Raw genomic sequence first — 72089 nt, 5'->3', positions numbered from 1 at the left:
ATGGGACCTTCGGATTCACTTTTGGAGTTTCACCAGATTCGCCTCCACGTTCCTGAGCAGCGCAGACACCTCACTGTAGATAGTCGACACCTTTTCCATCTCTTCTCGGTGTCCGACGTCGTGGCTCTGGGTGTGGCTCCTCTCTTCTCGCCGTACCATTTCTCCCAGGGGCAGTGCTCTTTCCAATTATCAGGACCTTCAGAGGTGTGAGCGGATCTTCGCCATCGGCCGTCTTGGATAGAGCAACTTCTGGACAGGTGTCCAAGTCTTCCACACATCCAACACCCTCTTTTGTGCCTGTCTGGTGGGCAATTTGTCAGGATCACCATCCTCTGTGAGAAACACACCCCCTCCACACTCGCTCTCCACCCCATGACATGGGGCTAAATTCTGGAACTGCTGCTGAAATTCTCTTCATGCTCAGCACATCTCCTCCAACTTCTCCCATCCCCCACTGCGAGCCACCTCGGGGCATGGTGCTGGACTCAAAGACAGCAGCAAGCGCTTCCCTCAGACTCTCGACCTCCTCCCATATTTTCTGCATTCCCTGACGTAGTTCGCGTGACCACTTCGGCTCTTCTTCGCTTGGGGTGGATACCTTGCAGCTCCGGACCATCTGTGTGCACGGCTCTGCTCTGTGTGCACTCTTTATGCGGCCTGTCTCAGCGGTGGTAATCTCTGGTGGGGGCAGGGGGAGCAGAGCGTGTCTCTCACCGCTCTGCGCGCTGCACTCCATTGGCGCCAAAGTGTTCTGCAGCGCACACTTTCTGCTTTTATCCTCCTGGGATAGCAGGAAGGTCCGTCTCTCTAGCGCCTCCCCCAGGCAATAGGGGAAGGTTTGGCTCACTCAGGCTTCCCCCCAGGAACAGGGGATGCAGCCTTTCAGTTCCGGACCTGCATGTAGGTTCCAGCATAGTAGATGGGATTTATAGAAATCTCATGCCCACTGGGCTTATTTTTTACTTAGCATAAACTGTCCTGTGTTGTGGGTTTCAAATCCACAGCATGTCAATTTCTCTTGTGGGTACGCTGAGTTTTCTGTGCTGATTTTCCCATAGACTTTAATCAGATGCGGAAAATCTGCAGGTAAAAAATGCACATGCCTTTTTACTGCATTTCCGGAGCAGAAATGCATCTAAAGTGCATGTAATCTGCACCTAAGTATATCAACCAAGTTTTGTTAAAGGAAACCTGTCACCTCTTTTGGCCGCTATAAGATGCAGCCGCTGCCTTTCAGGGTTTATCTACAGCATTCTATAATGCTGTACATAAGTCCCTGGTCCAACCTGCAAGATAAGAAAAATACATTTTATTATACTCACCCGGGTGGGCGGTCGGATGCAGTCTGGTCCGATGGGTATCGCAGGTCCGGGTCTGACGCCTCCCATCTTCCTGCGATGCCGTCCTCCTGCTTGCATCATTGCTCCCCGGCATCGCACTCCTGCGCAGGCACACTTCTCTCCCCTGTTGAGGGCAGAGCAAAGTACTGCAGTGCGCAGGCGCTGGGCCTCTCTGACCTTTCCCAGCGCCTGCGCACTGCAGTTGTATCTTACAGTTATTAGGTTCTTTAGAAGGACGTAGATCTGGGGATTTATTCTGATGGAATATAGGCTGAACTGGATGGACAAATGTCTTTTTTGGCCTTGTTAACTATGTTACTATGTAAATACCAAGAATAAAAGAAAAGCATGACACACACCAAAAAGAGACAAAAAACTCAGTGTCAAAAAAAGTGTGTGTATAATAAGCACATAAAGACACAATGAAAAAACACAAGTAATCTAATTTAAATAATAGGTGCAGAAATTCTGCAGCATCAAAAACTCACCAAAAGCTCATTGTGGGAATGTACCCTGAATGTTGTGAGTAGCAGAACCGTAGGGGATGGAGAGAAGATTGACAGAGAGTATAGATTGAAAAAAAACAAAATAATAGAAGTAGGAATTGCTAAAGATATCACAAGAAATAGCATGTGATAGAGTGGTGGAAAAATAGAAAAATGACATCAAAGGAAATTTTTTCCATGCAGCATCCAGCAGCGCCAAGCGTTTCCTTGATTTTCTTCAATACCCTGCTTGATCGATAAATCCGGACAGCTCCAGCGCTCCTGAGCTTCTCCCATGATGACTCTGTTAGCAGTATTTCAGAGAGCACAGTTTGGACCACCAGTGCTACCGTGCCACCACCCTGAACTGTCAGTTTTCAGAAGCACACTGTTCCCTGGCAAGCTGGAAGAAAAGAGGCAGGGGAGCGATGCGTATCTGAAGACGAATGATGAGAACAACCCCTTAAAATAAACTTCTAACTACAACAACTTGCAACTTTAGTGTAAGATTAATGGACGTTTCCCCTTTTTCAGGGTCATATATACATAGTAGCTCCAATAATCATGTATCTGAGTAAATGCCTCTTTTATCAGTCCTGCACAATTCTTATCCTTAATCTTTCTGTTGTACCTTTTCTGCATTCACCTTTGCACCTTATTTTCCTCTGTGTAACAATTGATTGTGAAAGTCCATCTGTAATAATGTACTGGTGTAAGCTTCAGCATAGAGATCTTCACAAATCATGTGTAAAAATTGAACACACTTCTGTTACCACAGCAATTCGGTATCATTTTAGTGGAAATTACCTAACCCACCCTGTTAGTATCCCTAAATCAATATTTGTGACGCGCAGGCTGTCATATCACACTTTTACTGCTTTGTCCACACTACATATCTTTAAACAAGGAAACACAAAACGGACTATAGTTCGAAATCTTACATAAAACTCCACAATGCCACACTGTTTCAACAGCTACGATTTTTTTACATTGCTTTCTCACTCATTTAGCTGACATTTTGGGTAAGCTACTTTTATTAAAGAGGACCTGTGTGCTCTCTTGACATGTCAGATTCAGTTAATGCATGTACTCTACATAAAATTACAATTCTGAAGCATGTTATTGTGGCGCCCTTGAGGCTCGGTCGCCACAGAGGTACTGCATCTTCTCCTAAGGTGTAGTGCCCCACCATCCAGGTAAGGTGGGAACTCCTTTCCACACTCCAACACTCGCACCCCACACAACAGGGTAGTTCTGCACAACCACATTGTGGCTCAGTGCTTAGAGAGTAGCAGAGCACCTCTGGTGGTTCCCTGCTTGGAACACTGGATGTGTTGGGAGGTGGGTGGAGTTGAGATATATAAAAGAGTGGGAAAGTGTAGGATTAGAGGTTCAGTCTGGCAGAAGGTCAGGCAGGTAAGAAGTCACTCAGACAGGAGTGAGGATCCCTGGAAAAAGGGATGGAGGAAGGAGTGCTGCAGCTGCCTCAGTGATCTGAGCCAGCCGGCACGGGAAAGAGAAAGAAGGAGAAAGACGAAGAACTGCAACCTAAGCTTCCATAACAGAGAGAAAGATCAGTACGGAACGAAGGAGTAATGTAAACAGAGAGGACATGGGTTGGAAGAGGAACCCTGCCTATAGGTTCTCAGCGCAAGGCTGGGGCCCGGTCCCCGAGGTTGTATGGACACTTATGGTTCTGCAGCAGACACCGGTGGAGTAGTAGGCTGTAAATGCACTACTCCCATCTAAGACTTGGGGCACAACAGCAACTGATTAGAGAGCCGGGACTCAGGAGAAGGGGTTCCCCGAAGCAGGCTACAGCTGTCTGCCATACGAGTAGAGTTCTTGGGAACACCTGACAAGAGGAACTCCAGAGTACCACGGTACAGGAGCTCTTCACACTTTAAGGCGCCATAGAGGAGTCGTTCAGGAAAGGTACATGCTGGCGGAGTGTTGGAGAGGAGCTTTCCACCTGACCTGGAGGTTGGCTGAGTCTCTCACCCGGAGGACACGGCCCGGGGGCAGGCACCCTTGTGTACCGCAGACTGTGAGTAAAGTTTTGGAACTGCAAGCCTCGGTGTCCTCCATTCATTCTCGCGCCAACCCGCTCAGCACCACTACATCTGGGTACCATCCTTTACACTGCCTGCGCCTCCTGACAACCATTACAACTACACTGCCCTGGGACATCAGCCCTGCCTGTGGAGGGCTATACCATCACTGCTGCACCATACCATCTGTCCCAGAGGATCTGCATGCAGCGTCGGCTTAACACCTCCCTTGCCGAGCACCACAGGTGTCGTCACGAACTATTCCATTCCATTAACTACATTCATCCCCATTACTTGGGTGCCCAGGGCCACGGTCCGGGTCACCGCCACTGTGACACGTCCCACTGACACTGGTCCGGTACCGAGTACCCCACGGCCCTGGGAGGGCGACGCAATTTGGCGTCACGAACAGGATGACAAGACCTGATGCCATCAGGTTCTGTGTGCCTGAGATTTGTTGGCCTTTGAACTTTTGAAAATGTGTAGAAGACCCAATTTAATAGACTGTGACATGAATATTGAAGATGGCCGCTGGCGTGGAGGAGAAGGGTGTGAAGAGATAGGAGGTCCTAGGAAAAGACCGCGAAGAGTCTTGGGCCTCCCCTGTCTGAATTACTATGTGACAGCAACATGGCCCACCCCCCAAGGGGTTCATATACTGGCTTGGTATGGAGGCGCTGGAAGAAGACGCTGCCCCCAGAAGGAGGGGCAGAAGAAGCCAGTGGCGGGAAAGGGGCCGAGGCGGGGAGAAGAACGCCAGAACGCCATTTTGGAGAGTGAGGGAAGGAGGCCTGTAGAGCGCGCGGAGGTTAAGTCGGATCTCCCCGGCGCCTTGGCTGAAGGCTCCGACCCCGTCTCTGAGATGAGCCGCCAGCAACTGGAGGGCGAAATTGCCCAGCTGATGCGCCGCCTGCAACTGAGGCAGGAAGCATTATGGACATTGAATCTGCAGCTTGCCCAGGAGGGGCCTACACCTGCGGTACCCGCGACACCGGTACCAGCCGCTGCTGCAGCAGACCTTTTCCCGGCAGACCCTGTGGAGCCTGCGACCATTGCCATGTCACCGGCAGTGTGCCCTGTTCCCTCTCTGCCGCTACTATCGGAGGAATTATACACAGCCCAGGTAGCTGAAGCGGAGGAAGACAAGCCCCTGCCCAGACCTGACGCGGCTGCGCAGGTCCCGCCAGCGACCATTGGCTCCACCGCCGTCCCCGGTGTCTCACCGGGCAGCGCCCATTGCCACCATGTCTGCACCAGAGCGGAGGCCAAGGAGGCACCAGGTATATACCCCGGCCCTCCTAATGGGTTGACCTCCGAATTCACGTTGTCTGAGGCGGGTTTGCGGCAACTCAAAATGGGGCAGTTGGAAGAGTCCGCTGGGGGTGCTAGTCAGTCAAAGATGGGGCGGTGGAAGAGATCCCTACTCAGAAGGGTACAGCTGGAACAGGCGCGCACGATTCGACATCTTCGGGGAATAGATGAGTCTCAGTCGCTTTGGGAAAGTGACCTCGGGATCCCTTCGCTGACGAACCCTCGTATAGTTGCTTATGAGCGCCGACAAGTTGCGGAATCTCTCAGTGCTAGGCCTCGCACCAGAGCAGCAGAATCACCTATTGAGGAAGAGCAGTTGATGGGCATTGAGATGCATCATGGGTTCCTTTTACCACAGCTTCAGTGCCCTATAGCAAGTAACCAGCAACAGAATCAAGCTGAAGATACCACCTCTGGTAGCGGTACCCAATCGGCTTCCAGAACCCCAGGAGGGGACCAGCATTAGTGAATTTACAGTAACTCTCGTGACCCAGGAGGGTTTGTTTAGCACCGTTGTGCCTTGTTGTTTGCTCATCATGGTTTGATTTTTTGGTTTTCCCAAAGTTGTCCTGTTGGATTGGCATCGTTTCTACACTTGGAACTGAGGAGATCATGGACGCTGTATGATCCAAAACTGTCATTGTAAATAGTTGCACCTCTTTAGGTGCCCTCCCTTGGTTTTACATATTGACACTTTGCAAAGATGATGTCAAGGTTTTACATAAGGACACTTTGCGAAGATGATGTCTACCTCAAAGGACACTGCAAGAGATCCCTGCTGGGAGCGGTGTCCAGCACTTGCAAGAATAATTGTTTAACGTTTTAATGCAAAGTATTTTTGATAATGTATCTTATGAGAGTATTAGTAACTAGGGTCCATACATGCAACACAGTTCTACTCCAGGCCAGCAGGGGGAGCTCTGAACCGGAATTCAGGGGTGGAGTGCTCTCTGAGGGCCAAGAGGAAGGAGTGGGCAGTTAGTAAATGGCTTTTATATAGAGTGAGAAATGTTTTGATAAGAGAGATTTAAATAAAGAGTTGAAAATGTGAATGGTGAACCAGGTATCACAGGTGTCACTTGAAAGAGAATAGAAAATGTACACTAGAAAGAGAAAGAAAACGTGTACTAGAGAAGGAAAGCTGAATAATACTGGAGTGATCGTGAGTCACAGATAATAGCACTTAGAATTGCGTAAAGTATGAAAAATTGCACATTTTGACTTGAAATTTAGATAGTTAATTAAGAATTGTTTGCAACGTTCAAGAAACAATGCCTCCTATATTAGGAAGTTTAGTATAAGAAATGTTTATGCAGCATTATAAAATTTTGTATGGTCCTGTACTGTCAACTTTGTTGTCTTGCAGCCCGCGGACGTGCTGTGTTTAACGGGGGTGTATGTAGTGCCCCTGAGGCTCAGTCGCCACAGAGGTACTGCACCTTCTCCTAAGGTGTAGTGCCCCACCTTCCAGGTAAGGTGGGAACTCCTTTCCACACTCCAACACTCGCACCCCACACAACAGGGTAGTTCTGCACAACCACATTGCGGCTCAGTGCTTAGAGAGTAGCAGAGCACCTCTGGTGGTTCCCTGCTTGGAACACTGGATGTGTTGGGAGGTGGGTGGAGTTGAGATATATAAAAGAGTGGGAAAGTGTAGGATTAGAGGTTCAGTCTGGCAGAAGGTCAGGCAGGTAAGAAGTCACTCAGACAGGAGTGAGGATCCCTGGAAGAAGGGATGGAGGAAGGAGTGCTGCAGCTGCCTCAGTGATCTGAGCCAGCTGGCACGGGAAAGGGAAAGAAGGAGAAAGACGTAGAACTGCAACCTAAGCTTCCATAAGAGAGAGAAAGATCAGTACGGAACGAAGGAGTAAGGAGAACAGAGAGGACGTGGGTTGGAAGAGGAACCCTGCCTATAGGTTTTCAGCGCAAGGCCGGGGTCCGGTCCCCGAGGTTGTATGGACACTTATGGTTTTGCAGCAGACACCGGTGGAGTAGTAGGCTGTAAATGCACTACTCCCATCTAAGACTTGGGGCACAACAGCAACTGATTAGTGAGCCGGGACTCAGGAGAAGGGAGTCCCCGAAGCAGGCTACAGCTGTCTGCATAAGAGTAGAGTTCTTGGGAACATCTGACAAGAGGAACTCCAGAGTACCACGGTACAGGAGCTCTTCACACTTTAAGGCGCCATAGAGGAGTCGTTCAGGAAAGGTACATGTTGGCGGAGTGTTGGAGAGGAGCTTTCCATCTGGCCTGGAGGTTGGCTGAGTCTCTGACCAGGAGGACACGGCCCGGAGGCAGGCACCCTTGTGTACCGCAGACTGTGAGTAAAGTTTTGGAACTGCAAGCCTCGGTATCCTCCATTCATTCTCGCGCCAACCCGCTCAGCACCACTACATCTGGGTGCCATCCTTTACACTGCCTGCGCCTCCTGACAACCATTACAGCTACACTGCCCTGGGACATCAGCCCTGCCTGTGGAGGGCTATACCATCACTGCTGCACCATACCATCTGTCCCAGAGGATCTGCATGCAGCATCGGCTTAACACCTCCCTTGCCGAGCACCACAGGTGGCGTCACAAACTATTCCATTCCATTAACTACATTCATTCCCATTACTTGGGCGCCCAGGGCCACGGTCCGGGTCACCGCCGCTGTGACACATCCCACTGACACCGGCCCGGTACCGAGTACCCTACGGCCCTGGGAGGATGACCCATTATCGTAGCTTAATTGTGCTGTCCTGTTATTTCTCCTAAATATTTATGGATAAATTGATAGATCCAACTAGTAACGTCCAGTTGTGAATTTATTGATAAATTAACACAATGAGGTGTGTTCCTTAGGATAGTCCGGGGCCCAACACCTAGCACCCCCACCAATCAACTGTTGTTAGCTCTAGTGGTGGCTGGATATAAATACATTAGAGATAAAGATCTGTTCTGCAGAACCCAGCAGTGGGTATTACACATTGAATGGAGCTGGTGATTCCTGCTCTGATCAATGTGTTTACATCCAGCTGCCACCGGACCGTATATGTATTGATCAGTGGAGGGGTCAAATGTCGCTATTTTAAAAATTTTATCTACTGAGTCTTCAAAGTAAAGGCCCCGTTACACATAGCGATATCGCTAGCAATATCGCTATAACGTCACTGGTTTTGTGACGTAGCAGCGATATTGCTAGAGATATCGCTACATGTGATACTTACATCCGACCGGCTCCCCCGCTAGCTATTGCTGATCGCGCGAGAACGTCCTGGGCCATTTCTCGTCGTCTGCTTCCTGCTGGGCTTCCTGCAGTGGCGACGAGCGACGCGTGGACGCGGGCGGGAGGACATCTTCATCGCCTCGTCTGACAGGTAAGTAGCGACCGCCGACCGCTGCTATGTTGCTGGTGAGATCTGCCTGTTTGGCAGCTCAATAGCGACCACTTAGCGATGCACCAGCGATTCTGACCGGGTCATATCGTTGTCGGGATCGCTGTTGCATCGCTAAGTGTAACGGTACCCTTAGGGAACGATGGTTTCTCCTGGATCTGAGAGTTATGTCAAAGGGTTGTAAGGCTTTAAACATATTTCCTACTATACCATTCCTATTTGGGGGTTTTTAATAGCCTTAAAGGGATTCTCCAAGTTTGGCACAATCCCTACAGTTGTGGCCAAAAGTATTGACACCCCTGCAATTCTGTCAGATAATGCTCAGTTTCTTCCTGAAAATGATTGCAAACACAAATTCTTTGGTATTATCTTCATTTAATTTGTCTTAAATGAAAAAACACAAAAGAGAATGAAGCAAAAAGCAAAACATTGATCATTTCACACAAAACTCCAAAAATGGGCCAGACAAAAGTATTGGCACCCTCAGCCTAATACTTGGTTGCACAACCTTTAGCCAAAATAACTGTGACCAACCGCTTCCCGTAACCAACAATGAGTTTCTTACAATGCTCTGCTGGAATTTTAGACCATTCTTCTTTGGCAAACTGCTCCAGGTCCCTGATATTTGAAGGGTGCCTTCTCCAAACTGCCATTTTTAGATCTCTCCACAGGTGTTCTATGGGATTCAGGTCTGGACTCATTGCTGGCCACCTTTGAAGTCTCCAGTGCTTTCTCTCAAACCATTTTCTAGTGCTTTTTGAAGTGTGTTTTGGGTCATTGTCCTGCTGGAAGACCCATGACCTCTGAGGGAGACCCAGCTTTCTCACACTGGGCCCTACTTTATGCTGCAAAATTTGTTGGTAGTCTTCTGACTTCATAATGCCATGCACACGGTCAAGCAGTCCAGTGCCAGAGGCAGCAAAGCAACCCCAAAACATCAGGGAACCTCCGCCATGTTTGACAGTAGGGACAGTGTTCTTTTCTTTGAATGCCTCTTTTTTACTCCTGTAAACTCTATGTTGATGCCTTTGCCCAAAAAGCTCTACTTTTGTCTCATCTGACCAGAGAACATTCTTCCAAAATGTTTTAGGCTTTTTCAGGTAAGTTTTGGCAAACTCCAGCCTGGCTTTTTTATGTCTCGGGGTAAGAAGAGGGGTTTTCCTGGGTCTCCTACCATACAGTCCCTTTTCATTCAGACGCCGACGGATAGTACGGGTTGACACTGTTGTACCCTCGGACTGCAGGGCAGCTTGAACTTGTTTGGATGTTAGTCGAGGTTCTTTATCCAACATCCGCACAATCTTGCGTTGAAATCTTTTGTCAATTTTTCTTTTCCGTCCACATCTAGGGAGGTTAGCCACAGTGCCATGGGCTTTAAACTTCTTGATGACACTGCGCATGGTAGACACAGGAACATTCAGGTCTTTGGAGATGGACTTGTAGCCTTGAGATTGCTCATGCTTCCTCACAATTTGGTGTCTCAAGTCCTCAGACAGTTCTTTGGTCTTCTTTCTTTTCTCCATGCTCAATGTGGTACACACAAGGACACAGGACAGAGGTTGAGTCAACTTTAATCCATGTCAACTGGCTGCAAGTGTGATTTAGTTATTGCCAACACCTGTTAGGTGCCACAGGTAAGTTACAGGTGCTGTTAATTACACAAATTAGAGAAGCATCATATGATTTTTCGAACAGTGGCAATACTTTTGTCCACCCTCTTTTTTATGTTTGGTGTGGAATTATATCCAATTTGGCTTTAAGACAATTCTTTTTGTGTTTTTTCATTTAAGACAAATTAAATGAAGATAATAATACCAAAGAATTTGTGTTTGCAATCATTTTCAGGAAGAAACTGAGTATTATCTGACAGAATTGAAGGGATGTCAATACTTTTGGCCACAACTGTATGTGACAAAGTCTATGTGACTGCAGACTTGTGAATCCTCACAGTGCTGACTGGCAGGATTGTCCGGTAATGGGCGGTCATGTAACCATAAGTAAGCAATTTGGATTCCCATGGCCACATTCTAACTAGACGTGCATGGTCGTTCACAATGCAAATGAACTGAACATGGTCAGGAACGCCTAGTAATGTGGCCAGGAGTATGCATAGTCGTGCGCTATGTGCAATGTGAGGATTCACAAGTTTGCAGTCATAGTTAAAGTGATTGCAGACCTTCATGACAACCTGGACAACCCCTCGAATATAATATTTTGATGTCAAATGTTTTGTATGCTTTTTTTGCCTTTCTGCCAGATTTTTTTCTCTGCTTGGTGTATTAATAACCAAAGAAGATGGACATGAACCTATAGGTAATGGTCTACATGTCTAGTTGGATCCGTCTCAAGCTCAGCTAACATATTAAGGGATATAATTTAAAATCACTGCTTGAAAACATTACAAAAAAGGGGGTTTAAAATACATTACATCACACATGTATGTGATTTTTTAAACTGTAATAGCTCCACAATATTTGCACATTTGTCATTAGCAAACATCACCTGATGTGTTCTCCACAGGGTATGGTGTGAGTCACAAAATCAATATTTCCACCTTAGGACGATGTATGTAGCTTGTGACATCTATGACAGTCTTGTGCTACTATTTCTCTTGCGCTTGAAGAGATTTATTTATTTTTTTATGGGGGACAATATATGAGGATGATTAAGTAAGAATCAATATGCTCTTAAAGGGTAAAGGGAAAGCCTGATATATTGAGGCAACCGGTTGTAGACTAGGAGGAGCTGAGAAGATTTATACACACCCTAAAGTGTTGGCACCCTTGAAATTGTTCCATAAAATGAAGTACCGGTATTTCTCCCAGAAAATTATTGCAATTACACATGTTTTGTTTTACACATATTTATTTCCTTTGTGTGTATTGGAACAACACAAAAAAAAACAAAAAAAAGAAGGCAAACTGGACACACTTGTCACAGGTGAGTTTAAACGACCATCACATGCTTGAAAAAAAAAGTTGCTTACCCACAATTTTGGAAAGGTGCCAATAATTTTGACCTGCCCATTTTTGGGTTTTGTGAGAAATTATTTCCAATTTGCCTTTTTTTCCCCTGTTTTTTGTGTTGCTCCAATACACATAAAGAAAATAAACATGTGTATATCCAAACATGTGTAATTGCAATAATTTTCTGGGAGAAATACTTCATTTTTTGCAACAATTTCAAGGGTGCCAACACATTCAGCCATGACTGTATATATATCATTTTTTATTTATTTTATTAATTCTAAATATTGCCAAATGACATTGCAAATCTAGTGACCTTTGTCCTGACCCCAGCTGCCATGAGAACCCCATCTCCTCACAGCAATAGGAGGGATGTCAGTGGGCTAAGTCCCCTCCTTCTGCCAAACCTTAGGTATAATTGTCACTATTGACTACAGAAGTTAATTGATTAAATAATATTTAAGGGTTTAATGACATTTATGTAGTATCTTTGTGTAAGGGTGGGCCAGAGTGGTAGTCATGGCTGAGAACTTCTGCTGCATCACACCCTGGCCTCCCCTCACATAAACATAGTGTCCCTTAGTCAGCATACCTGTGTCTCCAGGTCCCTCATCGTCAGGTTCCCTTCTGTGCCATTGAAGGCACTCTGCAGACGATTTCATAAAAATTGTGACACAGTCCTTTTCAACTTGAAGCTGGACATCTTTACTGTTTCCATTTCTCAGCACATCCAAGTATTTCACAGCATTAACCACAGGTTGCACATCACATGTTTCTTCATCTTTCCCTGCACTACTTGCCACATCATCCAGTACATTACGGGGTAATAGCGCCTTTGGCGGTACCGCAACAGCCTCCTTGTCCAGACTCACAGTATTTGGGGATCCCTTCATCCGTTTCGCCCTGGATCGAAGGGCATCAGCCCACGCAGTGACCTGCCACATAATCTGCGCCCTATACTGTTCCTGGACCACGTTCTTTCTTCTCTTCCAAACTGGTGCAACATTGATACTTAATATTGTACTTCTGCCCTAAGGACCCCCGGATGGCCAGGCTACACTGCTTTGTTAACGTTATGGGTCTGCTGTGGCATCCTGGGCCTGTAACCCATGTGGACGGTTCGAGCTCCCGGTTCCTTCTGACTCTACCTCTACATCTCTCCTTTCCTACCACACAGCAGCCCCTCCTACTATTCACATGCTGGTTTCCTATTCCTACTCTACTATATACAATCCCATGAACTCTGTGCCCCCATCTACGGTAGTGGCCAATATTATGACTGCATTTACCCTATACATAGCAGCACAAAGGAACATCTTATCAAATATACATTTAGCAGGAAGCGGTAATACACATAATAGTGTAGCAGTGTGACGAGTGTCAGCTTACGCTGAGTCGTTTTTTCCTTTTTAGAGTGGACCCTCTGGGCCGTGGCACCCACACACCTAGGGCGAGCTGACCAAGTGAGAACTCACCCCCTGTACAAGGACTGTCAGGGGCAAGACCAAGGGGGTGAGCCACCATGGCAGCTGGACCAGACGGCCGGCTGAGGGAGACACTATTGAGTGTCAGGCAACAGGACGAACAGGATATGAAACATAAGCGAGGTCACAAGGTTTCTTCAGCAAACAAGGTTACACACTTTAATCACATACAAGCCAAAAACAGAGAATCAGATGCAGGGCACAAACGGTGAAACACGGCAAGGTGCGTGCAAGGGCACGCCAAATATTCCAGACATAACACGTGCAGAAAACTTACCGGAGTCCAGGGCAGGGTACGTGTTAGGGGTCACTCCAGGGTTCCTAGGAGGGATGCATGCTAGGACACGTTAGAGTCCAAGACAAGGTGCGCGCCGAGAGACACGCCAGAGTCCAAGGCAGGGTGCGTGCAAGGAGACACGCCAGGGTCCAAGACAGGGTGCGATGGCATCGGACTCCGGACTACTGGCAACAACCGACAGGATCCAGGCATCAGGCTGCGGAAATCAGCTCCGGACATCAGGCCGCAGTCATCTGGTTCCAGACCTCTGGCAGCGGTCAGCAGGTTTCAGGAATCCGGCAGGCAAGCCAGGGTTCAAGGCAGGGTGCGTGCTTGGAGCCACGCCAGGGTTCAAGGCAGGTTGCATGCTTGGAGACACGCCAGGGTTCATTCAAGGACGGAGGCCTGCGCGTGCAAAGGGCACGCCAGGGACAGGTTCAAGGATGGAGGCCTGCGCGTGTAGAGGGCACGCCAGGGACAGGTTCAAGGATGGAGGCCTGCGCGTGTAGAGGGACACACCAGGGAAAGGTATAGAGCAGAGTCCTGCGCGTGCAAAGGAACACGCCAGGGTCAGGTTCAAGGATGGATGCCTGCGCATGCTGAGGGGCATGCCAGGGACAGGTTCAGAGCAGAGTCCTGCGCGTGCAAAGGAACACGCCAGGGTCAAGTTCAAGGACGGAGGCCTGCGCATGCTGAGGGGCATGCCAGGGACAGAGTTTAAAAGCAGAGTCCTGCGCGTGCAGAGAGGCACGCCAGGGTCAGGGTTCAAGACAAGGTACAGACTAGGACCTGTGCGTGCTAGAGGGCACGACAGGGTACATGGCAAAACCTGCGCGTACTTTTATAGAAGCACGGGGAGGTATGCCAAGGGCAGGCGAGGACCTGCGTGTGCTATAGAGAGCACGTAGAGCACAGTGCAGAAACAGCGTGAAGTGCAAGGAAGCACTGAGAAAACGGCTGGGGCACTGGCTAGCTGATCGGTCAGCAGCACTAACAGGCGGGCAAAACTCCAGCGAACCCGGCTGAGGCATAGCAAGCAACACAGCTGTCACTGACCGATGAGCACAGCTGAAGCACAAGCAGGCGGGCACGGCTAGGGCGGGCACGGCTGAGGCACAAGCAGGCGGGCACGGCTAGGGTGGACACGGCTGAGGCACAAGCAGGAGGCTAGGAAGGCCAGGCAAATGTAAAGGGCACACGAAGTAACAAAGCAAAGCAAGACAAGAAACAAGGCAGAGCTAGGCAGGTGCGGAACATGGAGCGGAAACTTAGGCAGAGACACAGAGTCAGATCAGAGCGAGAACAGAGCTAGCAGCGGAGCATAGGCCGAAGCCCAGAGCCGGGAAAAGGCAGAGCCTTGGGACTAGTCAGGGAGTGTGCTAGAGAGCACCAGAGGACAGAGTCTAGCAGTAGAGCGTAGGCCGAAGCCCAGAGCCAGGCCAAGGCAGAGCCTTGGGACTAGACATATAAATGTGCAAGAGAGCACAAAAGGTAAGAGGAGGAATGGTGCATGTGCCAGGAGGCACTACAGAGCACCATAGGAAGAGAGCGAGGCAGAGCAAGCAAAGACCGAGAACATAGAAAGAAACACAAGGCAGAGCATAGCGAAGGCAAGACATGGCAGAAACAGACAAGGCAGAGAACAACGGAAGGACCACAAGTCCAAGCAGGACAAGGACGAAACATGGCACAACGGACAAACATAAGACAAGGCACGGGACAAGAGATGGAGTACAAGCACGGAGCGTGTGTAGAGACGCACGACAGAGCAGAGGGCAGGGGCACAGAATAGAGGGAGTGACCCAGCAGACCAAGCAGCCATGCAGGGAAGCAACACAATACTCAGGCCCTGACCATAGGGAGGGGCGGTCTGATATAGCACCATAGCACCAGTACTTCCGGGTCAGGACCAGGGAGGGACTTTGGGTTCAGATCCTCCAGGATCATAGAGAGCATCGCTAGAACAGCCTGGGTAGAACCATAGAGGAGGTCACATGATCAGGGGTTTCCAGGAATACAGCGGATTGCAGAGTCAGACAGAGACGGATGGTTACCCAGCAACAGCGTGCAGCCATGAGGTAAGGCGCGCGTGCTCACTGCTCCAGGCATCTTGCAGCATGACAGACATGGCGGACATGACAGACATGACAGACATGGCGGACATGAGAAGCAGTACCATTATATAGAAATAACTATTCATACACTTATAATACACTATAATAAACGGCACCGGGATGAACGAGAAAGGAAGGGTATAACCATAATATATTATGACCCCCACATTTGTACTGTATGGACTGGTGCACCAAATCTATTAGCACTCATACCGATGATATTCTATGGGGCTCTGCAGATGTCTGATTTTTATCCTCGGACCGAGTGGTCTAGGAAAAAAAAATTAAACATCCAATTTTGATCCTAGTGTTGGATCAAAATCACCAAAGCACGTCTATGGGTCCATGAAAAAAAATCGATGACATCCGAGTGCGGTCCGATTTTCAGAGTGACAGAATGGAGACAGTTTTTGTTTTTTTATTAACATCTGAAAAAAATTGATGCCATTCTGATCAGAGTAACGGGACCTTTTTTTTTGGATGTGTGTCGGTCTTGTGATCCTACCAACTTACCCTATTAATGAGATATTTCTGGAACCTGAATCATAGCTTGAATCGCGTACGCCAGTACAAAATCTGTAACAGAAATGAGCAAATTTCCCAAAATTTGCTTGAATCAGTGGTCAATTCAGACTAAGTAAAATTTGTCCTAATCAAAATAGGAGTGAAAAAATGTTAATTATGCTCTGAGGTCTCTTTCCGTAGTCCTCCTTCACTCTTTCCTGTCACCCTTCGCTCTGAGGATCTTCCAGCATTAGGCCTCTTGGGGCGTATAGGGTGCAATTCACGACACGTACAAAAAGCATAGAGGATAAATGAAGGACTCGGCGGGGAGATGAGAAAGCAAAACAGACGAGGAGCAGGTGTTAGAATAGGTGAGATTAGGTTTTTTTATTACTGTTTAACCCTTTCATGGTCCTATAAAGAACCCAGCAAAATGGTATCAAGCGGGCCACCCTTTTACTGGATTTGTGCGAACCATTATGAAGTAATTTGTTCATCTCTAGCCATTGGTATATCAGAGAGGCCTACCTCTTCTACCTCCCGTATTGCTACAGCCATGTTTGCTTGCATCATTCAATTATTTTATTATGTCTCGTGTTTTCTCTTTGGAAATAATTTCACTATTGGGTTATATAAAAACATTTCTGGATTTTTAACATTTCTCCTTGTTTATCGGCCCAGAATAGGATTTTACATAATCATAAATGAGAGGAGTCAGGTGAATTTCAGGAAACTACAGGCCTCGCAGTTACCATGACAGCACAGCCTGCACGGTGGGTGAGGTGGCAGCTCCTGAGTGACGCAGGAAGCTGAGCATCGAGGGCCGAGGTGTTTACCTGAGCTTCTGAGAGAAAGGAACAAAACTATAAGGAAAAAGTAAGAGATAATCAAAAATAGATATAAAAATAGACCGAGAATTTAATAACATATTATACCATCCAACTCTTAAAACGCTTTGCAGGTTTCACACGTCCGACATTCATGGTGCGAGTATGAACAGCAATGTTGGACTCATAGACTCCATCATTTGGAGGCCCTGATCACGTTCAGACATCATTGTCCTACCTCGGGCTGTGAATGGCAGACGTGTCTATGTTTGGGGTTTGCTCACCAGTGACATACAGTACTTGCTGCCATATTTGCTCAATATATTACGATAGTGTTAATGATTTATGACATTTCTTCCAAATACTGTGAGGAAAAATAAAATCTGTGAGGAAATTGACCTGCAGAGTGAATTTCAATTGCTTGTGTGGATTTTTAAGCAATGCATAGGGTGAAACACGCCACAAATAGGCAGCAAAAATATGAACTGCGTCGTGTATTCGCAGCAGAAATTGGGTATTTGTTTCTGGTGTAGTACCGGCTCAAAATTCAGCAGCTAACCAGCTATGTGTAAATGTCTCCTTAGGCTATGTTAGCACAGAGGTTTTTATTAGGACTCGGTTTTGGTGCAAATTTGTTCTAAAATCCTCCTCAAAAACTGCTAGAAATATGCTCCGAAAACCTTTCCCATTCATTTCTATGGGTAATTCATTTTGCTATTCGTATCAGGCATTTTTCAGTGTTTTTATTTTTGCTGAAGAGGTTTTGAAAAAAGCCAAAAAAGTGCAGGTGACATCTTTTGAAGCGGGTCATGATGGGATATGCCCCATAAATACACTGTCAATTTGAAAGCCTGCAACAAAATTTCACCATAAAAAAGTGTCCTAAAGTCGTTTTCATTTGAAAAACTTGTTGCTTTTCGAATGCTTCAAAAACCTTTGTGTGAACATAGTTTTATAGTGACATTCACAGTATAGTAACAACCACAACCTTCCATATGCAACCGCAGCCCCATATTGTGACAGCCATAACCTTCATAAACTACCAGCACCCATATTGACAACCTCTACCCCCATGTACAGCCGCAGGCTCCACAACCCTGGTTCACCTGCTTTCTTCCAGTCACTGAGCAGGTTCTCTTAAAGGGGTCGTCCACTATATGACAACCCCACTGCTAAATCACTTCTGGGCTCCATAGATAATTAAAATAATCTATACACCCCCGGCAGTGGTGTCATTCCATCGATGTCAGTGCTGCTATTTTAGCACTGACCCGCTGATCGGCTGCAGCATTTACTTTCAGAGTAGACGTCTGCCTTGACATAGTATTGATGTGCTGTCGCCGCTCATCATCTGCTAATTGTCTGCAGCGTTCACATGACACAACAATGTCACATTACCTGCTGGTAAAAGCAGTACAGATGGAAATGTATTGACCAGATACAAGTTTTGATGGGAGACCTTCTTTAATGATGTTACAGTGGCATATAAAAGTTTAGGCACCCCTGGTCAAAATTACTGTTATTGTGATCAGTTAAGCAAGCTGAAGATGAAATGATCTCTAAAAGGCCTAAAGTTCAAGATGACACATTTCCTCTGCATTTTAGGTAAATTTTAGGTAAATAAATAAATATATATATATATATATATATATAATGAAAAGATGAAAAAGCAACACAAACAAAATAAGAAAAAAGTGGGTGCGCGCTTCCAGGCATATACCAAACCTTCAAACTATCCATCAAAAAGCTTGAGAAAGGTCCGCACCCTTACTGGACCGAAACGTCGCACTGTATGGGCACATAGCCTGATGGGCTGAATAAACATCATCATACTGAATTTTCCACAGTATATATACACACACACACACATTATATATATATAGATATATACATTCATCTTTTACCTTTTAAAAATGACAACAAAAGAAAATGGGCAGATGCAAAAGATTGGGCACCCTGCATGGTTATTATCTAATAGAACCCCCTTTTGCAAATGTCAGAGATTGTAAATGCTTTTAGTAGCCAGCCAGTCTTTCAATTCTTTTCTGTTTGAGGGATTTTCATCCATTCTTCCTTGGAAAATTCTTCCATTTCTATGAGATTCCTGGGTCATCTTGCATCATTGCTATTTTGAGATCTAGCCATAGATTTTCAATGATGTTCAGATCATGAGACTGTGAGGGACATTATAAACCCTTCAGCTTGCGCCTTTTGAGGTAGTCTATTATGTATTTTGTTGTGCGTTTAGGATCATTATCCAGTTATACAAGCTATACAAGCCTCTTTTCAACTTTAGCCTTTTCAGTTTACATAGGAAAGCAAATATGGTAGTAGGAAATCTAATAATTTCCTGGTCTGTGAAATCCTCAGAAAGCAACTTCTTAAAGTGTCCTAAAAATGTATGTTTTCAGACACTTTTGCCAGTTGTACACAGCATAGATCTATATTCTGGAAACAAAGCTGTCGGGAATTCTAGATTCTGTCGGCCCCGGTAGCCCTCATTGTCGCTGGCGGCAAGTTCGGTTCCCAGACCGGAACGACCGGAGACCGATACGTCATCAGAGGTCATTGTCGCAAGGCATCCCTGGGAACGGAACTTGCCGCCAGGGACAATGACGACCGGGAGGGCTCTGGGGGCCGACAGAAGGTGAGTATATCCCTATTTTTTATTTTAATTCTATTTTTTACAGGGATATGGTACCCTCCAGACCCTGGGTACCATCTGCACATGAAGCGCTCACTTCCCGCATGGTGGGCATAGCCACATGCATAAAGTGAGCGTTTCAATGCAATTCTATGGCGGCAGAATCGCCGCGATTCCGCAGAAATAATGGACATGCTGCGGATTTTACCACTATGCGATTCCACAGCGGAAAAATCCACAGCATTGGCACAGCAACTGCAGAATCCCATAGGATTGCATGGGGATGCGTTTTTTAAGCGTTTCCGTGGCCGCAGAAATGCGTTGGAATCGCTAAAAAATCGCATTGTGGGCACACAGCCTAGCTGTTCTAATATATATATAATGCATAATATATACAGTATAATATATAATATTGTTGCTGACTGCAATATATACCGCATATATAATAATATATTATTATAATAATTCTCAAGGACATTGCTTTTAAACTAGATGGCAGAAGCAAACCCAGACAAGCAGACATATGAAGATGTTTCCAAGATGTTAACCGACCTTAACATGGATCTGGAAAGAATGCTAGAGCAAATGGAAACGTCATCAGGTAGGATGAGAGTGAGCAATCCAAATGAAGGAAAAGTATATTAGGCTGCAAGAAACACAAATTTATGAGAACATTATTACTTCCAGAGAAAAATAGAAAGAAATATGTCAGCGCTTCTGTAGTCTCGTGTGCAATACCTTAGTACATAGCTCAGCTGTTTCTACTGCAGATCTCTCCTTTTAATTCACTACCATGAAATTATTATTTTGTGATATATAATAGATTTTTTGGTGCTCACAATTGGACATGGTCGTTGTCTATCACTTTAAGCTTACACTTGATGTTCCTCATGTTTTTTCGAAGCAATAATGCTGTTAGAAGCATGTAACACAACCATGTAATTATCAAGGTCTGTAGCGATGAGTACAGGCTACAGAACAGCAGACCTATAGGACCACCCCTAGTCTTAATATGGGGCTCTATCTCAGTGTATGACACTAATGGATCACTCACACTGGCATAGATTATCTCATGCGATAGAATCGGACTGAATATGCTAATGACACTCTGGAGGAGAGGAAGAAAATAAGATCTCCCTCTTCTCCGCACCTGTTTGAGCCAAGTGTCATATGAGTGTGATCCGACTATCTCGCACTAGAGAATCATAGCACAGGTGTGGGGAAGATGAACAACTTATTTTTACATCTCCTACATTGTCTCTGTGTAGACATCCGAGTGAAGTCCGATGTTTCACATGCACTCACAGACTGGTATGGGGGTGCGTCATCCGAATATCGGAGCCACTCACAGCATGCTGCGATTGTTTTCTCATGCCAAATTGGCATGAGAAAATAATCGCAGATTTGCATTCCCCCATATTGCAATATTTAGCCCTGTGCTATCCGATAAAACATGCAAAAATGGAAAGAGAAGTGTGCAAAATGGACGCGATCAACCCAAAATCAATACAAAATATTTACTATAATGAATTATCAGTTTTTATTGTTAGCAAATAGAAGAAACACACAAGTGACAAAAAATAATTAAAAACAATTAAAAAAGGCCAAGAACAATTTGGCCATAAGTTACACTCCCAAAAAAACGGTTCTTAAGTAGGAACCTGATGTTTACTCCCTCCAGTACATTGGGCAAAGACTTATAATATTATATTGCATACACAACTGCATGTAAACATGAAATAAAGACCTGTATCAACCTTATAATAAATGTAATAAAGGGTATAAAAAACACCAATCGCACGCAAAATATGCCAAAACGACCCTAGTATCAGATAATCCAAAGGTCAAAAATGATGACCATGAATATAAGGGACCCTAATTATAGAATTGCTAGAGGTGTGAACCCAATACATGGTTTGCAGTTCCCAGTATAATATATCTAGAAAATATTTGAGCCACATATAAAATACGATTTATGTAACAAATGGCTTGGTAAATGAATCCACAAATAACCAAAAAGTGTTACCATGAAAAAGATGTGAACACAATTTCTAAGTGGTCTACCTGCAAAAAAAAAAAAATATATATATATATATACACTCACTGGCCACTTTATTAGGTACACCATGCTAGTAAGGGGTTGGACCCCCTTTTGCCTTCAGAACTGCCTCAATTCTTCGTGGCAGAGATTCAACAAGGTGCTGGAAGCATTCCTCAGAGATTTTGGACCATATTGACATGATGGCATCACACAGTTGGCGCAGATTTGTCGGCTGCACATCCCTGATGCGAATCTCCCGTTCCACCACATCCCAAAGATGCTCTATTGGATTGAGATCTGGTGACTGAGGAGGCCATTTGAGTACAGTGAACTCATTGTCATGTTCAAGAAACCAATCTGAGATGATTCGAGCTTTATGACATGGCGCATTATCCTGCTGAAAGTAGCCATCAGATGTTGGGTACATTGTGGTCATAAAGGGATGGACATGGTCAGCAACAATACTCAGGTAGGCTGTGGCGCTGCAACGATGCTCAATTGGTACCAAGGGGCCCAAAGAGTGCCAAGAAAAAATTCCCCACACCATGACACCACCACCACCAGCCTGAACCGTTGATACAAGGCTGGATGGATCCATGCTTTCATGTTGTTTACGCCAAATTCTGACCCTACCATCCGAATGTCGCAGCAGAAATCGAGACTCATCAGACCAGGCAACGTTTTTCCAATCTTCTACTGTCCAATTTCGATGAGCTTGTGCAAATTGTAGCCTCAGTTTCCTGTTCTTAGCTGAGAGGAGTGGTACCCGGTGTGGTCTTCTGCTGCTGTAGCCCATCTGCCTCAAAGTTCGACGCACTGTGCGTTCAGAGATGCTCTTCTGCCTACCTTGGTTGTAACGGGTGGCAATTTGAGTCACTGTTGCCTTTCTATCAGCTCGAACCAGTCTGCCCATTCTCCTCTGACCTCTGGCATCAACAAGGCATTTCCGGCCACAGAACTGCCGCTCACTGGATTTTTTTTCTTTTTCGGACCATTCTCTGTAAACCCTAGAGATGGTTGTGCGTGAAAATCCCAGTAGATCAGCAGTTTCTGAAATACTCAGACCAGCCCTTCTGGCACCAACAATCATGCCACGTTCAAAGGCACTCAAATCACCTTTCTTCCCCATACTGATGCTCGGTTTGAACTGCAGGAGATTGTCTTGACCATGTCTACATGCCTAAATGCACTGAGTTGCCGCCATGTGATTGGCTGATTAGAAATTAAGTCTTAACACACAGTTGGACAGGTGTACCTAATAAAGTGGCCAGTGAGTGTATATATACATATATATATATCTGGAACATGTGGTGCAAAAGACACGGTAAATGTATTGTAGAAGAAAAGCAAATAATAATCATGAATGACCATGGTACATGACTGCTCAAAAATATGAGCACAGTATATAAATGACAATTCCCAAAGATAAACTATCCAGAAAATGCTTGAGGAGAAGATGCAATAGAAGGACAAAAATATAAATAAATAAATGCTTAGAGCATGAGGGGAAATCCCAATGTATATTGTTGCAAATTCCCAGAGTATGCCATGTTGATGGTACATGAACATGTATTATCACTAAGGAAACAAGAAAAATCCCCTGATATGCATAATCATGTAAAACATGAAAAAATACATCACACAATGAAGCATTGTTACCTCAATGAGGAGCTATGAAATCTCTAAAATAACAGAAATACCAATGCACTGAGTGCCTGAAAGCTGCAGACCCATGGGGATGAAATAAAGGTCTAGAAATGCAGTCAAATGCCCGCAAGATGTAAGGAGCTGGAGGGGGGGGGGGGGTATTAAAACATCAGATAGCACTCGGTCGTGTTTTACGCTCATCTTAGCGAGCCATTATATCATCTATACTGTTCTTGATATAAAAAGCAAAGCAGAATTTTATCATGTAAGATAACAGGGATTTCCTACTACGTAAGTTATAAAATATTCCCGTTCTCTGTTGCCCAATGACCCAGGAGCCAGTGGCTCAGTAGCTAGCACTGCTGTCTTGCAGCATTAAACCAAACTAAAGAAACATATATATGGAGATTGTATGGTTGTATCTTCCCTGTGTAGATGTTGCTTCTTCCCTCACTTCAAAAGGCTTATTAATAGGTTTATTTAGCTTTCTATGAAATTGGTCCATGTGTGTATGTTCGAGAAATGCGATTTTGAGATTGTGGGATTGACACACATACTGATGTGAAAAATGTTAAACATCCTCATTGATTCAATATCAACTATGAACGCAACGCGCTGAAATAACATACTTACCCACTTTGGCATGTTATCAATGACGTTGTTAAAGAAGTCCTGCCATGAACTTTTTTCCCTAAACCAGTGTGTACGTGTATGTACTGTAGTGTTGATGTGTTAATGTACACACCTATTGGCATCTTCTCCAATATTCAACGCCATTCTAGTTCTCTTCTGAATTCCGTGAATGACATAATGGAAAATCTGACTCTGTGGATCAATGTGTGCAAGTATTAGGCCGGAGTCAGACTGGCGAGGAATACGGGTGCGTGAGAGGCGCAAAAAGCACGCATTACACACGGACCAATGATTCTCTATGGGGTCACTCGCACCAGGCGTATATTTCTCCTCAGTATCCTGTGCTCCGTGCCACTCGCAGCATGCTGCGATTGTCAGCGTACTACGCCCGTAATACGCCAATGCAAGTCTATGGGTGCGCAAAAAATATGGATTACACACGGACAACACATGTGACCTGCGAGAAATACTCACCCGGTGTCTTTTAGCAAAGCCGGCAATTCAGTGCGCGATACAGTAAACTCACACTGACTGTTTTAATAAAGAAATGAAAGAATAGATATAGACACATAGAATACATACATATATATATATATCTATATATATGCATTCTATGTGTCTATATCTATTCTTTGGTTTCTGTTATAAAACCTGTCATAGGGCTCCATTATATGTCCATTTTGCAAGCCTGCGAGAAAATCTCACCATACGGATGCCATACGGATTACATACGGATGCTGACATGCACAAAATACGCGACCTCACCTTGCTTACGGATGACCTACGGACCACTATTTAGTGGTCATTGATCCGTATTACGCATGTAAAATACGGAGCGTATTTTGCGCAGGTTAGTGTGACTCCAGCCTTACATGGAGATTCTGAAGAGTATGCCATGCTGCTCCACTTGTGCAAATCATCAAGATCCGCTGCTCACAGCTCCCGTTGTAATTCATGACCAGTGATGTCCCAGATGTGCTCAATTTTATTAAAGATTGGAGACACATGCTTCTCACAGTAGAGACTATTTGACGTCTTAGGCTTGGTATGTTATGTCTAATTTCAATTACAGCACAAAATTGGTCACTAAGCATCATTGATCAGTGGCGTAACTGCAAAGTTATGGGCCCCGGTGCAAACTTTCAAATGGGGGCCACCCCCATGCGAAAAATACACGCACTTCTTCGCTCCGTACACGCGCGGCTCCGCTCCGCACACCTCCTACACACGTGGCTCCGCACATCTCGTACACACACACCTCGTACACGCACAGCTCCACTCCGTACACCTTGTACACGCGCGGCTTCGCTCTGCACACTTCATACACGCACGGCTCTGCACACCTTGTACACGCGCTGCTCCGCACATCTCGTACACGCACACCTCGTACACGCGCTACTCCACTCCGTACACCTCGAACACGTGCGGCTCCACACTGTACACCTCGTACATGCGCTGCTCCGCTCCGTACACCTCGTACATATGCATCTCCGCTCCGTACACCTCGTACATGTACATATGCACTCTGCACACCTCGCACACGCGCGGCTCCGCTCACCTCGTACACGTGGCGTAACTATAAAATTATGGGCCCCGATGCAAATGGGGGCCACCCCCATGCAAAAAATACACTCACATCTCCGCTTCGTACACGCGCGGCTCTGCTACACCTCGTACACACGTGGCTCCGCACACCTCGTACACGCACACCTCGTACACGCGTGGCTCCACTCCATACACATCGTACACGCGCGGCTCCACACACCTCATACATGCATGGCTCTGCACACCTCTTACACGCGCGACTCCTCACGTCTCGTACACGTGCGGCTCCACTCCGTACACCTAGTACACACGTGGCTCTGCACATCTCATACACGCACACCTCGTACACACGTGGCTCCTCTCCGCACACCTCGTACACACGCGGCTCAGCCCCGTACACCTCGTACACGCGTGGCTGCGCTTCGTACACCTCATACACGCGTGGCTGCGCTTCGTACACCTCGTACACGCGTGGCTCCGCTTTGTACACACACGGCTCCGCTCCAAACACCTTGTACACATACGGCTCCGCTTCGCACACCTCAAACACACACGGATGCGCTCCATACACTTCGTACACACACGGCTCTGCTCTGTACACCTTGTACACACACAGCTCTGCTATATCCACACTGTAAACCCCTCCTGACCCCACACATAAACTTACCATCATCAAGCACCATGACGGCCAGACCAGCAGAGTCCTGCATACACTGAGGCCCTTGATCATGTGACCCCTGACTCCTCCCCTTCTGTGACCTCATCACAGGTCCTGTGTACAGCCATCGTGCGCACCTGAATGCATGCCTTCCCCCTACACTCTGTAGTCACGGAGCTCCATGTGACTGGTCACTGAAAGGTGTCGGCAGCAGGTCTCATCCTTCATCACCTGAGACACTGGGGGGTGGAGTGCAGAGCTCAGGGAGAGGAATAACCGAGTCCATGCTGGAGGAGGGGAAGCAGGACGTTATCGAAGCCCAGGTCCCACATGAAGCCGGCTGCTTCTTTGCTGGACTGGGCGGGCCCCTAAGCACATGCGACCCCTGCAACCTCAGTAGTTACGCTCCTGTCATTGATGATTCTGATGAGACCATGTGGGCAACACCGTGAAAAGGACTTTGTGAGTGAATTTCACGCCGGTACTATTCCAAGGATTATGGTTTGGGGTGGCATTACATAGTCAGTCTCCTTTAGACTTTATTACAGGTAAATTAACAGCTTGGTGTCATATTTGCTAACTCATGGAACCTATAGATCGGCCAGTTATCTAAAATGTGTCCTTTGTGAAGGAACGTTAAACCAGTCCTATTCTCGGGATTATGGTTTGCGATGGTTACACTGATCTGGTTCTGGTATCAGTAGTGCGGTCTGTTAGGTGTTGGGTTCCTGTACAGCAGGAATCCCGAGCCTTGCATTCGGCAGTCTCCCATTCCTCTCCGGCCGCAGAGGAGGCTGCTCAGCAGACTCGTCGATCCAGGCTCTCTGCTCAGACCAGCTCTGTAGGCTTGGTTGCTGCTGCCACCTCTGGTTCAGTTATAGCAACGCATGCTGGACAGCAGCGAGCTACTCCAGAGACAGGAAAGGAGACATTGATAGAAAGCCTGACTCTCCATAAGAAGGAAAAGGATTAGTACGAAACGTGAGGAGAAGAGGAGAACTAAGGATTAGGGTTAGAGGAGAACCCTTCCCAAGTTCTAAGTGCTAGGCCGGGGTCCGGTCCCCGAGGTTGTATGGATACTAATGGTCCTGCAGCAGACACCGGAGGAATAGAAGTTGTCACCACTTTATTCCCACACAAGACTTGGGGGCACAACAGCAACGTGTGTGAGCCGGGACTAGGTAGTAAGGAGTCCCCGAAGCAGGCTACAGCTGTCTGCTGTACAAGTAGAGTTCATAGGAACATCTGACAGGAGGAACTCCAGTGTAACTCAGTACTGTGAGAACTTCACTAAAGGCGCTAAGAGGGAGACGTTCAGAAAAGGCACATATGTTGGCGGAGTGTTGGAAAGGAGTACTTCATCTTGCCTGGAAGTTGGCTGAGCTCCTGACCCGGAGGACACGGTACGGATGCGGGCTCTTGTGCCACAACAGACTGTGAGTAAAGCTTTGGAACTACATGCCCTGGTGTCCTCCACTTATTCCTGCATCAACCTGCCCAGCACTTCTACATCCCCTGCGCCCGACACTACACCATCTAAGTGTCACGTCACCTACTCTGCCCTGGGACTACAGCCCTGCCTGTGGAGGGCTATAACATCATTGCTGCACCCCACCTTCTGTCCCAGAGGATCTGTCTGCAGCGTCGGCTTGACATCTTCATTGCCAAACACCACAGGTGGCGTCACGACTCATTCATTCATAAACTCTAATCATCATAAGCACACTGAACATTTCCCCTTTTACAATGGGCGCCCAGGGCCACGGGCTGGGTCCCAGCTGCCGTGACATCTCCCATTGAAGCTCATTGGGCCCGGTACGGAGAACCCCCACGGCCCTGGGAGGGCAACCCACATGCCCGTGGGATGATCTCTCATTGGAAATCGGAGGTCACATGCTCAGGTCCTTCTCCAGCTCGGATTGGATCATCAGGAAGGTCCCGGAAGGACGCAGCTATAAAAGGTTTGCATGGCCACTCGGCCATGTGCTAATATAGAGAAAGATTTAGACCATGTGGAGTGAGAGTTGTATGCACGTATGAATGTCTCTGGTGAATGACTCATTGGAAACCCCTACCCTTGGTACGCATGTGTTGTGTAGCCTAGCCTGTTAGCGCCCAGACTGAGGAGCAAGTAGGAGACAGAGTCAGAGACTGGCATCAATGCCAAGTGGTGGCTTGGTCTGTACGCCACGGTTCTCTTGGTTGACACTCTACGGTCGCCAGCATCACTTAGTGGCATCCGCAGTTGCGACACCGCTCGCTTAGTACGTCTAGAGGGATTCGAACCCTGTGTCCTTGGGGCTGAGTTCTGTGACCTGATACTAAGCGTTTACCTTGCCGAGCTCTGTGAGCTTTCACAGGCTCCGGCATTTATGTTCAGCGGTAGTGCGGCTCTGTGAAGCAACAGAGTCTGCCCCTATACACACCGGGTGACGTTAACCCGCGTGTGCCCCTCTATTATACCGCCATATAGCATCCGCCATTACTAGCAGCAATTTACCACCCCTGCACGGTGGACCCCGGGCTGCGAACGCACCTTATTACCATCTTTATTATTTGGTGCGCTCCGCCAGCCCTAACACGGTCATTTTTCTAAAATGTCCCATGAGCTGTATTTCAACAAATGGAAGGCCACACGTTGCCTGTGCTCCCGTGAGAAGGCTGCTTGGCCTAAATGTGCTACCATGGTCTGCAGTGTCTCCAGACTTGTCTCCCATCAAACCCATCAACAAGTGGCACATTATTCTTTAACAATTGCAAGGAGAGCTGCCAGCAGAGGATCTTGATGATTTGGGTGCCCAAGTGCATTCAGCGTGGCAGAACATTAATCAGACAACCATCAATAATCTCATCCATGTAAGAATCTGTGTTTCTGTTCATGACGGTCATACATGATTTTTCCTTCATGTGGTTGTAACTTAAAAGGAAATATATACTGTATATATACATATTTGCTTTTTCCCTGTTAACTAATATCTGTCTGGATCTTTCATTAGTTAAAACTACATGGATGGTGTATGAAATGGTAATGAGACACAGGGATCCTGCAGTGGTTGATCAAATGAGAAGACTGGAAGAAAGTTTCTTACAGTGTAAAGAAGAAATTGAGAAAAAGTGGAAAGATATGTTAGATGAAACCAAACAAACAACACAGATTCACAATGGTCAATGAAAGGTGTTTGTGATTTATTCTCAGAGCAATGTTTCCTTTTATCTAAGAATGTTTCTAGCCTGTAAGTAAAATTTATCTCTGCAAGTAACAGTGCAAAAGTCTCCGTCACTTCTCTTTCCTGAAATGCTGCAAACTGCTGTCTGTTTCCTTGATATGACAAAATATTTAGTTGCTAACACCTAAACAGATCACAAGAGTTTTGAACATTATAGAAATTGACCAGGAGTGGACACCATCTGTGCAGCCGGAGGAGGACGCAAGAGGTAAGGGGGTCACTTCTACATCCAAAGCAGCAAGTAAATGCTGTCATAGACAGAACTATTGAACTGCAAAGCGCCCATATACTGTTCTTGAACAGTCTCCACCAGTCTCGACCGTGGAGTGTCGACCAAGAGAACCGTGGCGTACAGACCAAGCCACCACTTGGCGTTGATGCCAGTCTCTGACTCTGCCTCCTACTTGCTCCTCAGTCTGGGCGCTAACAGGCTAGGCTACACAACACATGTTTACCAAGGGTAGGGGTCTCCACAGTGTCCACCACTGATAATGACTGTCCGCAAAAACTGTGCTGCTGTGGAACGTTGTGCATAAAAAGTAGTGGTTGTACTGTTTAACCCTTTCATGACCTGGCCAATTTCTGTTTTTTTAATTTTTGCTTTTTTTTCCTCCCCTTCTTTCAAGAGCCACAACATTTTTTTCATTTTTTTTTTAATCCATTTAGACATATGAGTTTGTTTTATGCAGGATGAATTGTACTGTTGAATGACACCATTCATTTTACCACATAGTGTATTGGAAAATAAGGGAAAAAAAAATCCAAGTGCGGTGGAATTGGAAAAAAAAGAGACACAAATCCGACTTTGTGTTTTGGGAATTGTTTTTTCAGCGTACATTGTGTGATAAAAATGACCTAGCAATATGATTCTCTTCATCAGTACAATTATGGCGATGCCAAAGTTATCCAGGTTTTTTTGTTATTTTAGTGGTGAAAAAAATCATATTCAATCAAATTTAAAAAAAAAAATCTGACTGATGTTTTCTACCATTTTTTACAGCATTTTTTGTGGTGTTGCGGTGAACAAAAAAATGCATCTTTGTCATTTTTAATATTTTTCTATTTAGGGTACTTACCAATTGGGTTAATTATTGTTATATTTTGACTGATTGGACTTTTCTGGATGTGGCGATACCATATTTGTGTATTTTTTTTATTTTTAGTGGGGGAAAAGAGTGTGATTTGGACTTATGTTTTATATTTTTTTCATATTTTTTAACACTTTCTTTTAAGTTTTTAATGTTTTTTGTTCTTGAACCTGCAATCATATGATCTCTTGTACTATATATAACAATACCACAGAATTGCTGCATATAGTAAAAATCACGGTCTCCTTTGAAGCTCGGCCACATGCACAGTTTTAAAGGAGCTCCATGATGACAGGCATGGAGGTCTTCAACAGACCCTCAGCTTTTGCGGCAACCCATAGAATTATGCCTCTCCCTGCCGACATGCTGGATCACACATGCAAGGAATACGGCCGAGTCTCACATGTTAACACCTGGCACTGACACCGGCACTCTGGAGTGGAGCGTGCGGCTCCATGTATTGCTATGTGGCCGCACGCTCCGCTCCCGAGTGCCGGCGGCAGTGCCGGGTATTAACATGGGAGTCTCCTCCGTATTCCTCGCATGTGTGATCCTGACCTAATGCTGCTGTCAGAAATTGACAGTGGCATTTAACAGGTTAAACTCATTCAGCACACACATGCATAATGCGTGTATCTGAACACAATCTTAAGGCCACCATGTTCCTATATTGAAAAAAGCTTCTTTTTCAGCTGCATTTTTTTCTGTATTTGTCCGGCACCAAAATAAGCAACAGGAATCTGTCCCGATTATTGCATTTTTGCAGGTTTTATATCTTTGCTCCTTTCTTGATGCATTTTTAGTGCAGATTTGAAGTAGCATTTTTTATTCTTTTTTAATTTTGTGATTCTGCACTTAAAAATGCATTTTTACATTCTCCCCGTAGAACTCTCTATAGTTAATGCACCAAAAATGCAGATGTCAACAGTCATGAAAAACACAGCGGGCAGGAGATTTCATGAAATCACATTACTTTGCTTGAATTGTTAAACGCAATGGATTTTCTGCCAGTGGCTTAAAAGCAGCAATAGAATTAAGTAGGAATATGGCCAGATATGGACGACTGGGGCCTCATTAGGACCGCCAGCCCATTGTTTGCAGTGGGCACCATCTAATGCTTCATTTCCCATGTGTTGTCGATGTATAGGAATTTAATATTTATAGCAGATCTCAATTTTCATTTTATTCAGATCACATACTATACATGGTGTATATTTCTCTTGAGACCTTTTATGTCTTAAATATGGTGACTATAGAATCACTATGGGGATGCAGAATAGCTTTTTTTTCCTGCTGTGATGAGCACTAGCAACCACAAGGGGGCAGTGAAAGCTCATAATGTCCCTAAATTAACTTGCATGTAGTTTAGTGGAGAATTATCAGATGGACGATAAAAAAGAAGCCTGATTTATAGAATGCTACCCTTCCATGGGGAATAAGTAAATATGCAAAATGACATATTGAAGAAAAAAAAAAACATCTTAGAATAAAACAAAAGAAAAGAAGACACAGGCCATAAGAGCTTAATCTGTAATGAAACTCTTTGGAAAGTACATTGTCAGTGAGCCTAAACATTATCATTCGGTGTTTATTTTGTGTTGCCATTGACTGAGCCAACAAAAGTGTTACATCCATGTCAAGTTCAAGTACATTACAGTGTTGGTAGCGTGGCCTCATGCAACATATGAAACCACCTACAAAAGACCTGCTGAGTTCAAAATGCCCAAAACAGTGTTTACTCTAACGAGAAATCACAATCATAAAGAGATTAAAGTAAACATCCTCAAATATGGAAGCAAATAGGACAATGGTCCCTTACTATGCTACTGGCACCTCTCAAGTAACAAGGTTAAATAAGCCCCTATACACCCTGTAATCTGCATCACGCCCAGAAGGAATTCACAGTAAAAGTGCACAGGAACAGTGTCTCTTACCCATGTGGACAGGTCGAGTGGTGCTGGCATTGTCCTATTTGCTTCCATATTTGAGGATGTTTACTTTAATCTCTTTATGAGATATGAGCAATTTTATGCACAGGCACTTTATCATGAGGCAGTAATTTATTAAAAACCTCTTGTATTTATACCCTGTACCAGACGTTATTTTCTGGTTAAAATCTTGTGCACATTGTGTCGAGTGGTTCGTTGTTTCCACCTTATGTATACTCATTGGATTTGTGATGATATGAATTTTATATAATAAAATTGATTGTATATTTTTGCACAAAAACAATGGCTTTGTGTGATTTCTCGTTAGAGTAAACACTGTTTTGGGCATTTTGAACTCAGCAGGTCTTTTGTATGTGTTATCATAATAGGGAGTTGCCTGACTATATTTCTTGCATTTATTGTAATGATCAGTTATAGGTATGAAACTTGGTGCTAAACATATGAAACCAGAACAAAATATTACGCATTCATTGTGAACGCAAGTTTGCACTCTTTTATCTTTTTCCAGGGCTTATTGGTGTCTGGTGAGTAACATAAAGTTAAAGTAACTTTTTTTTTATCTCCGTTGTACAAATGTGACCATAAAGCCATAAAAACGTTAGTGCTGTTCAGTAAACTCGTGCTTTATTATGGTGCAAGTCATTGGCTCTCTATATGACTTATAGCTGGCAAGTGTCACAATGGCTGATACTACTACTAATTAATATGAAAATTTATCAGTAAGCCTAGGACCTTGTGAAAGAATGAACATGCTAATAGCTGACACTATGACATAAAATGGTTCTGAGCACAACTTAAAGCGGTATTCCCATCTAGTACGTAACGGCATACCCAAGGGATATGAAAAAAATGTATAACAGATGCAGGTACTACAATAAGACCTGCATGTATATGGAGGACATGGCATGTTGTGTGCCGCAGTCAGTGCAGAGGTGGCCAGAATTCCAATACATTAAATGAATGAGAATTCCAGCCACCTCACTACTGACAGCCACATTTATAGGGGCGCTGTTTTTGAGCTCATACTCACATGCGAGAAACTTGGACGAGTCTCGCACGTCAATATCTGGCACTGCCGCCGGCACTAGGAAGTGGAGTGTTCAGCTGCATAGAAATACATGGAGCCGCACGCTCCGATCTGCTGCCGGGTATTGACTTGCGAAACTCGTCCAAGTTTCTTGCATGTGAGTATGAACCCTTAGAGAAAGATGTAGGACCCAGTGGTGGGATCAGCTATACATGCAATTAATTTATAGCAAAAAGTAAGTTCTGATTAATCCTTGGAAAGCTGTATATATATGCTGTATATGTAGATGTACTGTAGTGCAACCAATGTTGTGTGTAACCTGCATACTTAGGCCTTATGCTAGGATCTACAGACATAAAGTCTGGCAAAAATTAAGAAACCACTTTCAAATGTTCAGTTTGTCTGATTTTTCTCTTTATAGGTATATTTCTGAGTAAAATGTAAATTGTTCTTTTAGTCTATAAACTTCTGACAACATGTCTCCGAATTTCCAAGCAATAAATTTTGCATTCTTTTCTGACAAAGAAAAACGGTCAAAATTAAAAAAAAATCAGTGCTTTCAGACCTCAAATAATGCAAAGAAAACAAATTCATAATCATTTAGAAACAACAATACTGATGTTTTAACTCAGGAAGAGTTCAGAAATCAATATTTTGTGGAATAACCATGATTTTTAAAAAAAGCTTTCATGCGTCTTGGCATGCTTTCCACCAGTCTTTCACACTGCTTCTGGCGGGACTGTGTTGCTACACCAAGCTAATAAGGTTTGCTAGCTTTTTTTGACTCCTTTCTCAGAGCATGAATCCTAAACATAAACATGAAGTAAGGCCAGGGCGACAAGGCTGTCATGCGAGAGAATTGTGCCAATTATGCAAATGACACTCGGCTTAAATTCTGTCAGAGTTTGATCTGAATGTCATCTGAGTGTGAGCTGATACTCTCCCATGAGAGAATTGCAGCACAGGTGGGAAGAAGACGGAGAACTTAATTTTTCCATCTTCTCCATTGTCTCTGTGTATGTACATTGGATTGCACTATCATGACATCCTAGTGCAGTCCGATGTTTTCCACACACCCATAGACTTGAATGGATGAATGCGATCGGAATTATCGGATGCACCTGCAGCATGCTGCGACTGTTTTCTTATGCCGAATTGGCATGAAAAAAAAAATCACAGTTCTGCACTGCCCCATAGTAAAAAAAACTAGAGTCTGAACTGAGAAAGTAAATTAGTGTGTATGCACAATGTAAGTGCATATTAACACATGACCATTAACCAGAGAAAACAAAAAGCAAAAAGCACAAATATCCTGAAATAAAAAGTAAAAAATAAACTGCAAATAATGCATAAAAGTAATAATAATAATAAGGGTATTTAGTAAACATAATTTTGATCAAAATAATGTACAAGCCATCCTGCCATGTCACGGCAACCCTTGTGGGACAGTCCTAACTCTAGTATTTAAAACCTTTTCACTTGCCAAGTGATGTGAATGTGAACAAGGATCGAGCGACTGAACCATAGTAAAAGCTTAGGTCAGACAGGATGGATTTCCCAGCTCAGAAAGAGGGCGGTCACACCCATATATGCACTGAATGCACAATGAAATTAATAAAAAAAACCGGAGTCTGAACTGAAAAAGTAAATTAATGTGTATGTAGGACTGTCCCACAAGGGTTGCCGTGACGTGGCGGGATGGCTTGTACATTATTTTGATCAAAATTAATTATTACTTTTATGCATTATTTGCTGTTTATTTTTTACTTTTTATTTCAGGATATTTGTGCTTTTTGCTTTTTGTTTTCACTGCCCCATAGTATAACATTGGGCCGAGTACTATCTGATAAAACATCAGATAGCACTCTGCGGTGTTATACAGTCGTGCTAGCAAGCCCTAAGAGAAATACTGCAGTTACAGCCCCTTTTTCCCTCCCTCTATTTTTACTGTTCTTGTAGTGTTTGCTGTTTGGAGACATTTTATGAAACATTCAGAAAGAGAGGTAAGAAAGATGCCATTATCTCCTATTGAAATACATTACATGTTATATTTACGTATGTGTTCTTAATTTATGGTAAAACGCTCAATATATCTTTTTTAAATAATCTGTAAAATTATTTAACCCAGGGTATTTATAAATCCGGTCCCTAAGGAAAGAACGTGGGCTACTTTGTTTCTTGAAAGTCAGTATGATTCCTCTGTGATAGCTTATCTCATGAGACCTAATTTGATTATAATAACACTAAGGCCGGGGTCACACTTGCGAGAAACTCGCACAAGTCTCGCGTCTCAATACCCAGCACTGCCGCCAGCACTCGGGACCGGAGCGTTCAGCTGCATAGAAATACATGCAGCCGCCCATTCCGGTCCCGAGTGCCAGCGGCAGTGCTGGGTATTGAGACGCGAGACTTGTGCGAGTTTCTCGCAAGTGTGACCCCGGCCTAAACTAAAAAAATCTAAACTGGTAACTAAAAAATACATTGATATCATGTGTATAGAGACACCTCCTGAGTAACCACATTGCATTTCACTCCTGTAGACAAAACATTATTACTATTATTTACAGCATAATGTAATAAATACAGAACAACAGCAAATAACTGCAACGGTACTGCAATTAAAACAATAGTTAATAAATAATCCAAATTCACGTTATAAAAGGTTTAGAGACAATTTGTAGAATGTGGATGTTTAACTATACCTCCGAATACAAATCTCTAGTTATTTTTGTTCCAATGTTATTGCATGTTTGCATATTTTATTAAGGAAATAGAGCTATGTTGCATGTTCTAATTACGAAGTCTTCATCATACATAAGTCTGAATTGCACAGACAAGATATACGTCAACATGAAAAGGGCCTTTCACGCCTCCTATTGATGTCCAAGGAAACAAGGAATCATCCCTCCAAGTGATGGTCTCCTAATTCCATGTGATCTATATCAGTACCCCATAACTCCAATATTCTAATAAAAATACATTACAAAGGGACGTAAAATTGAAGTGTTTGTACAAAACCGCCTGCAACATTTTCCACTTTCTCACTTGCTTACAAGACAACATCCCTTTGCAAATAATCACCACCCATTAAAATAGGGGCAATGCTAATTTGGATTGGGCTTCTGCACTTCACACTATTGGGACGTTTAGATTAATTTTGGACATTAAATGGGAATACGTCAAAAGAGAGCGAAAAATAAGCGTTCCTTAAAAGAAAAGCTTCTCCGTATTCTAGTAGAATATGAAGTTAACTTGTGATTATGCAAATGTGGTCTAAAACCATTATCGTAGCCTGAGGGGTTGGGAATGGGGCAGTTGGCCTGGGCACAAAATTCTTAGAGGAGCTAAATTTGAAGATTTAAAAAAATAAAAAAAATAAGATAACAATGGTCTCTTTAAGCATGGAAGATCCATGACAGTGCACATGCCCTGGACTTTTGGCCGGGTGCCTCAGATCTGCAAACGATCACCACTTTGAATTGTATTGGTGTCAAAATAATACCATTACTATTGGATTTTGTGATAGAGCAGAGAGCCACAGGTTTCCTGCCCCACCACTCTCCATTCTATAGGCTGTAAGCTGCTGTAGGTCCACAGCCAACAAGACATCAGCGTCCCAGCGCAGGAAGACACAATGACGTTATTGTATTGCCTCGTCTATGCAAGCCCATTCTGTGTGCGGGCAAGAAGATGACTCAGTCAATAGAATTAGGGCAATCTAATTTTTTTATGGGTAGTGCACAAAGGGGACATAATTAATTTTTAAGGGGCTTAGCGGGCATTATTTGTTTTAAAGGAGTACTTTGGGAATATTATTTATTTTAGGAGAGCAATCAGCAGGAATTATTACCAGGTTATGGGGTGCAAAACTTGCCATGCTATGAACGCTGGTAACACAAACTAGGTAACTGCCTAAAATCATAAACACATTTTTTTACACGTGACTAAACTGTTTAGACAGATGTTTGAGACAATGGACTTTGTAGGCTTAACACAACAGGACAATGGTAGCCTACTCCCTTGGTAGGGACTTTGTTGAACATAGTTGACTCAAACATTGCTTTTTCCTCTTCTACTGAAAATCGGGCAGTCGTCTCCCTGTTTAAGCAATAGATGGTACCGTCCAGCACAGCACATCTAAAAGGAACCTTGCTGTTTGGAAAAGTTGCTGTATATTCAGACCACACCTTGGCAGTGGTATTATATTTAAAAATATGGACTCTGGATTCTTTGTGCATGTCAAATCTATAAAGGATATGGCCCACCGCTACCATGTCACAAGAACGGCCCTTGCTGGCATTGAAAGGACATTCTTCCCATTGATTTTGAACTGGGTTGTATTTTAATAGCCGGTAAAACAAATGGCCTCCTGAAATATAAATGTCTCCTCCACAGGCTGCAGCTTCATGTGCCACAGCAAAAGAGCCTTTTGGGAGGGGTGCTGAAAGGGTCCATTTGTTTAATCTTGGATCGTATCTTTCCATTGTCTGTAAGCACTCTCCTCCAATGGCGTAAAGGTAGCCATCAAGTGGGACAAGCTTCAGCTGGGACCTTGCTTGGTTCATTGGCGTGAGCTGTGTCCATATATCAGTCAGAGGGTTATAACAAAATAGTTTGTCTGAGCATATTGAGCCGTTTTTGGTCTTTTGGATGCCTCCTGCAATGAATAGGTAATTATGCATAGAGCAGATACTACAACCTTTGAGACAGGCTTCTTCCGGAATATTAGTGACTCTTTTCCATTCATTCGTCTCCATATTTAGTGAGTAAATCTGGTTAATAGATTGATCAGAAGTCATATGCTCTAAACGGTTAATATTTCTGTTTAATCCAAATATACTTTGTGTTTCAATTATGCAAAGAGACAAATTTCCCCTCATTCTTAACTGCAGGATTTTCTCTCTCTCCAAGCATGTCAGCTGACTGTAAATAGCAGAGTTCTTTAGCACATTTAGGTAGTTATCGCTGATAAGTGTGTACACTGCCTTCAGAAGTTCAGGCACAGTGTTCTTTCTGGCTAACTTTAACAGTTCCAGGCAGTTTCCCAAAGTCAGCTGAAAGCTCACACCTTCTCGTATATTCTGAAAGCCCTTTGGAATACGAATGAAACATCCCCTTGATACTTTTTCGAGTGGCCCATTCTCCAAGGAATGTAACTTTGTAGTGTAATATTCTGTAAGTAAACACATCATGCTCTGTGCTTTGTTTTTCATTGCTGATCCCTGGAATGAAGGCCCAGAAAATATGTTATCACAGCTTTTAGTCATTAGGGGTATCTTCTTTTCAGAAATGAACACTGACTGGTATTCCGGTAAAATTAGCTCTGGAGTTTCAGCAATAGTGGACATTATCCTTTCCTTGGAAAATGACTGGGCATCTGATTTTATTGTATCCAGTCTTTCCTGATCTCTACTTTGAAATAATTTAGCTTGTTCTTCATTATGCAAAGGACTTGGCGTAATAGAGCCTTGTGCAGAATATGCTTTGTTGGAACTGAAGTCTGGGTTGTCAAAAATACTCTGTTCAAGATTTTGAACTGAAGACCACAAGGAATCAGAAGTTTCTTCTACCCTACTCACGGCCATGTTTTCTACAGACAGATGAGTGTCGTCTTTATTTGCTTTTGTAGTTTGCTGACATTTTGATTCCATCATATCACCCAAAGCAGTGGGTTTGGAGTAAATTGGACTCTGGCAAGGGGATACTTCAGCCAGAATCACATTGTACTGCAGAGTGTTTGATAAGGGTTTGGAAATGACAGACTCTTGATTTCTACTGTAACACTCCTGTGGTTTCAATTCTTCAGAAGCCCAACCAAAACTTTTGGAGTCTTGATTTTGATACCTACTAAAATAGCCATTAGTGATGACAGTGCAGAATTCCTTTTGGTCCATGGTAAGCGATGTAGAATTCTGCTTGTGCCCATTGTAGATTTCATCATTGTCTTGTTTATTACTGGTAGATTTAATACTTTGGACCTCAGTGTTGGTGACCCTTGTCGAATTGAATGTGTTGAGAGTGGAGGGATAGCATAAGTTCTTCCTTCTCATGGTGGTCTGTACAAGTTTATCATATAGTGTGCTGTTGGATGTAGAACTTTCAAAAAAACTTTCCACCTCAGCATCCAAATTCTGATGTTCTCCATCATAACATTCAGGCATTGATTTCTCAGATAAAAGTGACACAGTGTGTTGAATATTAGTTTGGCCTTCATCATTCTCAATAAGAGGAATAATCACATTTTCAGGTTCACGATTAACCAGTGGATACATCAGATCTATATATTCTGTAGAATTATATACACTTGTAGTATTCCATTGCATAACATGGTTAGTAGAATGAGAAATTGTATTTTTGATTTTCCTTTGATCTATTGGACCAGACTCAGGTAAAAACAATTCCACATGGTCTTGTGAATCAAAAGAAATATGTCCTCTTGAAGGAAACTCTCTGTGGTGTTTTCCATTATGATATGTATGCAAGGTGTTGAGTGATGAAAAAAAATTTCCATTTTTCTTGTTAACAGTCATGTACTCTTCAGGAAAAGGCACAGAGATCATATTAGAACCTGTCAAGTTGTCATTTACTTTTTCAAGTATTTCTTCAGAAGTCATATAGATCTTCTGCTCCTTACTTGATTGCCGTGAGCACATAGGATGATTATTTTGCATACAGTTACATTTTTCATCTTGGGAATGATGATGTTGGCAAAATGTATTTGTCAGTACAGTATCTTCATTGGATACGGTTATAGTGGTCTTTTTAGCCTCCTGTATTGCATCTTCAGTTTGTAAGATATCCAGCATTGTAAATGTTGTATAGATTGTCTGCTGCTTATTATTGTGACATCTTGTAAGAATTTCATTATTAAATGGACTATAAGCCTTTATGAAAGTATTGTCTGTCTCCTGTGGTTCAGGATGGCAGGGGACACATATATTAACACAGTTCTCACTTTTAGAGATATGTTCCTTGGTATTTTCTCCAGTATTCCCGCCATTAATTATACTAGGCATGTTCTCCTCATTCTCCAAACAGGGTTTTGTATGATTTGAAATGTTTACATCAGCATCACAGTTTAAATTTCCATTAATTTCCCATTTGTCCATACTAAATTGGTCTTCATCCCAACCAACGTTTACAGTCTTGTTCTGCAAATATGTTCTAGACACCATGTTGTCATCACCGATAAATTGACTTTTACACTTCGGGAACTTTACATTCATAACAATACACTCACCATTCCTTGAGCTTGATTCAGTGTGGATCTGCTGCTCCTGTGACCTTTCATTAAATGTCATATCATAGGTCTGTGTGAAGCAGCTAGAAAATACTTGATTCTGTGTATCCTTTGTTTCATCATAAACAAAAGCGGCAGGTAATCCCGAATTACAGACAGTTGCCTGCTCTGAGATGTGCAAATCACTTTGGGGGGCTGACATTTTACTCACTTTGCAGGAAACTGGAGTCAGGTCACTTGATAAACCTTTATGATCAGCCAGAAATCCATCTTTTTCTTCCACATACATATTTGGACAGGACGTTTCTAAAGAACTTTTCAAAAGTTCACGTGATAATAAACAATCAAATGTTAAAACCGTCATCTCTTTGACTTTTTCATCACTGACCTGGGGTTCCATTATATTATTTTCCACCATTTCTTCTTCTGATTTAGGATCTTCCCCTGGAGGTTGTGCATCTTCTATTGAATCTTGATTACATTGGAGCTTTGAATAATTATCCTTTCCCTTTTCGACCTGATCATGTGAAAAAAACCACCGGATGGCTACAGCCGTGGCCGCTGCTAGAGCCAATGTCCCCAGGGCTCGAAGTATAGCAGGGATATCCTGGCTGGATACAGAATCTTTATTGTTCATCGTTCAAGATGTTAATACCAATAGGTGGCTGTTGCTGCCCTCCGGCAATGGAAGATGAAAATCGGTTTCAAGTTAGGAGCAGGAATAATGTGTCATATGGACCCGGGAGTGGATTTCAGCTGCTGGATTTCAGTAAAGAAGCAAATTTTCCCAAGAATCCTACAAACTGTTGCTTCTTGATGCCTGAGGTTCATCTCTGTTAATGTATTGCTCGGTGATCTTCTTGTGTGTTTTTTTTTCTGGCAACACGCCACTAGTAATGTGATCAAGACAGCGGACTCTACTTAAGGTAGATCTCAAGATATGCCCAACTTACAGTTTCACTGAAACTCATATAAATAAAATAACCATTACCATTGAAGTATGAATATTACACTGATTATCTGAACATACCTGTGGCGTGACTTTGCAAATGCCAATCAACTAAACCAGTATTACCGCTTTGTATTTAGCATTCACAGACTTTTTATTGGTTTTATTTAAGATGTCTATATTTCTTTATGCATCCATCATATTTTTTTTTACTAATATTTAATTTTAAAAGCTAATACTTTGGATGCCTGCTTATCTGTTTTCAGTTTTTCCACATTGTCTTATATAGCAAAATGCAGATGGCACCAGATAGCTTTAAAAAATTGGTAAATTAGCATGCATATTCCCTTTGTATAAGGGTATGTGTGCATGATGTCTTTTTCAAGCGATTTCAGCTTAGAACCCGTCTGACAAAGCGGCACAAAAAAAAAAAGAATGACGTGAACAGCAAAGTAAAAACGAGATGTAAAAATGACATTATTGTGCACGTGTTTCGTCTATTATTACTTGAAGCTCCCAGTCTACCTTAACAGCAGCACGGTCCTATTCAAATCCACGTACTCAGGTATATGATTACAGAAGTCACAGGCTGCTCTGTGTCATGTTACCTTTGTTATTCTCGCAAGTGCAAGGCTCCAGGGATCGAGGTGTATGTTGTCACTTCAGGTTATATGAACTCATCCTTATGCAGAAAGTTTTCCAATATATGACATTTTAATAATATTTATGGAGACATATATATTATCTACATGACACATTTTGATTTTTTTTATGTTTTCTATTTTTGCAACTTTTTATTATTAGTTAATTGTTCCTAGTCATAATGTTAATTTCAAATAACAGGCTAGTTGACAAACTACAGAAATGAGATGTACCTGTTCTTATTTTCTTTACCGAATTTAAAGGGATGCAGTCATGTGTAGAAATGAAATTCATCTGATCTGCAGATTTAGGCCACATGCACACATTCAGTATTTGGTGAGTTTTTACCAGGAGATTGTGTGAAAAATGCAGAAGTGGTGCAAATGTTTCTATGATGCTTTTACTCTGACAGTTTCACTCCTGGTTTTGGCTTACAAATACTGGGGTAAAAAACTCACCAAATACTCAATGTGTGCACATGGCCATAGGGTTAATCTGCAGATAAATAGCATTTAAAGCCTGTTAGCTGCCTTATCGGAACAACGAGTACGTGGAGAAATTGATCTTATACCCTCCTTGTAGCTGTTTGCATTTTTCCCACACCTGCCTAAAACTTTTGCACAGTACTGCATGTCTAATATAGAATTCTGATAATAATATTTTGAATAAAATTAATTTGTACAATCTTTTCCAGTTTTGAAATAATCATGGTAGTATTATATTTTTTTTTACAGACAATGGAAAAAAGTGTTCTATTTTTATGGTCTGTTCAGACATTTTTGAACAGTAAGCAATAATGGGACCATTGCACAAAAAACTGGGTCTGAGAGCAAGTCCTGTCATGAAAAATGTCTCTGTTTATGGAGCTAAGCAGACACTTGTACACACTAATAAATGTGCAACACTGCATCATAGCTTTTTAGCATCTCAGACATCACATTGTATAGGTAAAAGTATTACATAGGTGATTATAATTAAAGGGGTTTCAGCTACTAGGAAGCCCCTTCTCGATCTGATTGTTTGGCATCGATAAAATGAAAACACTTATACGCTATTCCAGCGGTTTCGGCACTCCTGGGGCTCTTGTGCAGTTGTTATGACACATGAGTACTGCGTCCAATCAGCCTTGGCGTCACTGTCATTGCCTTTGGACAAATCAAACATCAACAGGAAGTCAGAGACTATCAGCAGCGCTGGCTTCATGTTAATGTTCGATTTGTCCAAAGGCGAGGACAGTGACGCCAAGGCTGATTGGACGCAGGGCTCACGTGTCATAACAACCACAAGAGAGCCTTGGGATCACCAGCGCTGACACCGCTGGAACGGCACCAGCACGGGAGGTGAGGATAAGTGTTTTTATTCTACTGGCACCAAACATTCTGATTAAGAAAGGGTTGTCCACTACTTAACCCCTTCACCCCCAAGGGTGGTTTTCACGTTCATGACCGGGCCAATTTTTACAATTCTGACCACTGTACCTTTATGAGGTCATAACTCTGGAACGCTTCCATGGATCCCGGTGATTCTGACATTGTTTTCTCGTGACATATTGTACTTCATGTTAGTGGTAAAATTTCATTCAAATAACTTGCGTTTATTTGTGAGAAAAACGGAAATTTGGCGAAAATTTTGAAAATTTCGCAATTTTCCAACTTTGAATTTTTTTGCCCTTAAATCACAGAGATACGGCACACAAAAAATTGATAACTAACATTTCCCACATGTTTACTTTACATCAGCACAATTTTGGAACCAAATTTTTTTTTTGTTAGGAAGTTAAGGGTTAAAAGTTGACCAGCGATTTCTCATTTTTACAACACCATTTTATTTTTAGGACCACATCACATTTGAAGCCACTTTGAGGGGTCTATATGATAGAAAATACCCAAAAGTGACACCATTCTAAAAACTGCACCCCTTAAGGTGCTCAAAACCACATTCAAGAAGTTTATTAACCCTTTATGTGCATCACAGGAATTTTTTTTGAATATTTAAAAAAAAAAAAAATGAACATCTAACTTTTTTTCATAAAAAAAATACTTTAGGTTCAATTTTTTTTATTTTCCCAAGGGTACCAAGAGAAATTGGACCCCAAAAGTTGTTGTCCAATTTGTCCTGAGTATGCTGACACCCCATATGTGGGATAAAACTACTGTATGGACACGCGTCAGGGCTCGGAAGGGAAGTAGTGACGTTTTGGAATGCAGACTTTGATGGAATGGTCTGCGGGTGTCATGTTGCCTTTGGAGAGCCCCTAAGGTACCTAAACAGTGGAAACCCCCACAAGTGACCCCATTTTGGAAACGAGACCCCCTAAGGAACTTATCTAGATGTGTGGTGAGCGCTTTGAACCCCCAAGTGCTTCACAGAAGTTTTTAATGCCCGGGCATGAAAATAAAAAAAATCGTATTTTTTTCCACAAACATGATCAATTAGTCCCCAATTTTTTCATTTTCCCAAGGGTAACAGGAGAAATTGGACCCCCAAAAGTTGTTGTCCAATTTGTCCTGAGTACGCTGACACCCCATATGTGGGAGAAAACTACTGTATGGACACACGTCGGGGCTCGGAAGGGAAGCAGTGACGTTTTGGAATGCAGACTTTGATGGAATGGTCTGCGGGTGTCATGTGCGTTTGGAGAGCCCCTGATGTACCTAAACTATTGAAACTCCCCACAAGTGACCCCATTTTGGACACTAGACCCCCCACGGAACTTATCTAGATGTGTGGTGAGCACTTTGAACCCCCAAGTGCTTCACAGAAGTTTATAACACTCGGACGTGAAAATAAAAAAATCATTTTTTTCCACAAAAATGATATTTTTGCCCCCAATTTTTTATTTTCCTAAGGGTAACAGGAGAAATTGGACCCCAAAAATTGTTTTGCAATTTGTCCTGAGTAGGCTGATACCCTACATGTGGGGGTAAAACACTGTTTGGGCGCATAGCAGAGCTTGGAAGGGAAGGAGCACTATTTGACTTTTTCAACTCAGAATTGGCTGGAATTGAGATCAGACGCCATGTTGCATTTGGAGAGCCCCTGATGTGCCCAAACAGTGGAAACCCCCAATTCTAACCCCAACCCGAACCCCAACACGCCCCTAACCCTAACCCTACCCCAACACACCCTTAGCCCTAACCCTAACGGAAAAATGGAAATAAATACATTTTTTTAATTTTATTATTTTTCCCTAACTAAGGGGGTGATAACGGGGGGTTTGATTTACTATTTATGGTGGTTTTTATGTTTGGCGGCTGTCGCACGCTAAAAGACGCTTTTTATTGTAAAAATAGTTTTTGCATCACCACATATTGAGAGCTATAATTTTTCCGTATTTTGACCCACCGAGTCATGTGAGGTCTTATTTTTTGCGGGACGAGTTGACGTTTTTATTGGTACCATTTTCGGGCACGTGGAATTTTTTGATCGCTTTTTATTCCGATTTTTGGGACGCAGAATGAACAAAAACCAGCGTTTCATGAATTTCTTTTGGGGGGGTGCGTTTACACTGTTCCGCGTGCGGTAAAATTGATAAAGCGGTTTTATTCTTCGGGTCAGTACGGTTACAGCGATACCTCATTTAGGTCGTTTTTTTTATGTTTTTGTCGGTTTTATGCAATGAAAACTATTTTATATAAAAAATAATTATTTTTGCATCGCTTTATTCAGCGAGCTATAACTTTATTTTTTCGCTGATGATGCTGTGTGGCGGCTCGTTTTTTGCGGGACAAGATGACGTTTTCAGTGGTACCATGGATATTTATATGCGTCTTTTTGATCGCGCGTTATTACACTTTTTTTTACTTTATTAAATAGTCCCAGGTGGGACATCACTGTCCTGTGACAGATCGCTGATCTGTCACATCACAGATCACTGTGACAGATCAGCGATCTGGCACAGGCACTGCCGAAGGCTTCCTCATGCCTGCGCTTTGCAGGCACTGAGGAAGCCAGCTTACTGCAGGCCCCCGAAGGCCCCCGTCGCCATCTTGGATTCAGGGGCCTGGAGGAAAGGAGCCCCCCGCAGCAGCGCTGCACATTGCGCTGCCGTGGGGGGCTCAGGGAAGCATGGAGGGAGCCCCCTCCCTGCCGATGCTTCCCTTTAACCCCCGGTACACCGCGATCGTGTTTGATCGCGGTGTGCAAGGGGTTAACGTGTCGGGGGCGGTCCGTGACCGCCCCTGACACATTGTGCCGGGTGTCAGCTGTGATACGTACTATCCCGTCCACGGTCATACGGGCCCGGGTACCGTGGACGGGATAGTACGTCGGATGTCAGAAAGGGGTTAATCACCGTCACCACTTCTGTATTTTTCACCCATGCTGGTTTTGGCTTACGAATACTGATGTAAAATACTGCCTAAATACTGAACGTGTAAATGTGGCCTTACACAGGAAAATTTCTGCATCACTGTATGTGAAGAATTGTAAAGTAAGGATGAACAGTTTGAATAACATTGGTTTACAGTTGTATGGTAAATCTACCCTCCAGGAATAGGATGAAGAGAAATCCAGCACCAAAATCTGCATTATATTTTGCTAGAGCTCAATGAATACAACACATTATAATTTTTCAAAATGATAGATTTTATTTCAATGCGTCTGAAAGTTTGTCTTTGGCTTGTGCAAAATAAACTTGCCAAAAATGTATCTGTGAACCAAGGTCATTATCTGGGCCATGATGTCATCAGATGTGCATCAGCCAGGAGGGGAAAGGTTGTTCAAAGCTGCTGCAGAAACTGGAAAGTAGCTGGAAACTCATTTTCTTAACCAAATAATTTACAATTCCTTTTTGAAAATGCAGTCAAATGGATCTTTGACAGACAGTCTTCATTATCTCTTCTGCACTTATTGTTAAAAAAAATTATATGTATTTACTTCTAACATTGGCACGCTGACATTGAAAAAACACCAGTTGTTCTCAGTGCAGAAATCTGCAGCAGGCAAGGTATCCTCCTCGTAATTATTAGGCAACTTTTGAACTCTAAGCATTAGTACTACTTAGTGGCCACATTTAAAGTTCTTCATTCTTCTGCTCACATTATGCCTAAAAAAGAAAATTGTATCAAAATTTACACAATTACTTTGCACCTCAAAACTGGACCATACATTTCATTGAATGTTACAGGGTAGTAATCGATGTATATGAAAAGCATGGTGGCTCTGTTGCCTCGCAGCGCTAGTGTCTTTTGGTCATATTTGACCAAAATCAACAACTGTACAGTTTAAAACAAAACCAAAGAAAAGACAATGCGTGCATATACCCTAATGAAAATGAATAAGTAAAAAAACAAGTGTATTAAATAATAAACATTTTTTTCAGTATTTTTGTATTCAGTACAAGTAGGGCATGGCCCCCTTTTCACTGGCAGTTCATATATAGTCCCTCCAAAGCTGAGTGTCCAGTTGGGACCCGGTGACTCTCTGCCACTATTCGCACTAAGTACAGTAGGTTTTAACATTAAAGAGTGTAGGTACTGTCCCAATGGGATACACCTTGTTGCGGTGGGACATCTTTATGCTTTTTTATAAATCAAAAACAGTGTTTGCTAAGTACCCTATGTTAATTATTTAATACACTTGCTTTTTTACTTATTTATTTTCATTAGGGTATATACACACATTGCCTTTTCTTTGGTTTTGTTTGTTTCCATGGCCAGTGAGAACATGCTTTTACATCATGCATGTTATTCAAGTTATTCTCCAGCTCAGTTTTCTGTTGTTTTTTTTATGTAACTGTATAGAGTTTTTTTTATTGATTCCTTGGGGTTCTTTTCATACACCAAAGCAAATAATGGACTAAGAAGGATGCTGCAAAGCTCCAGTTCCAGGCAATGGCATAGCATGAATTGCCTGCTCCCTCTAACACAGCAATGATACCCTCAAATAGTGTCCTTTTAAAGCAACCACTGTCCCCTAAGTGCTCCTTTAGAAAGTATTATTGCCACTGTAGTATTCCCTTAAAATGTAATGGTGACCCTTTAAAAAGTATTATTGCTATGTTAGTGGCCTCCTTAAATAGTATTAATGCCCCTGGAGTGTCTCCTTCAAAAATAATAATGACACCTTCATGTCACCCCTATAAAAAGAAATAAAGTATATACTCTCCTAATACGGGCGAGTGAGTACTCTCATCCCCTATACACAAAGGGACACCACATGCGGAGCAACGAAGTGACGTCATTGTGCTTGCACTGCCTAGATTAGAGCGTGAAGGGGGAGGTAGCCTATGGTTCCCTGCTCTACCACAGGATTCAAATATAGCAGTGTGATGATGTTTCTGATATGATTCAATGTGGCGGAGCTCTAGGTCACCCAGCCAGAATTTTGGAACATGTGCATTGCACAGGATCTTTATTGCTAACGCCAATTCTTTGGGGTGCAGAATTTCAAAAGAAGAAAAAGGAAGTGCTACCATTTATTACGTTTGAAATTTTACACTCCTAAGAATTTTGCACCCAGGACAACCGTGCCTGTGGTCAGCCCTACACCAATGAGTGCAGGTACCGTACATATATTCAATTATTTAAAAACTTTAATATTTTATATAACGCTGTATAAAACAGATTGTTATCATTCCTTTCCATATTTGGTGTATATGGACAAAATAAGAAGATAAAAAATACCATTTTGCCTTTTTGTGATGAAGCGTGGATCATTGGATCACTGGTGGAACACTGACAGAAGAGGCCCCTGTGCAAGAATAGTACATGGGCTCTTTGCAGTCCAATAGCTCATCATAATGTACAATCCCACCTGCTTCTTGGGCCCCTGTGCGCTTGCGCAGGTTGCACCAATGATATGTTTGCCCCTGAATTGGATCATATGATCATCTTAGTCCTGCTAAGTTGGTCAGAGGCACAGAAGCAACTGCATGTTTTGTAACTCAAACTGACCGTATCACTTACATGATGGAAGATCGGGTCACTCAGATTACACAGCATTGCTTTTCTCAGCCACTGGCACGGGCTTCTCAGCTGTGGTCTCAGTTGGCTACAGTACAGAGATAAAATAAATTATACTCACATCAGCATTAAAAACATCATTAACTACTATGGTAATAGGATAACAAGCTCACAGCATAACATACAGTATATCTTCAGAGTAGACCAGAGAAATAATACCTTGGCCTCCTTAGTTCCTTGTATTAGAGTACTCGCTTGGTTGGGTCGACGCCGGTAGTTGTATGGTCTTCGGAAACCACGTCGGTTTTGTAGATCTGGAGCCCCTGTCTCATATTGGTTTTCCGTGTTTTCATTTTCTCCAGGAGGTGGAAGAGTTCTGGACTGAGTCATAGGTCTGTGGAAAAATCTTTTTATAGATGTTGAAATGCTCCTTGTTTTCTTAGTTGTGTAAATGCTAAGTAACCGCTTCTATGGGTTGTTCCACCATAAAAGCCTTCACAGATAATGAAGCCAGCCTGGTGATGGGCTGATATTAATGTGCCTGACATCTAAAAAAAATCCTGGTTTTCATTTGAGGATATTAAGGCCCCTTGTACATGTATTAAATGATGACAACTGAAATAAATGGCTTTCCATGAAATACATAGAGAAACCATGTCTGTCTGAGAGAGGGCCCACTAGAGAATGTCATAGTGGCCAAATAGAGCATTTAGACAGCGGTTGTCCTTATGAGACAAAACCAATAACACAACATCAACAAACGAGAATGTCTTTTCGGAGGCCCAGTGATTGGGCATACATACATTCTTTTCTGGTCATTGGTTCACAAACAGATGCCCAAACGACATCTGAGTGCATCTTTTATGAGGATATTAAAATCATTGCCCACACACTTTACCCATATAAACAGAAATGTGCTATCAACAATAGCAAAGTTGCATGCAAATGAATAATTGCATCTGCCCTTTGGCCTGGTACATGGTGCTACAACTTTTGGTCTTATGCCATACAGAGAAATGCAGAATAAAGAAGAAAACATGCCAAACATTATATGTTTATACTAAGATGGTAGCCTATGAGCGACTACAGAGTGAAATTTACTAAAATTGCAGTTCAGATTTTTTTTCCATCTCTGCACCCCATTTGTCTATTGTATACTTACTTTTCAGCCATTTTGCCTTCTCTTCAGTTCCCGTCCAGATTCGTAGATTTCATCCTACACTTGATTTCTCCATCCTCTGCTATAGATCTCATGATGCAGCAGCACTACATGGGCAGCTAGTGTCAGTACCATCTCTGCGTGCTGTGGGTCAGCGTGATTATCATCTCCTCTATATTGTCTTAAAGCCACACTCCGTCATGTTTATTTTTTTATTTCTCCACCGGAATGGCTTCACTAATGCAAGTTCCTGCTCATAGTAAAATACTTACCAGCAGACATCTTCTGTTCTCAGCAAGGTTCTGGTCATCTTCTGCAGTTTGTGACTTTCCGGGTCGCTCCAGTATTTGCTGGGTGAGCCAAAAGTCCCTACTCAATGTAAGTTTATGAGAACCAGAAGGAGATTCTCAGACACTTACAGTGAGAGCTTGTGACCGCTCCCTCTTACTTGTAACTCAGGAGCTGTGATCACAAAACTGTGGAGCAGAGCGGCCCCGGGAGCAGAAGAAGACGGCAGCAGCTGCGCTGGTACGGATTTTACTAAGGGCAGGAAACAGACATTAGCAATACCACTCCGGCAGTGAAGTAAAAAAAAAGCCTCGTAAGAGTGGTGCTTTAAGTAAGCTAATATATTATAAGCATGCAGTGAGGGAGGCTGAACTGTTACTTAGTTACACAAATTCATCAAACCTTCGTAGGTCAATGATAAATTTATCGCTACATTATAATAACCCTCAATGCCATTTGTTATGAGAAAATTATCCAGCCCTTTTCTTAACAGCTGATATATTAACTGCCATTACTACCTCCAGTGGTCGATCATTTTCGAACCTTTTCGTGTTTAGATGTCTAAATTGCCTTTCCTCTTGGTCTTTTGGAAGGTCTTTGGCAGGAACAAATCATATACCCGTTCTTTGTATTGTCCACATATTTATTAATAAATGTAAAATGAGATCACTTCTGAGGATCCTATTTTGCAACTTGGACAGGCCTAATTTTTTTATAACCTCTCTGTTGCGAGTTCATTTTCCCCTTCGTCACTGAGGTCTGGTGAACTCCCTATTCTGGTAAAGGAAGGTAATGAGCCTGATTATCAGGCACCTGAGCCTAATGAGGATGACTGGCTGAGTGGAGTCACGGACTGGATAAAAGGCTGCCGACGCCCTTCTGCCCTGCGGGTGATTTCTCTGTGGACTTCTAGGACACCAGTCTGATTCCTGCTCCTCTAAAGCTAAGTTTTCTGTTTTGACTGTTAGCATTTTTGTTTTGTTTTTTGTTTTCCTTGCTTTTCTGTATTCTTCCATTCCCTGCTGGGGTGATCTGAATCTCCTTTTGCCTGTAGCTCTGTCTTCTGAATATTTCTGAGTACTGACATAGCTTTTTTGAAGCCTAGCATCTTCAGGGCCTTTTTCACTGTCAGTCTGTTGGCTCTTATTTTCATAGGGTTTTTCACGGATTGCAGACAGCAGCCTTCCTGTCCTTTTCTGTCTAGTTAGCTTGGGCCCCGTCTTTGCTCAGTCTATCTTTCTGTCTGTGTTAGTATTTTCATCTTGCTTCACCGTCAATATATGTTGGGGGCTGCCTATTGCTTTGGGGTCTGCTCTGGGGCAGTTTAGATTTCCCCTTTCTTTCTTTAGGCCTATTTAATTCTCCGGCTGTGATCGAGGGGTCTAGGGCATCGTAGGAACCCCCCACGGCTACTGCTAGTTGTGTTGATAGGTTCAGGGGTCTGCAATCCGATAGCTGCCAACTTCTTTGGTTTTCTGGACTTAGCTAGCATTTCTGTTTTTGCCTCCTATGGTGACTCAATCATAACACCTCTCATTATAAGCAAGATCTCTTAGATCGTTTAATAAATCAAGTTGACGCCTCTGAACCCTTTTATAGAATTTATAGAGGGGTAATAATACAATGGTATCCTGGGTTGTTATCTATTTCTATGCATCATAATCATAAACTCTTATTTGAAACAGTAGCGGCTGTTTAACACTGAGTACTGCTGCTTATCTTACTTGTTACCTGAATACATAAGTACTTAACTTATTTAGTTATCACTCGTTTATGTACATGTAGTGTAAATGCAGGACAAACTACGGTACTATACATTTATCAACATTACAATTCATCAGTTACATTTTTGCCCAGTGGCCGGCTTATTTAGGTAATATTATACAACCCGGTTTAGCTTTTATTGCCCTGACAAAGTTATGCATGATCATTAAAACCAGATATTTTACCTACAATGCCATCCACAATGTCGATAGTAAAGAGATTTATTTAGAAATCTAACAGATTTACATAGGAGCTGTCTAATTATCATCTGTAACTAGGATAGGGGTTTCTATCCCCCATCCCAGGCTGAGATAGTGTCTCACTTGAGAGAACATAAAGGTATGAATGTATGAAATCACATGACTTAACTGAATGGAAGGAATACATACATTTTTATGAACATTCAAAGGAATAACAAACTAAGGCAATAGTGTATAAATTATAGAATTAACTAAAAAAAACTAGAATGATAATTTAAAGGTAACCATCAGCTTGAAAAGGCTGTCAATTTTCATCAGGTGTAAAAAAGTTGGAAATTATGGTGAACGATGAGAAAAGTGTGAAGGCGCATGTTCAATAACTTTCTCATTTTCTAAATACAGAAAATTTTTAGTGCCAAGGATTTCATTTTCTTTAGCCCAAAATGCACCAGGGGCTTGCACATTTTTATTAATTTAAATGATTCAGAAAAAAGTATGCCGCACTCACCATGGCAGCTTGAATGAAAAGTCCTTTATTTCATGACTATCATCTTAGATGGCAGGGTGCAGCAGCAGGCAGAAGCGTGCGGGGAAAGAGGAGAGAGGACAACGGCCGTTTCACGTTGCCACGTTTCAATAGGTCCAGGTGAAATGGCCGTCGTCCCGTCTCCTCTCTTCCCGCAAGCCTCTGCCCGCTGCTGCACCCTACCATCTAAGATGATAGTCATGAAATAAAGGACTTTTTGTTCAAGCTGCCATGGTGAGTGCCACATACTTTTTTCTGAATCATTTATATCTACATGGTGATATATGCTGAGCACCTTCAAATTGGACATTTATGCTGATAAAGGCTCTATAATCCGGGTCAACTCCTCCATACAAAGGATTACATGTTTTAACACTGGTGCAACTATTCACGTTTCTCTGTGGCTTAGGCTAGTTTCAGACTAGCGTTCTGAGGCGCAGCGCAGGGCCGCCGCTAAGCGTTGCCCCTGGCCGCGCCTCCTACGGTCAGTTCCTCCTCTGATCGCATGACACTGCATGCGATCAGCGTACCCTATAGTTAGCGTTGGGTACGCTGGCCGTGCGCTGGGCTGATTTTGCCGGCGCTTGCGCCCTTTTGGCGCTACGACAAGCGCACAAAAATGCAACACGGCACGTTTTTGTGCGCTCGGCACAGCGCCAAAAGGCGCAAGCGCCGGCAATATCAGCCCAGCACACAGCCAGCGTACCCAACGCTAACTATAGGGTACGCTGATCGCATGCAGTGTCATGCGATCAGAGGAAGAGCTGACCAGAGGAGGCGCGGCCGGGGGCAGAGCTTAGCGGCGGCCCTGCGCTGCGCCTCCGAACGCAAATCTGAAAGTAGCCTTAGAGACTTTTATTAATTTGATGCAATTAACTCCAATAAACTTTTGTATTTGAAAGTCTTCTCCAATGATTCTGTAGCAAATTCTGTAAATAATTTGCTGAATTGTCAGAATCTAGTCTGATAGAAATAGAAATATTATACAGCATTATTCAGTAATAAGTATTTGGAAGAGAATTACAATAAGGAGCTAATGTTATTTGGCTCTTGTGACCTTTGGAGCTTTATTCAGAACACCAGACACTTTAATAGAAAATAAAATATATAATATTAATTAGATAATAATAAAAATACACATTACTACTCTGAAGAACCTACCTACGATACCTTGCTCTGTAGTTGGTTGGCTGGCGAAGTGGTTGCTGGGTTTGGTTTGCTTCAAGGACACCGTCTTTGATCTCACCGTCAACTCCCTGTAGTATGGTAAAGGGCTATCTTATACATTTGTACAGTAATGTGTTATGTAGCAAGAAAATTTTATTATGATTTAATTAATACAACGTTGTAGTATCCAATCAATATGAGGAGTTGAGATTTAATTCCCCAAACTATATTGGAAAAATGAAACGACTGGTTTCTCTAAAACGTGAGCTGGATCAAGATTAATCGAGGAGGACACTGTTAATGGGTAGGAGGCACTTCTTTCTCTGGAACCTCGATTAATCTTGATCCAACTCTGCACAAATGTTAGATTTTGTCACCACTTACCCCAATTCACCTGCAATGTCATAGTTATTATGAAGACTACTGTGTTCTGTTGGGTGAAACAAGGGCTGTTAATGTTGTTATTGTCAATTCTTTGTTTAACCCAGACATAAATGAAAATAAAGGTATGTGGTAGCTGCGTATACCCCTCTTTTTATAGTAATAAATAGGCATGGTCAGCTATCAGATTTAAGGCCCAGTCAGACATAGCGATCTCTGAGTTACAAGTTTTGTGACACAACAGTGATCTCACCAGCGAGATCGCTGTGTGTGACAGCGATCAGCGACCGCCCCCCCCCTGCCGGTATCGCTGATCGCTGCAAGAAAACTCTGGACATTTCTTTCGTCGCTGATCTCCCGCTGGCCAGCACGCATCGCTGCGTGTGACAGGCGGGAGACCAGCGATCAGGTGTAAAATAATAAAAAATATTGTTATTCTCACCTTCCGGCGTCCCGCGCAGCATTCCCGCCTCTCTCCACGCTCCCAGTAATCCTTTGGAAGAATGACCGCGAGACTTCGCGATCCCGCGAGAACGGACGTCATCGCGGTAATTCTCGCAAAGGATTACTGGGACCGGAGCATGGAGAGAGGCGGGAATGCTGCGCGGGACGTTGGAAGGTGAGAATAACATTATTTTTTATTTTAATTCTATTTTTTACATGGATCCATGGCATCAGCGCTAACGAACACAGCGATGCCGCGTGCGCAGCGTCGCTGTGCTAATCGCTGGTGAAGCTGTCTGTTTGACAGCTCACCAGCGATCACATAGCGACTTACCAGCGATCCTGACACGTTGATATCGTTGTCGGGAACGCTGGTAAGTCGCTATGTGTGACTCCAGCCTTCGTCTAGATAGAGTTTGGAATGTGAAGAAAAGTTTTCACCAAATGGGTCTTTTAAAATAGTTTTACCCTCAAGTATCAATATATTACTTGATACTAGAAAGCTCAAAATTTCTGTGAAGATCCAATGTGCCATACAAAGGTTTGAGCTGTTAGACATGAGTACATATATAGAGAAATTATTTATATCCACAATTATTTCTAAATATGGCTGTGGAATTAGATGGGCTTGACCATCAAGCACGTCCCCAGCCTTTAAACATGACCAGTCATTGTGGGCATGACCCTTAGACAAGTGTGCTTGTAATCTGAGTTGCTGAAGTTGACTGTGCTTTCACGCTCCTTTTTCTCTTATAATCCGGAGCATCTGTTTCTACTTCTCACACAGTCTGAGACAAATTTAGACTTTCAACAACAGCAGCTGCTGCGATTAATTTTTTCATCCACTCATTCATTTCCAGGAAGATGCGACTCACAGTCATTTAAATGTTAGAGCTATGACATCTACAGGTGCTTCTCACAAAATTATAATATCACCACAAAATTAATTTATTTCAGTTCTTCAATACAAAAAGTGAAAATAATATATTATACAGAGTCATTACAAACAGAGGGATCTATTTCAAGTGTTTATTTCTGTTAATGCTGATGATTATGGCTTACAGCCAATGAAAACCCAAAAGTCATTATCTCAGTAAATTAGAATACTTTATAACACCAGCTTGAAAATTTATTTTAAAATCCGAAATGTTAGCCTACTGAAATGTATGTTCAGTAAATGCACTCAGTACGTGGTCGGGGCTCCTTTTGGATCAATTACTGCATCAATGCGGCGTGGCATAAAGGCGATCAGCCTGTGGCACTGCTGAGGTGTTATGGAAGCCCAGGTTGCTTTGATAGAAGCCTTCAGCTCATCTGCATTGTTGGGGCTGGTGTCTCATCTTCCTCTTGACAATACCCCATAGATTCTGTATGGGATTAAGGTCAGGTGAGTTTTCTGGCCAATCAAGAATAGTGATATTGTTGATTATAAACCAGGATTGGTACTTTTGGCAGTGTGGACAGGTGCCAAGTCCTGCTGGAGAATGAAATTTCATCTCCAAAAAGCTTGTCGGCAGAGGGAAGCATGAAGTGCTCTAAAATTTCCTGGTAGTTTGCTTCACTGACTTTGGTCTTGATAAAACAGAGGACCTACACCAGCAGATGACATTGCTCCCTAAACCATCACTGATTGTGGAAACTTCACACTAGACCTCAAGCAGCTTGGATTGTGGCCTCTCCACTCTTCCTCCAGACTCTGGGACCTTGATTTCCAGATGAAATGCAAAATTTACTTTCATCTGAAAACAACACCTTGAACCACTGAGCAACAGTCCAGTTCTTTTTCTCCTTAGCCCAGGTGAGACGCTTCTGGCATTGTCAATTGGTCATGAGTGGCTTGACACAAGGAATGCGACACTTGTAGCCCATGTCCTGGATATGTCTGTGTGTGTGGTAGCTCTTGAAGCAATGACTCCAGCACTAGTCCGCTCCTTGTGAATCTCCCCCAAATTTTTGAATGGCCTTTTCTTAACAATCCTTTCAAGGCTGCGGTTATCCCGGCTGCTTGTGCACCTTTATCTTCCACACTTTTTCCTTCCACTCAACTTTCCATTAATATGTTTGGATACTGCACACTCTGAACAGCCAGCTTCTTTAGCAATGACCTTTTGTGAATTACCCTCCTTGTGGAGTGTGTCAGTGACTGCCTTCTGGACATCTGTCAAGTCAGCAGTCTTCCCCATGATTGTGGAGTCTACTAAAACAGACTAATGGACCTTTTCAAATGCTTAGGAAGCCTTTGCAGGTTTTTTTTTATTATTCTAATTTACTGAGATAATGACTTTTGGGTTTTCATTGGCTGTAAGCCGTAATCATCAACATTAACAGAAATAAACACTTGAAATAGATGACTCTGTGTGTAATGACTATATAATATATGAGATTCACTTTTTGTATTGAAGAACTGAAATAAATGAACTTTTTGATGATATTCTAATTTTGTGAGAAGCACCTGTATATGTATATCAGCTCCATTACTTTACCCTTCTGTTTGTTAATTTAACTCGTATTATGTATATGTGGCAGCTCAGGTGTATACTGTGTCCAAGAAAGAAAAGTTTGTCATTTAACTAAGTGGCCCCATTACTTATGCAGGAGTCCCCCCCTTGTGAGCAGTCAGCCATGAAAGAGAAAATATTGCAGAAATTTAGAGCCATGCTTAAGGGCTTTTTCACACGTTCATCTTTCCAGTACATGTCATATCTGGTTTTTTTCGCGGATATCACACGTACCCATCCATATACCTAATTTGGACATGTCCGTGCACAATGAGTCATCCACAGCCCATCACAAAGCATCTTTCATTTCACCAGAGCTGTTTAAAAGAAGCTGAGCTGTGATTAGTTGCTATGAGCAACAGTTTTCCCACTCAGCGACAACACCTCAGCAGATACTAACCAGGTGGGAGAAATGTAGCATCCCTGGAAACATAAGCTCCCAGCCATTGTCTGCCCCCCAGAAAGGAGCAGAGAGCACATGACAGAAATGAATCACCCCCTCCCGTGCCCATATAACCATCACATATCCTCCATCCCCATAGGCACATCTTCCCTCTTAAAGGGATCCCCGGTAAGGAAGTTAGGACCGTTCCACTTAGCGCTGTGGTTCTTATCCCAGGGTCTCTTAAAGGGATCATTGGTATGGAAGTTGGAGAAATTCCACTAATTACTCTGGTTCTAACTCCAGGCCCCTCTTAAAGTACGGTACGGTACGGAAGTTAGGGCAAATCCACTCAGCGCTTTGGTACTGACCCCAGGGCTCTCTTAAAGGGAATCTGTCACCCCTTTTTTGAGATATCATATAATGATATCATTCAATTGTGTAGCACATGAGGATTCTCTTAGTACTTTTGCTTCCCCCTGACCCTGCACCTTTCATGCATAAATACCTTTTTTATATCGGTTCAGATGTATGTAAACTGCCGCTGTCCGGTCCGCTGGGCGGGGCTTATTCACCTGCTCCCCCGCTCCCTGTCTTGCTCTACGCATTTCTTCTTGTGTAGAGCAAGACAGGGATGGGGGGGAGCAGTTGATTAAGCCCCGCCCAGCGGACCGCACAGAGGCAGTTTACATACATCTGAACCGATATAAAAAAGCTATTTATGCATGAAAAGTTTCTTAACTCTTTGAATCCCACTGGGTTGCCTCTTCATGAACTAAAGCTGAATTCAGGAGCTGTAATTATGCTCCTGCGTAATCTTAACAGAAAGCGTAGCATTTGGAATGGCACAAGGCTTTATGTGAAAAGCTTAAAAGCAAACGTTATTCATGCCGTTGCTTTAAATGGAAAAAGCATAGGGTTAGACAGTTCTGCCAAACAGGCAGCTTCACCAGCGATCAGCACCAGCGACGCCAAGCGGGCGCGTCGCTGTGTACCTTGGTTACCAGCTCCCTGTATCAGCGCGCTGGTAACTAAGGTACACATCGGGTTTCTAAGCACCGCGCGCTGCTTAGAAACCTGACGTTTACCTTGGTTACCAGCTACCTGATTGCTGGTCGTTGCTCTCCCGCCTGCCACACGCAGCGATGCGTGCTGGCCAGCGGCTGACCAACGATCAAAAAAAAAGTCCTAACCTTTCATGAACGATCAGCGATACCCGGCAAGGGGGCCGGCTGCTGATAGCTGTCACACACAGCGATCTCGCTGGCGAGATCGCTGTTGCATCACAAAACTTGTGACTCAGCAGCGATCTCGCTAGCGAGAGCGCTGTGTGTGACAGGGGCTTTAGCTCTACCTGTTCATTTCCTTTAGAAATAGAGCTATGAGATAGCTCTACCCATGCACTTCATGGATAGCACTATCGAATAACTGTACCCGAACAGTATTAACTACAGAGCTTTTTCATACACAAGGTAGGAGTGGCAAGAGAGGTACACCAGGTATTTATGCTTGCTGTTAGTCTGCACATACGCCAGTCTGGTGCGTGGTTACACCCCATTGCGTGGTTCGTAATACCAGCTCACACCCAAAGGGCATGCAATCACTCGTTATAACCTATGTTCATGTTTTTGCACAGACCGTGTATCTGTGCAAAACACACGGCGACATATCCGCTTTTTACCGGCAGCTTGGATGACAAGGGCCAATACAAGTCTATGGGTCCGTAAAAAAAACACATATAGCACATGGATGACGTCAGTGCGCATTCCATCTGACATCCGTGTTCTGTCCAGCATTAATTATGGACGCATAAAATTAGGTTTCATTTGTGTATCCTTGTAGCTAGGATATATTCACACATACTCTTAAAAATATATATATAAAAAAACACAGCTATTGAATTTGTCACCTTATACATACCTCCCTTGAAGGTCCTCTTCTGCGTCCATAATAACCGCGGCGATATCTACGGCGATCAGCAGCATAACGACTACCCTGGACAGGAGCTCCTTTTGGGCCTGTTACATTAGCTGCTTCGGCGCCCTAAAAAATTAAGTTTGCAGATTAATGGAGTTAAGAATCACGTTAATACAGCACTTAAAGGGGTATTCTGGCTATAAAGATTTATCACTTAGCCACTGTTAGGTTATAAATGTCAGATCATGAGGGTCTGACCACTGGACCCCCACAATCAGTTGTTCCCCTGTCTACCATAGCTGCACCAGAGCAGCAAACAAGGGTTTAAAGAAGCTGTGCATGCACATAGAATAAACTGCAACAGCTGAACGGAGCAAATAAATAATTTTTATAAGTAAAAGAAAGTTCTGTCTACTTCTTATACCTCAGATTATGTTACATGTCCTGTGAGTATTACACATCATAAAAACAGACCGACAAGAGCGACTTACCTTTTCCCCAGCAACAACATCAAACTCCACCACCTCTCCATCCCCTACGCTCCGCAGGTATTTGCGAGGATTGTTTTTCTTGATTGCTGTCTGTGAAATAGAATACATAACATTTTGGAAAATTGTATGCAAAGGCGTCATTTACACATCAGTAGCTTTGATCAATATTTCTTTAGTATTTGTATACCAAAGTCAGGAGTGTCCCAAAAACACAGAAGAGGTGTCAATCTTTTAATTATAGTTTTTCTCTGAATGTTAAACTCCTGGTTTTGACATACAAACAATGATGACATATTGATCAAAAATACTGATGGGTGAATGAGGCCTAAAACTAGTGTTGAGCAAAAAGATCCACAATGCCGAAGCAATAACGTCATGCAAGGCCTACTAATCAGTAGACGGAGGCCACGAGGATGCTAGCAGGTAAGAGGAGGTTCGCAGGGCTCTGGTCCGACTGCCATGTGCTACCAATGTGGCACCTGGACCAGTGTTCTGTGAATCGTTTTGCTCGAACATAATTAAGACCAATTCTTGGAATATAAACATTTGACACAATGGGTAAGTTAATACAAAAAAACAGAAAAGAAATCCTAATATTCAAGGTCATGAAATGTTGCTTCAGGCCTTATAATAACCTCCATCCAGGCCCTTTGTTGTCATTAATATACATTACAAAACCTGCTTACTACTCAGACTAGAAGCCTTCACTTTAGGCCACCATAAACCATTATAGCTGGGTCATGATAATTTGCAATCGAGCAATACAGGGAGAAACCCACTGGCGGCGGCACAAAAATTGTCTAACCATTTCCTATGGTTCCCGGCCAGCTCTTCGTACAATCTTTTCTTTGGAGTGTTTCAGAGAAAAACATACTTGCCCGTGGTTTGGGCAGCATGATTCGACTGACAGGTTCCCCTTAACTTCATACTATCCTGTGTCAATTGAGAGATAACTATAGCATGCTCGATTATGTCTTCTAGCTTGCAGTGCGGGCAGATGGAATATTTGATCTTAATTCCTTTAGGTGCCATTAACCTTAGATACCTGTCCGTTGAAGTCCCTTTCATTGGACAACTATCTCTCATGATTTCATTATACATACAAACACTCGGCTCAGCCAACCTTTTATGTGTTTTCATTGGGGAGAGAGGAGTAGGTCTATTCCAAGCATCTTATCTAACGGGAGAAAAATAAAGAATCGTCTGTGTAGATTCAAAATGCTTGACCCTTATCGCCAACAAAATAATCTGTAGATGGAGAGTTTGGAGACCCACATACACATATGATGGTCTTGTCTAAATCAGCAGATTTAATAGACTTTTATCTAATGTATAAATAGGTATAATGTATTAGTAAAAACTTCATAATCACCCCTTCTTCAGAAAACAGTTTTAGAACTAATATACTGTCAGGAGTAAACTTAAACTCAATCCTACGACCTCCCATGTCTTGCACTGGAGTGTACAAGCTGGTGGATGCCGCTAGACGATTGACTGATGTGTAATCCGGCCTTGAACAACACTGTATAATATATAATTTCTTCATAAAATTCATATGTATAATTCATCTTCACGAATAATGTAGTGTGAAGACAAGTAGTTTTAAATAAGATGAGTGTCACACCGCAGGGGATGATGATGACCTCCTGCTTCATCATAAAACTCAGACTACAAAGTTCACCTCATCAGCGCTTCTGCTGTGCTAGGCACCAGGCAATGCGTGAAGGGAACAGGTGCTGCTACATAGGACGGTAGCAATAACAGGCTCAGTGCTATCTAATGGAATGAAACACTACTTGAAAGTTGGAGCCCTTCCAGTCACCCAGACTGCTCAATACCAAGGTAAGCAAAGTTCGCTGTCATACCAATAAATTACATTGTCATTCCACTTGCCCACAGTCTCTCGCGATGATGCTGAATTGTTTGGGGTCGTTCTGGCCATGAAACGTGAGTTTACTACTATTCAGACAAGTTTGTCCCATTGATTCCTCCAATTGACCCTTCACTCCTCTCTGTGTTAGTGACTTTCTCAAGTTACGTTTTGACAGGCCTGGCAGCGGATGGTGTTCTATTTTAACTCATCATCAGCACTAAACGCCTATCCAGAAAGGATAAAGTCAGCGACACATCAATCATTGCTCTAACCATAAAACATTCCGGGGATTTGTAGATAAAGATACAAAAAACAATATAGTACCAGTGTAATTGGATTTAGGTAAATGAAAAGTCATGAAAAAAATATATATATGGTATATATGTTTTTAAGGTCAGGATCACACGAGAGCATGAAAAACCATACAATTTTCCTTCAGAAAAAAAAAAGGCCAATTTTTATCCATATTTTCCTCTATATTGCATTCATATATGCCATCAGTTTGTCCATTTTTTACACCTATATGACATCTGTATGTCATGGGTTTTTACTTTTTATACATCACCAGTTAAAAAAAATTTACAAGGCCAAATACAGTTTCCTTTGTTACTATTTGCAATGTATCCGTAAATAACAGATGCAATATGAATGATCCATATAAACTTGAATAGGCGAGTTTCATCCAAAATAAGGAAGATACTAGTTCACTCTGTGATTTTTTTTTTCCATACGGATACTTGGTCTGTGTGGAAACTGTCATCGGAGCAGCCCTACAGAATAACATTTGTCCATGTGCTATCCAATTAACAGGAACAGAACACGTCGTCTGAACGAGGCCTAACAGGGAACAGATCCTCCTGTTGTAGAATACTTTCCTAAATATTGATCGCTGGAAATGCTTATGGCTTTCTCAAACCTTTCATAATACCTCTGTCATACCCTCACACTCTTACAAAGGATTGTTTCACGTCTCACCTGGTGGACAAAGACATCTTCTTTGGTGTCATTTCTAGAAAGATAATAGCAAATTAGAAAAATATTACACAGTTCTATTGAGAGATGTGAAGATTTAATAGTAAGGTGATGGTCAGTGGAAAAACGTGAAGCTTATGGGCCACAATGCAAAGTCTCCAACAGGGAGACTTTGTCATGGTTTTTTTTAAAGTATTAGTAATCTCTAGTGATGAGCTAATGTCTTCGGATAACTATGGGCGAGTAGCATCGTTGCTCGGGTGGTCTCCTCAGCTGCATGATTTGCGACTGTTAGCTTGAATACATGTGTGGATTGCCTGTTTGTTAGGGAATTCCCACATGTATTCAGTCTGTCTACAAAGTCGCAAATCATGGAGCTGAGACAACGAAATCTAAATCTTCGAGCACAGCAAAATACTCGGAGATCACCAGAGCATGCTCTGGGAGACCCAAGCATCGAGTATACTCGCTCATCACTAGTACACACCTATATTCAACACCATTCTAGTCCTCTTCTGAATTACATGAATTACATAATGGAAAATCAGACTCTCTGGATCACTGTGTGCTAGTATTACATGGAGATTCTGGAGTATTCTGCTTGTCTACAAGTCGCAAATCATGCAGCTGAGACGCCGAAAACTAAATCTCCGAGCACGCCAAAATACTTGGAGATCACCCGAGCATGCTCAGGGAGACCCGAGCAACGATGCTACTCGCCAATCACTAATAGTAGAACCAAATAGACATGATCTAGCCTTAAGGCTAGTTTCACATTAGCGTTTTTTTGCGCAGCGCATCGGGCGCATAAAAAACGCAAAGAAAAACGCAAAACAAACGCGCGGTTTTTTAACGTCATGCGCACGCTGATGCGTCAAAAAACCACAGCGTTGCTTGCGTTTTACATGCGTTTGCGTTTTTTTATGCACATGCGTTTTTAGGTGTGACATTTTTTCCATTGTCTAGAGAACATTCTAGACTTGTTTAACTCAAAAACGCATGCCCAAAAAAACGCAAGCGTGCGCAAGACCATGTGCACGCATGCGTTCCCATAGACTTCAATGTGTTGTTTTTGCGCATTCCGTGCACAAGCGTGCGCATGCGTTTTTTTGCCGAGACAGGGCGCACCAAAAAATGCAACATGTTGCGTCTGGCGCGCCTGGCGCGAAAGACAAAAAAACGCATGCGCACAAAAACGCAAGTGTGCGCAAGACCATGCGCACGTCATGTTAAACATAGGTGCGCGGTGCGCATGCGCACGCACGATGCGCTGCGCACAAAAACGCTAATGTGAAACCAGCCTTATACATCTCTAAAGGTTGAGTAAGGCTGTAATGATCTCATGTGTACAAGAGAAATGGGACAGCCAGGGACGCCCTCCTATCTGTGGAACTTGCATTGATAATGAATGGAGGGGAGGTGGACATGCTTGACCTTCACTCCATTCAGACGGGAGGAGCCCTGTTCTCAGAATCATTCGGGTTCCCCACCGGTCAGACACCTAGCGATCAAAAAACCTTTAATGTGTATATTAATCCAAAATATAGTCAAATATATTTTAGTTTTGATAGAAAGCTTACCGATTTATGAATCCATAGCCATTCCTTACATTGAACCATTTAACGGTCCCTTGGACTTTCGTTGCTGGAAAAAAAATGTGTACCGTAATTTCAAAACTCATAGTACCATAGTAATCCCAATTCTAAACATATATTTATACCCTAAGCTCTGAGCTATTTCTGTACAGTGAGTATGTGCACAGCTAAAATATTAGTATGTGATTGATAGGGTATTACATGATTGAATGTGCAAATATGTTCTAACAAGAATAGCTGTATAATAACGTAACATAAGACTGATGGTGATATAGAAAAAGGTCTTCTTCACTTCTCATTCATGACTTTCCTTGGTAACATATGAAATATTATCAGGGAGTAGATGAACAGATGGGATTAATCCAGACCAGAAATAGCCCATGACAGGAACATTAGGTAATTAATTCACAATAGGAAGAGAGCACATACTGGAAAATCAACATGTTGTAGTAGGCCAGTGTGAATTCACACTACTGCAGAATTAATTCACAATTCTCACCTAGCACCGTCCTCTCCACTTCGCTTGCACCAGGGTCAGCCGCATTTGGTTCAGTCCCTGGAGTTTTGGGTTTTGGTTCTTCAGCTGTTCCTTCACTCATGACTGTGAATCCTTATGTTCTGTTCCCTGCTAAATGGTGTTGGGAGAGGAGGGAAGGAGAGGCAGGGAGGATTGCAGATGGTAGTTCGAGGGATCTCTTTCCTCGATCGGTCTTGTTCTCTTTCTGTCACTGATCTTACTGACCTAAAAATGGCCCTTCAGTGTCTTTTATATGGTGGTGAATGTCCACCCATCGTCATCTCTCCTTTCTTAAAGAGACATGCCATGTGATTACTCATCGGCAGCATGAGTAGTATGATTTATTCCTGTCTTAGGTTGCACCACAGCAATTTTCGAAGTCACTTTAGAATTAGCTACCATGCCAGATAACTTTTTTTTTTTTATCTGCCATCTTCTCTTTTGACTCATTGTTAAAGGGTTTTTCTTGCCTCCGGAAGCATTTCATGCCGCAATGACCGATGCCATTTTTCATGTTCACATAATTTTTAAATTTTTCTATTAAATTGATTTTTACAGTGTTTTTGTGTCCAATAGGGAATTATTATTTGCCATGCAGTAAACAAATCGCAGCTACTTTTTAAGCAATATTGTCCTTTTATTGTTTGAAAAAAAAAAAAAGAATACATTTTTATTTTTTTCAGGTTAAAAAAAAAAAATTAAGTATATATTTTTTTCTATTATTTTTTTTTATGCATAGCATGTTTTAGCTAAATTTACTTTGTCTGGGGTAGGGTATTGATTAATATTAGCAGATGATTTTTCCATCACAAAAATAAACCCTGTATGAACATACCCTTAGCATCCCTAATGGTTTACAATAGAATCATATCTGTATTACTATATGATCAGGCCAGTAAATAATTAGTGGCACCGTATGCATGAAAAAAGCACAGCGATGTTTTTTTAGGGCATTTTATTTTTACTATTTGTTATATATTGTTATATATTAGTAACAGCTCACAGCTGTTTACTTAGCGTTTCCTGGTGAATTTATGGGGGACCCCAGAAAAAAAAATGATGTAGGGTCCCCCTACAAATTCAAACCAGCAAAGGCTAAACAGACAGCTGTGAGTTGATATTAATAACCCGTAAAGGGGTCGGATATTGCCTTCTGCTTAGCCTCACTCTTCCCACTTGCCCTGGGATGACAGCTGCCTTCAGCAGGTGGCGCTTGGGAGCAGCGCGAACTGTACTGCTTTTCCCAGGCGCCGATACGTGTCACACAGATGGCACACGGATGTGAAACACAGACAACAAACAGATACACGAATGTCACATATGTACATACAGACCACACACGGACCTCACCAGTAATGGTTTTTCCTATACAGGAATCACAAGAACGTGTGAAGGAGGCCCTACCCACAAGGCAAGATCTTGAATGGAAACCCAGACTGAGGAAGATTGATAGCCATCTTGTGTTTCGTCCATTTTCAAATTGTGCCAACAATTGTTGCCTACTCACCAAGCTGCTTGCCTAGTTTCCATATTATGTGCAGGTGTTCAATTTTGTCACTGGTGTCCTTAGACAGCTCTTTGGTCTTGGCCATGGCGGGGAGGTTGGAGTGTGATTGATTGTGTGGACAGGTGCCTTTTATACAGGTAACGAGTAACGACGAGTTCAAACAGGTGCAATTAATACAGGTAATCAGTGCAGAGTAGGAGTGCTTCATAAATAAAAACAGGTCTGTTAAGGCCAGAATTCTTGCTGGTTGGTAGGTGATCAAATAATTAAATTCCATTTTAATACATGAAACAAGTATTTAAAAATCATACAATGTGATTTCCTAGTTTTTATTTTTAGATTGTCTCTCACAGTTGAACTATACCTACGATAAAAATTACAGACCTCTAAAGCTTTGGTGTTATCATTCATATTCTCTGAAAAAAGGCCAAGAAAGCAAAAATTCTGCCGGGGTATGTAAACTTTTGAGCACAACTGTATGGCTCGTGTTTGTGCATTTTGTATTCACTCCTGTTTCATATGATGTTGTACAGCTACATGAAAGATATTAGCATCATAATAATCACAATAAGATCCTAGTAACAGATAAGCTTTTCTTTATACTATATTTGACAACTGACAGGTTTGTGTCCTTTAATCAGCTGATGCTAAGCAACAAGACAAGACATCCCAGGACTGAATTCACCATGATGTTATACAGCTCTTACTGCTTGGAAAATTGAGTTCTAGATCGGAGGTAATAGTAAAGATCAGTCCTGTGCTCTCAAAGGTTCAGCCTCTTCAGAGAGGAAAAGGACAGCAACTCTAGTGCCACCTAGTGGAAACAGTAATCTTAAAAGTCATCAACCCTTTAAAAGGCTAAAAGCAAACCCAGGCTCTGCTTTTACAGACACATATTTCTGGGGTTTTGCCTCTCTTTAGTGAAAAGCAGCACAACAGATATGGCTGGGTGAGAGGCCTCTGACCCCATCTCAAGAGTTCAGACATGTGGCCTGGATAAGATACAGTGCCTTCTAGGGACGAGGTCAAGTCTTTGGGGTCTTCCAAATGCAAATTGGACAACCCCTTTAAGCTTTATTAAATAGCATCTAACCACTAATGAAGCTACAAAATCTAGTGAACATGTAAACCATTATGGATGCTCTTGACTAAAGGGAATGTGTAATCACTAATCAGAAAAATTACCTATTGTTTCAATCAGGTTTTTGTTTCAAGCATTTCTTTAAAATTCGGGGTATTGCTTCCAGATCACTATCTTTATTAAAAGGAAACCTGCCATTAAAAAAAAAAAACACAAAACACTATTTACCTGTAGATACAGGGTTAATGTTAAGATAAATAGTGTAAAAATCGTGCCTGCGTTAATGGAGCAGTGTCTACAGGGAAAAAATGAAGTTACTGTATATCCTCCCTGTAGCTGCTTAGTCACAGTCACAGCTCACTGCACTGCTAGCAAAACTGTATCCCTCCTCAGCCGTCTCCGAAGAAACTCAGTGTGGTGCAGGCTGTCAATGTGCATGGGACTGACTACAGCCAGGCTCAGAGCATCGCCCCTATGGATGAAAGTAAATCGCTACAGGGCGGTTATGCCTTCATTTTCTCCCTGTACCTGCTGGTCCAAAAAGGCAGCCAGATAGGATTTTAACAAAATTTACCTGGATATTAACAATTCAGATAAACACAGTATTGTTTTTGGGTATGACAGGTTCCCTTTAAAAAATAATATTAGTAGTCTTGATATTCACACTGGCAAACAGGGCTGTTTTAGACTCACACATTCAGTCCTTTAACCCCCCAAGCCTGTTTTCACCTTCCTGACCAGGTCAAATTTTGCAATTCTGACCAATGTCTCTTTGATGTAATAACTCTGTAACGCTTCAAAAGGATCCCAGTGATTCTAAGACTGTTTTTCCCATGACACATTGTTTTTTATGTTAGTGATAAATTTACATCAATACTTTTTTGCGTTTATATCTGAAAATATTGGAACTTATGCAAAAACAAGTTGAAAATTTTGCAACTTTCAAACTTTTCATTATTATGTTCTTAAGCTAGAGTTATATCGCACAAAATAGTTAACAAATAACATTTATCACATGTCTACTTCACATCAGCATTATTTTTTAAACATTTTTTTTGTTAGGAAGTTAGAAGGATTAAAATTTTATCAGCAATTTTTCATTTTTCCAAACAAATTCACAAAACTATTTTTTCAGGGACCAGATCAAATGTGAAGTGACTTTGAGGGGCCTATGTGACAGAAAATACCCCAATATTACACAATTTTGAAAACAACACCCATCAAAGTGCTTAAAAACAGATTCAAGAAGATTATTACACCATCAGGGGCTAAACAGGAATTAAAGCAATGTGGAAGGAAAAATGAACATTTTACTTGTTTCCAAAAAAATTTGCTTTAGCCCCAAATTTAGCATTTTTACAAAGGTAACATGAGAAAATGGACCATACACTTTGCTGTGCTATTTCTCCTGAGTACACTGATACCAAATATGTGGTGGAAAACTACTGTTTGTGCACACAGCAGGACTTGGAAGGGAAGGAGCGCCGTTTTACTTTTGGGGTACATTCCTACATTCAAGAATTGTTGCGGTTTTGACGCTGCGGCCAAATGTTACAGCATAGTGGATGGGATTTCTAGAATTCCCATGTCCACTATGCGCACCTGTGGATCACCCACGAACGCTGACATGTGGCGCATCCTTCAGGACCGCAGCATGCCATTTTCTCTTCAGGAGATGCTAATCTACGCAACAGAAATTTCACCTATAGAATGTATTGCAGGCCGTAAATCCGCATGGTTCAGTGAACACATGAGGATTTACTTGCGTTCAATAGAAGGCAGCATTTTGGACCAAAAATGCGCTGCTACATCCGGAATGTGAGCAAATAGCCTTGGAGCACAAAATTGGCTGGAATAGATAACAGACCCCATGTGGCATTTGCAGAGCCCCTGATGTGCCTTAACAGTGGGAGCAATCCACAAGTGACACCATTTTCTAAACTACACACCTCAAGGAATTTATCTAGATGTGTGGTGAGCACCTTGAACCCCCAGTTGCTTCACAGAATTTTATTAAGTTGAGCCGTGAAAATAAAAATTATTTTTCACATAAAAATGTTGCCTTTGCCCCAAATTGTTAATTTACACAAGGGTAACAAGGAAAAATTGAACAATATAATTTGTTGTTCAATTTCTCCTTCGTATGCCAATAAGCAATATGTGATGGAAAACAACTGGCAGGGCTCGGAAGGGAACTAGAGCTATTTGACTTTTCAAGCAAAGATGTAGTAGGAATAAACTGCAGGCGCCATGTAGTATTTGAAGAGCCGCTATGTTGTAAAAACAGCACAAACCACCCACGTGTGACCCCATTTTATAAAGTACCCCTCTTGAGGAACTTCTCTAGGGGTGTAGTGAGCATTTTAAACCCACAGATGATTCACAGAATTGTGTAGCATTGGGCTGCGAAAATGAAAAATAATTTTTTCGAGGAAAATGCTTTTAGCCCCATGTTTTTAATTTTCAAAAGGGCTATTAGGACGAAATGGACCACATAATTTGCTACGCAATATCTCCCGAGGTCGTCAATATCCGATATGGGTTCAGAAACGACTTTTCATGTACAGTGCAAAGCTCAGAAGAGGAGTGCCATATTGAAATGCAGATTTTGCTTGAATGGTTTGAGAGCATCATGTCCCATTGGCAGAGCCCCTGAGGTGCTAAAACGGCAGAACCCTCTATAAGTGACCTCATTTTACAAACTGCATCTCTCAGTGAATGCATCTAGTGATATTGTCACCACGTGTCACATAATTTTATACCTTTCTGTGGTTAAGAACTAATCATAGAATCATAGAATTGTAGAGTTGGAAGGAACCTCCTGGGCCAACTGGTCCAACCCCCTGCTCAAATCAGGATTCGCTAAATCATCCCAGACAGATATCTGTCCAGCCTCTGTTTGAAGACTTCTATTGATGGAGAACTCACCACCTCTCGTGGCAGCCTGTTCCACTCATTGATCACTCTAACTGTCAAAAAGTTTTTTCTGATACCTAATCTGTGTCTCCTCCCATTCAGCTTCATCCCATTGCTTCTAGTCTTTCCTTGTGCAAATGAGAATAAAGATGATCCTTCTGCAATGTGACAGCCCTTGGGATATTTGTAGACAGTTATTAAGTCTCCTCTCAGTCTTCTCTTTTGCAGGCTAAACAATAATATAAATTACATTTATATCACCAAAATACTTAGCCCCAGATTTTTTTTTATTTTTACAAGGGTATATGGATAAAAAATGCCACAGTTTTCCTGAACGTGGCAAGGATGTACAGTACAGTTTGGCCATATGACAAAGCTCAGGAAGGAAGGAGCGCTATTTCACTGTTTTCTAGAATAGTTTGCAGACTCCAATTGCAGAGCCCCTGATCTGCCTAAATAGTGGAACCCCCTCAAGTGACCCCATATTGGAATTTACACCCCTCAGGAAATTCATCAATGGGTGTAGTGATTATTTTGTACGCTATGGGGCGTTTGCCAAAAAAACACGCAGTGAAGGCTGCAAAGTGAAAATTGGAAATATGCCATTGTAGTGCCCAGTACATGTAATGTCCAATGCATTGCACCCAGATTGTGCTTCTGGAGCCACGCAACCTTAAATTAGATGAGCTCACTTCTCTAAGTTAATGTCAAACATGTGGATGTTAACTGCAGTTTAGGCACATTGGGAGCTCAGAAGGGATGGGTGGCATTTGGATTTAGTAGAGTAGATTTTGCTAGACTTGCTGGGAGTCATTTAGCTTTTCCAGAACCTTTGTGCTGCCAGTAACTTGGACACCACCTAGATTTCTGTTAACAGGTGACGGACCTGTGTGACCACTTGTTTTTTGTGGGTTGAGTTGGAGCTTTTATTGTTATATTTTTATATTGGCATTTAGAAAACATTTTGGATCATTCACACTTGATCTGTGCTCTATGCTGAGCATCAGAATTTCCATCTAAATATCAGAAACACGTAATTCAGCTGAAATCCCTGACGGATTCCATTCACTAAAGAGGTAGCAGAGTTACTCTGCACGCCTTTTGGCCAGTATTTAGCTGTGCTGGCTTTTCAGAAGTGCACCAAATTGTGGCCAACCCCGCTTTTGTGCACGCCTGAAAAAAAAAAGACGGACACTGCCGGATCATAGGCCAGACAGCATATATCCCTATCTGCCTCATTATAAAAAATATTCCATTGGGGGTTCCATCTGAATCACGTATTTCAGAGATTTACACGGAAACCCCGCTGTAAGTGCTCAGCATAGAGCACAGGATAGATGTGCACAGAGCCTTTCTGCAATCTTTGGGAGGCAGAATGAACAAATCAACAGCAGGTGAAGAATTGAATTTATTTTTTCTGTTCCTCGTGTGGTATAAGTGATTAGATCTCTTTATTCTGTTGTGGTTGTGATAAATTT

At 42.7% G+C, this 72089-nt stretch overlaps 3 protein-coding genes across 6 annotated transcripts; 1 reads left to right on the top strand and 2 right to left on the bottom strand.

Annotated features, from left to right (window-relative positions):
- Nucleotides 1–16699: 16699 nt before the first annotated feature.
- SYCE3 (synaptonemal complex central element protein 3) lies at nt 16700–29184 on the top strand. The gene is made up of 3 exons (XM_073548316.1): nt 16700–16787; nt 19875–19983; nt 28903–29184. Exons 2-3 carry the CDS (start codon nt 19875–19877, stop codon nt 29076–29078), a joined length of 285 nt encoding a protein of 94 aa, XP_073404417.1. The 5' UTR covers nt 16700–16787; the 3' UTR covers nt 29079–29184.
- Nucleotides 29185–35919: 6735 nt separating this feature from the next.
- On the bottom strand, nt 35920–41732 carry LOC141051375 (uncharacterized). Its single transcript, XM_073548315.1, has one exon. The coding sequence runs from the start codon at nt 41072–41074 to the stop codon at nt 37151–37153; it is 3924 nt and encodes a 1307-aa protein (XP_073404416.1). The 5' UTR covers nt 41075–41732; the 3' UTR covers nt 35920–37150.
- Nucleotides 41733–46591: 4859 nt separating this feature from the next.
- LOC141051373 (Y-box-binding protein 3-like) lies at nt 46592–66714 on the bottom strand. Of its 4 annotated transcripts, none has more exons than XM_073548313.1 (9): nt 66615–66714; nt 64576–64639; nt 62999–63032; nt 60151–60240; nt 59663–59785; nt 54032–54126; nt 49153–49339; nt 48937–49021; nt 46592–47075 (listed from the first exon to the last, which is right to left on the bottom strand). In XM_073548313.1, exons 1-8 carry the CDS (start codon nt 66697–66699, stop codon nt 48962–48964), a joined length of 738 nt encoding a protein of 245 aa, XP_073404414.1. In that variant the 5' UTR covers nt 66700–66714; the 3' UTR covers nt 46592–47075; nt 48937–48961. The 4 variants fall into 4 exon arrangements, with proteins under 4 accessions (XP_073404414.1, XP_073404412.1, XP_073404413.1 ...); XM_073548311.1 differs by lacking the exon at nt 66615–66714 and adding an exon at nt 65090–65337; XM_073548312.1 differs by lacking the exon at nt 66615–66714 and adding an exon at nt 65090–65337 and having other exon boundaries at nt 49153–49327.
- Between the last annotated feature and the right edge of the window lie 5375 nt (nt 66715–72089).

Source organism: Dendrobates tinctorius, unplaced genomic scaffold (assembly GCF_039654945.1).
Source record: "Dendrobates tinctorius isolate UK_male_01 unplaced genomic scaffold, ASM3965494v1 ptg000156l, whole genome shotgun sequence".
Taxonomy (NCBI): domain Eukaryota; kingdom Metazoa; phylum Chordata; class Amphibia; order Anura; family Dendrobatidae; genus Dendrobates; species Dendrobates tinctorius.
This window is presented reverse-complemented; position numbering and strand designations above follow the sequence as displayed.

What these genes read in the sequence shown, in the direction of transcription:
- LOC141051375 (XM_073548315.1), bottom strand. Translation starts at nt 41,074, where the DNA reads ATGAACAATAAAGATTCTGTATCCAGCCAGGATATCCCTGCTATACTT.
- SYCE3 (XM_073548316.1), top strand. Translation starts at nt 19,875, where the DNA reads ATGGCAGAAGCAAACCCAGACAAGCAGACATATGAAGATGTTTCCAAG. An exon ending in GCAAATGGAAACGTCATCAG is followed by an intron (nt 19,984 to 28,902) that starts GTAGGATGAGAG and finishes ATCTTTCATTAG; the next exon opens with TTAAAACTACATGGATGGTG.
- LOC141051373 (XM_073548311.1), bottom strand. Translation starts at nt 65,189, where the DNA reads ATGAGTGAAGGAACAGCTGAAGAACCAAAACCCAAAACTCCAGGGACT. An exon ending in AGTGGAGAGGACGGTGCTAG is followed by an intron (nt 64,640 to 65,089) that starts GTGAGAATTGTG and finishes TTTTTTTTCCAG; the next exon opens with CAACGAAAGTCCAAGGGACC. An exon ending in AAGATGTCTTTGTCCACCAG is followed by an intron (nt 60,241 to 62,998) that starts GTGAGACGTGAA and finishes TCTATTTCACAG; the next exon opens with ACAGCAATCAAGAAAAACAA.